This window comes from Balaenoptera borealis (genome assembly GCF_965194805.1).
Source record: "Balaenoptera borealis genome assembly, chromosome: 1".
Classification (NCBI taxonomy): domain Eukaryota; kingdom Metazoa; phylum Chordata; class Mammalia; order Artiodactyla; family Balaenopteridae; genus Balaenoptera; species Balaenoptera borealis.
Window position 1 is genome coordinate 169,255,312 of NC_138860.1, and position 71,917 is coordinate 169,327,228.

The 71,917-nt window shown below is 47.7% G+C and overlaps 1 protein-coding gene, 1 long non-coding RNA gene and 1 pseudogene across 5 annotated transcripts in view; 1 reads left to right on the forward strand and 2 right to left on the reverse strand.

Moving 5' to 3' along the window:
• The window catches only part of TINAGL1 (tubulointerstitial nephritis antigen like 1), a 9,970-nt gene extending 7,658 nt beyond the window's left edge, over positions 1-2,312 (reverse strand). The window contains exons 1-3 of one of the 3 annotated variants that reach the window (XM_082343593.1): positions 2,206-2,312; positions 1,362-1,679; positions 367-430 (exon numbers count right to left, since the gene is read on the reverse strand). In XM_082343593.1, the coding sequence (XP_082199719.1) occupies positions 367-430; positions 1,362-1,671 (374 nt within the window). In that variant the 5' untranslated portion in view covers positions 1,672-1,679; positions 2,206-2,312. The remainder of the gene's footprint in view (positions 1-366; positions 431-1,361; positions 1,680-2,205) is intronic. The other 2 variants (XM_082343594.1, XM_082343595.1) reach the window with 2 other exon arrangements.
• Positions 2,313-2,395: 83 nt separating this feature from the next.
• LOC309606471 lies at positions 2,396-8,658 on the forward strand. Its single transcript, XR_014231857.1, has 2 exons — positions 2,396-2,530; positions 3,163-8,658. It is a non-coding gene; the product is annotated as an uncharacterized lncRNA (long non-coding RNA).
• Positions 8,659-29,568: 20,910 nt separating this feature from the next.
• LOC309621727 (ornithine decarboxylase-like) lies at positions 29,569-37,581 on the reverse strand (annotated as a pseudogene). The gene is made up of 8 exons: positions 37,468-37,581; positions 36,811-36,846; positions 36,116-36,288; positions 35,454-35,626; positions 34,707-34,841; positions 33,486-33,651; positions 32,831-32,978; positions 29,569-29,642 (listed from the first exon to the last, which is right to left on the reverse strand). The product of its transcript is annotated as an ornithine decarboxylase-like (transcript).
• Between the last annotated feature and the right edge of the window lie 34,336 nt (positions 37,582-71,917).

The window sequence follows — 71,917 nt, forward strand, 5'->3', positions numbered from 1 at the left end:
AGCTCAGCCATCCCTGACCCTCATCCGGTCCAGGGCAACGGATGCTGCAGTCAGAGGTTTCCTTCCTGGCGCCCCCTTCTTGGACTCGCCCGTGACAGGGAGAGAGGTTGGGAGGCGCAGTAGCCTAGCCCCAGGCAGGAGGGGCTGCACCTGGAGCTGGGCATCCATGGTTGACTGCTCCTGGGGACTGCTGGTGGAATGCTGGTATAGAAGTTGACACGGTCCGTGTAAAAATTCCCACGTTACAGATGAGGAAACTGAGGCTCAGAAAAGGGAAAGACCTTGCCCCCAGCAAGGGAGTGACAGGGATAGGATTTGAACCAAGTCTGTTCCACAAAGCCCACAAGGCAAGCCCCCAACACTCACCAACGGTTACAGTTGTCCCAGTAGGTTCCCAAGACTGGATAGATGCGACCCCTGTGCATACATCCTGGTGGGAGGAAAGTCAGAAAGAGAAGTGGAGCCAAGACCAGAGACGATGGGTTGAGATGGCCAGGTCCTCAGAGGTCAGATGTCCCGAATCCTCCCAAACACACACACTCACACACACCAGCCCTCACTGAAACTAAAGCCAAGCTATAACTGAAGACATCTCCTACAGGGTCACACACCAACTGCTACTTGGGAAGTTCTTCAGCGACTCCAGCCCGGATCCCTCTCGCTTTGCTTGGATGCCAGCCACAACATTCCTTAGATCCTATGCCATTTAAATGAATTGGGGTTTGGAGATGGGGAGTGGGAGGAGTATGGGGAAGCCAAAGCCCAGAGAAGGTAAGTGACACCCCTAAGATGACACAGCACTTTGGAGTGACAGCCCAGGTATGCAGTCTCACACCCGCAGCCCCATGGAATTGTGGGAAAGAATTCAAGTGACTCTCCTCTTGCATAAGGGCGAGTGGATGGTGGTGAGAGCTGAGAGCAGGAACAGACTTAACCCACCTCCCAGGTGTGACCAGCCATCTCAGGGGTAGAGAATCCTGAGCAAAGGCAGAGGAATTGTTAAGATGATGCTGACCAACCCCTGTGTGCTTTATCAGTCTGAGGGTGAGTCAGCAGGTGGGGCCAGCACCTTCGAAGTCCAGAATATGGAGACAGGCAGGACTGGGAGAAAGGGCAGGAGGCTGCCCTCCTCCTGGGCCAACTTAAAATCCCACAGACCGAGGCTCTTCTTTTTCCATCTTACTGGAGAGATTCAAGTTAGACCAGAGTGGGGACTTCCCAGAAGCGCAGAGAGAGGCGGGGTCTCTTTCCCAGATTCTACAAAGCCTCCCCCTGGAAATGTCAATGCATCAGCCTTGCTGCTGAGCCTTGCTGAGTTTGGGCTTGACAAAGCGACCCACCCCTGGCCGTCTGGTGCCCACCTTGGATGGGGGGAAAGGGGGGTGGCACGCCGAGGCAGAAGTCCCAGAAGTCAGGGCAGCAGTCGGAGACGGTGCGGTTGCAGAAGAGATCACAGTAACAGGTAGCACCCAGGTAGGGCAGGGCGCAGTCATCGGCGCGGCCGCGGCAGCACAGGTCCTGCTCCTGGCAGTACCGGCCACCCGCATCCCGGATGCCCCGCAGGTGCAGAGCCGGTGCTAGCTCCCGGCGCCCACGACCCCGCTGGGCACCCAGGGCCAACTCGCCAGCCGGCAGCAGCAACAGCAGCAGCCCCAGTGGACATCGCCACATGATGCCTCCTGGGCCCAGGGAGGGCAGAGTTCAGGGGTCAGAAGTGGTGGGCAACAGAGATTCCCTGGCACCCCAGGGACTGATCTCCCAGCTTCCTGGGGCTGTGAGTCCAAGGGGTTCCATCAGGGACCCTGATTCCTGTGTCCCCAGGCAGGACAGGGGCGAGGAGCCACAGTTTATGTGCCCTGGCTTACAGGGGGAAGGGGCTTAGGCAAGAAATAGAGCCCCTCCCTGACCTGCCGGGGGACCTTCAAGGACAGGAGGTGGGGATGGTGTTATTCTTGGTGCTCCCCACTCAACACCCATGCTTCGCACCCGGGGTCCCCTCCTGTTCTGGATCCCTGTGCTTCCCTCAGCCTCCGTCCTTGATGGGGGTCCCTGGCTTTGTGCCCTCATGTGTCCCTCTCTCTGTGCCCCTCTGCCCCCCTCCACTCTCCCTCTCTGCCACCTGTCTTCGTCCCTCCACCTGGCCCCTCATGCTCTCTGTTCCTTCTGTCTACACCGTCTCCCCTCTGAGCAGGGGAGCGTCCCTACCTGGTGAGGTGTGTGGGCTGAGCCCGGCTGCCCTACTCGCCTCCGCCTTCCCGCTCCCGCGACCGCCGGACACTCAAAGTCAAGTGAGGAACGCGGGGCGGGATCGCTTTTTGTACCGCCCCGCCCTGCGCGCCGTCCCCGCCCCGGCGGCGGGAGGGAGGGGCCCCGGCTCTTTTGCACCTGGAAGAGCCCCGCCGTAACTCCGAAATTGGGACTAGTGAGAGGGACCGTGAGCACGTGACTGACCTTGCTGGGTCTCCGGTGGAAGCCGTTCCCTTAGGGGCGGAACTCCAACCGAAGCAGAAACAACTGTGGTGTGACACTGGTAAGGACTGCCCAGTGGGCTTCGCCTTGGGGCTGAGGGGCTCGCGCGGACAAGGGAAGATAGGGGCCAGCGGAGCTCCGAGTTTGGGACCTAAGTTTGGGAAATGATGGGGAGAGTGTGGGCGGCAAAAATCTCTAAGCCCCCCGTGACCCCTCAGTAATAAATACAGCCATGCACACCCCTCTTCACAGTGCCCCCCCCCCCAGGCTTGGAGCCGCCCCAAGCCGCCTCCGTTCCCAGGAATGACTGGAATCTGGAGGAGGAGGTTTTAGGACCCTTGGGCTGCTCATCCTCCCGAGGGGGTGGGGTGGGTGTGGTGTGGGAGCTGCCTCCCTGCCCTGAGACCCCTCTTTGGGTCCGCCCTCCCCACTCAGTTCCGGCACCTCGCCAAACACTGCTCCCTCTATCAACCCCTCCAGGGGGCATCCTGCTCGGCACCTGTCCCCCGTCCAGGGTCCAAAGGATGAGCCCTGCCAGCTGGCGCCCCCTGCAGAGCCCCCCGCTTCCTGCCCTGGTTATAAAGCCTGCCTTTGCCCAGGCTGGCCTGGGCCCCAAACAATGGGGCTTCTGTCCCGCCAGGCCTGCCCATCACCTTTTACCTCCCCACTGCTCAATCCCCTCTCTTCCAACAGTTTGGGTCCGGGCCAGAGGATTCTAACAGCGGGAGGATGAAAGAGACTCCACCTGGACAGATCCCCCCATCCCTGGCCTGAGTCTCTCAGCCGCCCCTAGATGAGGGAAGCTTCAAGTATCGGGGATTCCCTTTGCCCTCTCTCTGACCTCCCTGCACCCCTCCCCCAGCCTTGGGGCATCCTCAGCTGGCCAGCCCCAGGGGGAGGGGAGGGACCAGGACAACGGGCATCTGTGACTGGGTTGACTGGGTTACCCCCTGCCAGGGGGTACTGGGCAGGGAGTCAACGAGGGAATCCTGCCCTGGGTGCGCATGCGGAGGATGGAGGAGTAATGTCCTGGAGCCCCAGCGTTGGTGGGAACACTCACAGGCGCTGGCCATCTGCTCCGTGCAGGGACCCCGGAGGACAGAACCTAGATGAGACACTTGAGGCTCAGAAGGACAGAGTTGCCCAAGGGCACACAGCCAGAATGCAGGCTCCCTACCTACCACCACTCCACTCCTTTCCCCCGTCACCCTTAGTCACCCACTGCAGGTCTCAACACCCTCCTGGTCGGGAAGTCCCTTTCCATGTCTAACCTCCATTCATCTTACTGCAAGGTGGGCCCCTCGTATTGGGAAGGAGATGGAGGCTGCCTTCAGAAGAGTTCATGCCCAGAGAACCCACTTTTATGAGTCAGTTTCAGTGTGGTTCTGGGGCTCGGGCCTGGCCCAGGGGCGTCTGGCCTGTTCTTTGCGCCAAATCACCCCCTGTAGGCCACCCATGTTGTCAGTGTTGTACGTGTATCTGAGTCTGTGAGGTGTTTCTGCTTGAGTGTGTGAGTCTGCTTGTCTCTCTGTTACCTGTCTGTTATGTGCCTGCCTATTTGTCTGGATGTTGCCTCTGTGTGGTCATGGGTTTGTCTGTCTTGTCCATCAGTGTACTGTTTGCCTGTATTTGTGTGCTTGTTGGCTTGTGTGTCGCTGTGTATAGCTGTGTGACTGTCCCTGTCTGTGTCTGCCTAGCTACTAGGTGCCTGTCTTGCTAGGAGTCTGTGTGTCTGTGTAGGTGTCTGTTTGTGTCTGTTCACGGGTTTTAGTTATCTGCCTGTCCTTGCCTGCCTGTCTGTCCATGCATAGGAGACAGGAACACAGAGCAGGGAAAGAGAGCAGAGCCAAAAGCATGGCTCCAAGGTCCCTCGTCATTACTGAGCTTGGCACTGAGCCCGCCCCAGTGGAATCTTGTGACTCACTGGGTTCCTTGGCCAAAGAGGAAAGGAAAAGGGCAGGGCTCTGGGGGAGGGGCTGGAAACCCACTTTCCTTTTCCATGGCCCCTCTCCTTCCTGGTGACTCATTCTCTGTCTTTATTCTTGTCCGAGGGCCTAGGGCGGAGCAACAGGTGAGGAGATAGCAGCAGGCCTTACCCTCTGAGCCCTTTGGATTCCTGGGAGGCAGGTGGCCTGGGGCTCCGCAGTGACTCTGACCTCCCTCACTTGTGACCCTGGGCAGACACTGCCTCTCTCTGGGCCTTGGTTTCCCTTCTATACTCAGATGCTACCCCTCCTCCACCTCCCCCTTCCCCAGCTGCTCTGGGTGCTCAGAATGGGCCATTCTCCTCTGGAGGCTGAGCAGGGCCTCCTGGGAAGACAAAGACCCATTGTACTCTGCTCAACCCAGGTCTGCGGCCGACTACCCACCACCTGAGGCATGGGGGCTCAGATGTTTGGGTCCCAAATGGCACCACAGCTAGGGCTGGGGGTCCCTTGTGGGCCCCTGTGGTCAGCTGGACACATCCAGAGCTTGGAGCAGTGATACCTGGAGCTGAGTCTGAGATCCAGGCCAGGCCTAATGTTGTCCGTGTTGGGCCCTGTCGTGACATGTCGGGCTTCCTGGGGCCTGTTGGACTGTGTTATCAAAGCACTGCCCGCAGGGCTGTGTGGCAAAGTGTTGCGCTGCCGTAGCATGCTGGAGCTTGTGGGAGATGAGATTCGGGGCCATGTGGAAGTCTGTTGTACTGAGCCGTGGAATGCTTTCCTGTTTGATTTTTCTCATTCATTCCACAAGTATTTATTGAGCATTTACTATGTGCCAGGCTCTGTGCTAGATGCTGAGTGTTATGAAGCCGTGCACATGGCGTGGGAACCTGCAGTCATGTGATGGTCAAGGGGGTCTCAGAGAGGAGATGGCATTTGAGCTGAGGCTGAAGGATGAGAAGGAGGCAGCCCTTCCTAGAGGGTGTTCCAGGAAGCCGGGCCAGCATGAGCAACAGCCCTGAGGCCGGGCACAAGTTGGTCTGTTTGAGACACAGAAGGAAGCCCAGAGTGGCCACTCTACAGTGAACGAGGGGGGCAGAGGAGCAACATGAGGCTGGGAGGTGGGCTGCGTGGGCTGTAGTTAGGAGCTTGAATTGTCTTCTGAGCACTAAAGAGATTTCAACATGGCAGTGAAATTATCTGATTCACATGTGCAAAAACCCACTCTGCCTGCTCTGTAGAGAACAGATGACTACAAGGTAAGAGTGGAATCAGGGGGCCCAGGTAGGAGGCGATGATGTGACCCAGGCTAGAAATGCTGAGGCCTGAACGAGGCTGGGGGCCGTGAGGATCATGAGAAGCAGGCTTGTTGGGGACCTATTGTGGACTTGCTGGAGGGTCAGAGGTGATGGGTGAGAGAGGGGAGGAATTGAGGAGGACTTCCGGGTTTCTACCTGATGGGTTGAGGATGGTCCCAAATTCTCTGCTGTTCCCCTTCCTGGAGCCTGGGGAGGCTTGGGGACCACTTGGACCCACAGAGACTGTGTGACCTAGGCTGGTTTCCAGCTCAGACTGGAAAAGCGGGAGGACAGAGCCTGGGGACACTCCTATATCAGGAGCTGGGCAGAGAGGAGGAGAGGGTACAGTAGGCTGAGCAGGAGCGGTCAGGGAGGAAAGGGGAGTCCAGGTGAGAGAGCTGTCGGGAAGCCAAGGGAAGAGAGTGCTTCAAGACCTAGGAGGAGGAGCTGCCCATGTGGAATGCTGCTGAAAGGTCGAGTAAGCTGAGGACAGAGACGTGTCCACTAGATGTGGCAGCAAGGACCTCGGGGCAACCTTGACGGAGCAGTCTCAGTGGAAGAATCAGGATGGAAGCTGATTGGCAGGGGTGGAACTGCAATTAGGAGCCAATGAACCAGAGAGAACAACCACTGGCAACTTTTTAGAACATTTTAATGCAAAGGGAAGCTGAGAAATGGGGCTTTGGCTGGAAGGAAATAAGGAGGGTGAAGGGACAGTTTTGTCCAAATATGGATACTATAACATCGTATCTCTATGCTGATGGCAAGGAGCTGGGGAGGAACTGATGACACAGAGAGAGGGGATTTCTCAGGATCAAAGTCCTTGCTAAAGTAAGAGGGAGGGGACCCGGAGCACAGGAGGAGAGAGCTGGCCTTTGATAGGAGCAGGGACAATCGTCTGAGAGGCAGAAGAAGAGGAGGTGGATTTGTAGAATCAGCCACGCAAAGCTGAGGGAACCTCCTCTGATGGTTTCTATTTTGCCAATGGAGTGGAAGCAAGTTGCAGCCAAAGTGAGACAGGAAAAGAAGAGGGGACGGAGGATCAAGGATTAAATGTGAAATAGTTATCAGAATCAAGCCCACTAAAGAAACAGAGTAGGATTTCCGGCAGTACGGAGTGACCATTCGAAGTTGCTGACCATGAATTTGTAATGACCCTGGCCGGCCAGTCTGTTTGCTAGTGTGTTTTCTGCCATACACGGCAAGTGCCAAACGCGGGCCTTTTCCCAGGTAATCCTATTAAATCAATTGGCAGATGGGAAAGTCAAGACTCAGAAAGACTTTCTGGCTTGCCCAAGGTCACACAGCTGATAGGGGCAGAGCAGGACCTTGAGCCCAATCCCTGAAGCCTCTGCAGATGCTAAAACTATCCAAGGACTAAGCTGACTCTCACAGCCGGTAGTGTTCATGGTCGTCAGCTATGGGTGCAAGTGGGGAAATGCAGAAAAGAGAAACAGAGCTTTCCTCTTTCTGTTATATTTCTGTATATTGGTGCTGGGGCCAGTTGAGTACAAAGCGCCCCGAGTGCTGCTTCCTTGCAAAGTCTATTTGCTGAGTAACAACACCATTTCTTCATCTCTATCTTTATCTAAATGACTAGCTTCTTTCAACCCTCGACCAGGAGTGCGGAGATTTTTGGGGGGATTAACGGCTCCCCCTCATCTCTTAATTATCTGCCCTCCTTCAATTCAGCATTACTTTCACTAAAGAGAGCTCCCCAGGGAACAGTAAGTTTGGTGTTATCATCAGCAAACATCTTAGAAAGTGGGTTCTGTCTTCCGGTGCCTATTTACAGAAACATTTCCACACCTTGCTTGGTGTTTCCAGGAATTCCTGATTTTCCCGGCCAGGAATATTAATAAATGGGTCTTGAAAAGTACAAGAGGCTCTTCCGTGGCTGCAAGCACATTGAACACTTTTGCCTTTTAATCCCTAAGCAGAAAGTAATAAAGCCCTAAAGGTTGGGTAAAAACCCAATCTGATAGAAAGAGTCACTTTTAAGAGCTAGGTTCTCAGGGGGAAATGCTGTGATGTGACCCTAGTGGTTGTAATAGGTTGAATGGAGCCCCCCCCAAAAGATATGTCCAAGTCTTAATTCCTAAAACCTGTGGCTGTAACCTTATTTGGAAACAGAGTCTGCAGATAAAGATCTTGAGATGAGATCATCCTGAATATCTTGGGGAGGGGGCAGTTGGAGGTGTGTGCTAAATCTACTGACAAATGTCCTTATGAGAGACACACAGAGGAAGAGGAGGAAGCCGAAGCCATGTGACTATGGATGCAGAGATTGGAGTGATGCGGCCACAAGCCAAGGAACACGTGGAGCCACCAAAAGCTGGAGGAGGCAAGAAGCAGATTCTCCCCTTGAGCCTCCAGAGAGAGAATGGCCCTGCTGACACCTTGATTTTGAACTTCTGGCCTCCAGACCATGAGAAAATACATTTCCATTTTAAGCAGTCAAATCTGTGGCAGTTTGTTCCAGCAGCCCCAAGAAACTAATATAGTGGTCTTCCCTTTCTAGGCTCTGTGAGACCTGAGATCTGTGGGTCAATCAGAATGGGCCAAATTCAAGTCTGTTTGCGGACGGAACCAGCACCAAGCAGCTCGTACTGGCAAAAGCAGAACAAACGGGCTCAGACAGAATTGACTTATCAAGAAGTGGTCAAAGACTCATCGGCAGTGATACAGCCTAACATCAAGGTTCAGAGCACAGACTTAGCAGCCAGATGGCGTAGGTTCAAATCCCGGCTCCACTTCTCAGGGACCAGGAAACCTGGGGCAGTTTTCTGAAGCTCTCTGTGCCTCAGTTTATCCACATGTAAAATGAAGACACTAATAGCCGTCCCCACCTGCAGAGTAGTTGTAAGAATTATAGGACTTAACGTAAAGCCCTTGGAATTGACTGTGCCGACATATCACAGGTGCAATATGAGTGTCTGCTATTATTAAAATAACCCAAATCAAAACAGCCACAAATGAGCTCAGAATAGTCAAATAGATGCAAATGTGCTTACACCTACATGTAGTGAGTCAAACCAGTTAAAACTAGCTGAAACTAATGTAAACCTGCTCAAACCTCTTGGGTCAACCCGTACAAAAACCAGATTAAAGCAGTCAAATAGGATTAGAGCAGGTCTGGAATCTGTACATGCGTTTGCACATGCGAAGGGTCTCTGTTCTCTGTGTGTGTCAGTTTGGACGGTAACAAACAGCCCCACACACCTCCCAGGGGTGCGAGTGATGCATAGGCAGAGGCCATGGAAGTAAGTCCACATCTAAGAGAGACCAGGACGTATTTCCCTGTCGGAAGCACAACCAACATCTGCTGAAAGAAACACTCAAATTACTTATCCTAGGTCAAGCCTCAAATGTTCGGAACCAACCTCACGTTAATTAGACAGAAGATGGGATATCTTGACCCAGGATCCCTAAGAATCTCCTGAAACTCAGGGGCAAAAAATATAGTCAGAATCCATGGAGATCTAGAAGGTTGTCAGAACCCAAGGCCACTCTCTCTTTGGCCCAGGGAGGGGAGGTAGCTCCCTCGAGGCCAGTAGCTCTGTAAGCAGCAGGATGAGGGGAGGGAGACCCTCGGGAGGTTGGGAGTCTCAGGTGAGAGATCAAAAGTTAGAGGCCTTTGTGGGGCAGCTCACTCCGGTGGTCACAGGCGCTCCCCTGGCCCTTCACTGGCTCCATGCCCCCCCAGGGGTGCTCTCTCCAGGGCACTCGTGGCACTCTGTGTCTCCTGCTGGAGGGGGCAGGTGCTGGGGGGGGGCTGGGGGAGACACCTGGCTGGGGCTTAGGGCCTGCAGGGGAGCTGGAGCCTCTAAACTCAAGGCTGGGTGGGCAGCAGCCCTTCTGTAGTAACAACCAGAAGCTGGGGAGATAAGGAGAGGCCCAGGGGAGAGTCTCTACGTGATGACGTGGCTGCTCGGGCACAGATGAGCTTGGGCAGAGAGAGGTCAAGGGCCTGGGTGGGAGTCAGGGCCCTTCAGTCCCTGTCCTGGCTCTGCCTCTGACATGCTGTGTGACATTGAACAAGTCGTCGCTCCGTCTGGGCCTCACTAACCCATATCTGAAATGAGAGAGAGCTCTCCATGGTCACCGAGGGCCCCAAACTCATACGCAAGACGAGAGCTCATTCAGTCCAAACTTCTCATTTGCAACTGAAGGAATGGAGACTAGACAGAGGGAGGAGTTGGGCCATGGTCACATAGTGAGTGAGAGGGAAATGGAGGGAACTGTCATTTGTGGTCCACCTACTATGTGCTCGATAAACTCCCTCCACGAGGACTGCCCTTTCCTCCATCCCAGCCAGCACAAATGCCAGGAGCACCTTCTACAGGTGGGTCACTTGACATGGATTATCTCATTTAACCCCCCAACAATCCTCGGAGGTATTATCATCCCGATTTCACAGATGGGAAAACTGAGTGCCAGAGACATGACGCGCTCAGACACAGCTATTTGAATCCGTGTCTCTAGTTCCCCTAGGGCAGAAGGGAGAATGAGGATGGAATGCCAGAGGTCAAGGGTGCCGTGGAGGACATGCCCCAGAATCAACTTTTGGTGGAAAAACAAGGGAGCAGGCTCAGGCCCAGAAAGAAGCTAGGGGAGTAGCGCCCATTGACTCATTTTATTTTTATCTTTATTTTTATTTTTTTTGGCCGCATCACACAGCTTGTGGGATCTTAGTTCCCCAACCAGGGATTGAACCTGGGCCCTCGGCAGTGAGAGTGTGGAGTCCTAAGCACTGGGCAGCCAGGGAATTCCCCCATTGACTCATTTTTTTTTTTTTTTTTTTAACAATTAGTTTAATTTGATTTTTCATTAATTAATACATTCTCATTGTTCCAAAAAAATGTATAAAAAGCATACAATAGAAAGTCTCACTCGGATGCATGTGCCTCATTTGCCCTATTCTGACTCCTTGTCCCCACCCCTTACAGGTCACCAGTTTTTATTAGTATCTGAGGTTTTCTTGCAGAGTTGTTTTATGCACGTACAAAAATGAATAAATGTTCATAACGCCCTTTTTACATAAAACGTAACAAACTATATATACTGTGCTGTACCTTTTCCCACTAGCCACACGTCTTAGAGATTTTAATCAGCCAATAGAGCTTCTTGTTCTTTTATATCACTGCCTAATATTCTATTGTAGATTGAAATAATTCATTTAACCAATTCCCTATTGATGGACATTTGAGTCCTTTCTAGTTTTTCTTTTTCTTTTTGGTATTACGATAATGCTGCAATAAATAATCACATACATACTTTGTTTAATACATGTTAAAGGTATACTCGCAGAATTAATTCCCAGCAGTGGATGGCTGGGTTGAAGGTACTGTATTTGTTTTCTGTGGCTGCATAACAGTATCACAAACTCAGCAGCTTAAAATAACACCCTGAGAGTCTATACGTCAGTCCTGCATGGTGTAGCTGGGTTCTCTGCTCAGGATGGAATCAAGGTGTTGGTGAGGCTTAGTCCTCATCTGGAGCCTCAGGGGGAAAATCGATTTCCAAGCTCACTCCTGTCGTTGGTAGAGCTGGCTTCCTTGTGGTCTCTGGTTTCTTGCTGGCGATCAGCTGAGGGCTTCCCTCAGCTTCTGGAGGACACCTACATACTCTACCACGTGGCTTCCTCCAAATGGCACAATGAAATCTCCTCATGCTTCAAATCTCTGACTTCTCCTGAGACCAGCTGGAGAAAATTCTCTGCATTTAATGGACTCAGCTGATCAGGTCCAGCCCCCTCAGGGTAATCTCTCTTCCTTAAAATCCAGTGATTTGGGGCTTCCCTGGTGGTGCAGTGGTTGGCAATCTGCCTGCCAGTGCAGGGGCCACGGGTTCGAGCCCTGGTCTGGGAAGATCCCACGTGCCACGGAGCGGCTAGGCCCGTGCGCCACAATTACTGAGCCTGCGCGTCTGGAGCCTGTGCTCCACAACAAGAGAGGCCGCGATGGTGAGAGGCCCGCGCACCGCGATGAGGAGTGGCCCCCGCTCGCCGCAACTGGAGAGAGCCCTCGCACAGAAACGATAGACCCAGCACAGCCAAAATAAATAAATAATTAATTTAAAAAGTTAAAAAAAAAATCCACTGATTTGGGTGGGACCTTACTTACATCTGCAAAATCTCTTTTGCCATATAATGGAACATAATCATTGAGTCCATATTTTCATCATATTTACCGATTCTGCCCACATGCAAAGGATCACACAAAGTTGAAAGCCAAGGAGGGTCACCTTACAATCCAGTCTAACACAGGGGCATTTGTAAATTGGATAGATATTGCCATCTGGTCCCCCATGGGATCTCCCCTCCCCCAGCAACGATGAGCATGCCTGCTTTTCCACAGTGTCACCTAAAGAACGATATCAAACTTCTGGATTTCTGCCAATCTGATAGGTGAAAATGGAATCTCAATGTATTTTTTTTTAAGTACATTGCTCTTTTTTTAATAATTTTTTAAAATTTATTTTATTTTGTCTATTTATTTTGGCTGCGTTGTATCTTCGTTGCTGTGCGCGGGCTTTCTCTAGTTGCGGCGAGCAGGGGCTACTCTTCGTTGCGGTGTGTGGGCTTCTCATTGCGGTGGCTTCTCTTGTTCTAGAGCATGGGCTCTAGGCGCCTGGGCTTCAGTAGTTGTGGCACACGGCTCAGTAGTTGTGGCTCGTGAGCTCTAGAGCGCAGGCTTAGTAGTTGTGGTGCACGGGCTTAGTTGCTCTGCGGCATGTGGGATCTTCCTGGACCAGGGCTCGAACCCATGTCGCCTGCATTGGCAGGCAGATTTTTTTTTTTTTTTTCTCCCTCCCACCCTCCCTATCCCACCCCTCTAGGTGGACACAAAGCACTAAGCTGATCTCCCTGTGCTATGTGGCTGCTTCCCACTAGCTATCTATTTTACATTTGGTAGTGTATACATGTCCATGCCACTCTCTCACTTTGTCCCAGCTTACCCTTCCCCCTTCCCATGTCCTCAAGTCCATTCTCTACGTCTGCATCTTTATTCCTGTCCTGGCAGGCAGATTCTTAACCACTGCACCACCAGGGAAGCCCTCAATGTATTTTTAATCTGTGGTTATCTTCTTACAAATAAGGCTGAGGATTTCTTCAAAAGTTTAAAAGCCATTTATATTTCTTCTTTGTTAATGGCTTCTGGTTTTGAGTCATAGAAAGGTCTTTCTAACTCCAAAGTTAATCAGAAACCCTTCTATGTTTTCTTCTGCTGTTTTTATGGTTTCATTATGTATTCACTGGTTCTTGGAACTAGAAGCTTTTCTTGTCATTTCCTCAGCAGTGAGTGCAAAGCTGGATCCCGAAAAGGCTTGGGGTTTGGGGTAGAGAAATGAGCCTCCACGGTGGAGCCCTCTCAGTGCTGGGCTCCAATCCACTGCAGCTCCGCCAGAAATCCCATCCAGCAGACCTACCACCTCCTTCCCTCCAGCACTCATGCTGTCCTGGGCTGGCACAGGGGGCCCAGAGTTGAGGGGGACACTGCCCTGCCTGAGGAATGAGACAAGCACATGGCCAGACCAGGATTCGAAATACAGAGCCAGGGCTGTGAGCACAGGGAAGGGAGAGGGGGATTCTGATGGGAGTGTTTAGGAGGCTCCAGGGAGGAGTTGGCATCTGAGCTGAGCATTAAGAATGAGGAGAAATGGCAGCGATGGGGGAAGGAGAACGGCAGGAGCAAAAACAGGGAGGTGGAAAAATCAGCCTGAAATCTAGCCTGGAGAGAAGGATTTAGTGGACCATGAAGTCCTCAAGGGTAGAGGCAGGGGATGAATTATCTCTGTGCACCAGCCAGAGGTTGTCAAATGAAATGAAGCAGAAGGGACAGGGGGCTTTGGATCCCAGGTAAAATCATTTTCCCTTTTACTCTGACAGTGAGAAGCAAAGACCTCCAATACGCCCTTGGCTCAGCCATCATCTCAGAACCTGGGCGATCTCTGCACACCACTGCCCCCTTGTGGCTGATCTGGGAATTATCTGTGACTAACCTCAGGGGTCGGATCTAAGAAGAGCCAATCCAGAACTGAAGGTTGGGGAGGAGGCTGAGTGGGTCTCAGAGGATTGAAAAACTATGAAATTCTGTTCTGAGTCCAGTGGGCCCTCAAAGACCGTCTGGTCTGACTTCTTCATTACATATGGAGAAACCAAGTCTCAAAGAGGGTACTGCCAGGGAATGAGTGGAGAGATCACCAGACTTGGTGTAGGACAGTCCTCAGTCTGCAGACTGGTGCCACTTCTTACTGGTTCTGAGACCCTGGGAAAGTGGCCTCACCCCCCACTGATCCACAATTTCCATCTCTGTCAAATGGAGTCTGGGGTCTGGTAGACTTCTCTTTTCTGGTAATGCCAGGCTAAGTTACTCAGATCAATTCTCCCATTGAAAACAACTAAAAACGCTGGTAAACTGGTGTAACCAGAGGGTACAGAATTACCAGAACAAAATGGAAGGAAAACAGAAACCTTGACAGCCAAACCAAGCAAGAAAGTCATTTTTTCTGATTCTGGCCAATTGGAACTGTTGTTTTGCTGACTCCCCTGCGCAAGGGGCACAGATAAAGTTAGAGTCCATAGTGAATGATCGTATAGAAAACCTTCCCCACAATAAGCCAGGAATCCCAAAAGCCATGCTCCCAGAAGGAAGCCAGCCCTAGTATGGACTTGCAGCCCCAGCTTATATCTGTTGGATGGTCTGTAAACTCAAGTCTTGAACTTAGATTGACGTGCCCCCAGACTGTGTGCCTCCAGCCTCCTGGAAAAAGCAAGTGAAAATCTTCTTTGGAGGGAGGGTTGATTAACTCTACATTTGAAGAAGTTAAGTGTGTAGATGATAACCTCTAGGATAAACATTAACACAATAAAAACAGTATAATTCCCAAGTCAGTTAAAGGAAGTAGAAGTCCCCTCTGGGTGAGGTTACTAAACAAATACCTATGCATATTAACATCAGACAGAGTGGGCTTTAAGGCAAGAATACTATTAGGATACAACTCAATATGAAAAAAACAAAAAACCCAATCAAAAAATGGGCAGAAGACCTAAACAGACATTTCTCCAAAGAAGACATCCAGATGGTCAACAGGCACATGAAAAGATGCTCAACATTGCTAATTATTAGAGAAATGCAAATCAAAACTATAATGAGGTATCACCTCATACCAGTCAGAATGGCCATCAACAAAAAGTCTACAAATAATAAATGCTGGAGAGGATGTGGAGAAAAAGGAACCCTCCTACACTATTGGTGGGAATGTAAATTGGTACAGTCACTATGGAGAGCACTATGGAAGTTCCTTACAAAACTAAAAATAGAGTATGATCTTGCAATTCCACTCCTGGGCATATATCCAGAGAAAACTATAATTTGAAAAGATACATGCATCCAATGTTCATTGCAGCACTATTTACAATAGCCAAGACATGGAAGCAACATAAATGCCCATTGACAGATGAATGGATAAAGAAGATGTGGTATATATATACAAAGGAATATTACTCAGCCATAAAAAAGAATGAAATAATGCCATTTACAGCAACATGGATGGACCTAGAGATTATCATACTAAGTGAAGTAAGCCAGGCAGAGAAAGACAAATATCATATGATATAGCTTATATATGAATCTAAAAAAAATACAAATGAACTTATTTACAAGACAGAAATAGACCTACAGACATAGAAAACAAGCTTATGGTTACCAAAGGAGAAAGTGGGGGAGGGATAAATTAGGAGGTTGGGATTAACATATACACACTATTATATATAAAATAGATAAGCAACAAAGACCTACTGTATAGCACAGGGAACTATACTCAATATTTTTAATAACAAATAAGGGGAAAGAATCTGAAAAAGAATATATCTGAATATAAAAGAATATATCTGAATCACTGTGATGTACACCTGAAACTAACACAACATCGTAAATCAACTATACTTCAATAAAAAAGAAGTACTATTAGGAATAGAGGGAACCACTATATAAATAATAAATAATAAGTTGAACAGGCCCTCCATAAAAGAGGAAAACCAAATGATTGATAAACATATGAAAAAGTGCTCAACCTTACATATAATCAGAAAAATGCAAATTAAGACCACAATAAGATGCTACTACACACTTATCATATTGGGATAATTTACAATTTGAACAATATCATGTATTGGAGATTACTAGACATGCAAAGAGGCAGGAAATCATGACTGGTAGTCAAGAGAAAAAAATAGAAGATAGTGTCAGAACCACAATGATCCACATGCTGGAGTTAGCAGACAAGAACTTTAAAATAACTCTGATAATATGTTAAAGAACATAGAAGAAAAAAAGATTGACAAAGTGGATATAAAATAGAGATTGTCAAAAGAGAAGTGGAATAAATTTTTTAAAATAATCAAATATTCTAAAACTGGCAAATACAACACCTGAAATTAAGAACTTATTGGAGATATATATTATATATATATATATATATATATATATATATCTCTCTTTTAATGCTATGGGATTGGAAACTTTATTTTTATTTTTTAATTTATTTTTGGCTGTGTTGGGTCTTTGTTGCTGTGCGTGGGCTTTCTCTAGTGGTGGTGAGCGGGGGCTGCTCTTCATTGTGGTGCACGGGCTTCTCATTGCAGTGGCTTCTCTTGTTGCGGGGCATGGGCTCTAGGTGCATGGGCTTCCGTAGTTGTGGTGAGTGGGCTCAGTAGTTGTGGCTCAAGGGCTTAGTTGCTCCATGGCATGCGGGATCTTCCTGGACCAGGGATCAAACCCATGTCTCCTGCACTGACAGGTGGATTCTTAACCACTGCGCCACCAGGGAAGTCCCAGGACTTATTGGATATATTTAACAACAATGACAATAACAACAAAAGGGTACAGCAGAAAGACAAAAGACAGGATTAGCAAACTTGAAGACAGTTCAACAGAAAATATCCAAGCTGAAACAGAGAAAAATATAGCAGGAACAGAGCATAACGAGTTCTAACATTTGTGTAATTAGAATCCCAGAAGGGGAGAAAAGAGATTTGGGACAGAAGCAATATTTGAGGATTACTTCAGATGATTTATAATTTTCCAAAACTGTTGAAAGATATCAACCCACAAATGCAAGAAGCTTAGTAAAACCCAAACAGGTTTCACTAAAGAAAACCACACTTAGACATATCATTGTCAACAGCTGAAAACTGAGACAGAGAAAATCTTAAAAGCAGCTAGATAAAGGAAGACACATTATCTTTAAAGCAACAGTAATAAGACTGATGCCTACATTTCAACAGAAACTATAAATCCAGAAGAAAATGGAATGACATTTTAAAAGGTCAGAAATGAAAACAAAAACCAAAAAACAAAAAAACCCAACCCTGCTAATCTAGAATTCTATACAGAGGAGGGACAATCTTTTAAGAATTAAGGTGAAACAAAGACATTTTTGTACAAAGAAAAGTTGAGAAAATCTATTGCTGGCCAACCTATACCACAAGAAACATTAAAGGAAATTCTTCAGCCTGAAGTAAAATGATCCCAGATGAAAGCACAGACCTTCAGAAAGTAATACAGGGCACTGGCAAGGACAAATGTGTGGGTAAACATTAAAAATTGACAAGTAAAACAATAACAGAAATGTCTTGTAGGGTTTATAACATATATAGAAGTAAAATATAATAAAGAAATAAAGTATAATAGCACAAAAGGTGGAAGGGAGTGAAAGGAGCTGAACTGTTGTAAGGTTCTTACATTGTTAAAACAGTGGTAAACATATTAATACTACAATGAGTCTGTAATACTGTGATATGGACTGAATGTTTGTGTCTCTCCCTCCCCACCCCCCCCCCCATTCATACACTGAAACTCTAATCTCCAGTGTGATGGTATTTGGAGATGGGACCTTTAGGAATTACTTAGGTTATGAGGATAGAGTCCTCATGGGATTAGTGCCCTTATAAGAAGAGGGGCAGGCTTCCCTGGTGGTGCAGTGGTTAAGAATCCGCCTGCCAATGCAGGGGACACGGGTTCGAGCCCTGGTCTGGGAAGTTCCCACATGCCACGGAGCAATGAAGCCTGTGCACCAAAACTACTGAGCCTGCACTCTAGAGCCCACGAGTCACAACTACTGAAGCCTGCGTGCCTAGAGCCCATGCTCCGCAACAAGAGAAGCCACTGCAATGAGAAGCCTACGCACTGCAACGAAGAGTAGCCCCTGCTCACTGCAACTAGAGAAAGCCTGCGTGCAGCAACAAAGACCTAACGCAGCCAAAAATAAATAAATAAAATTAATTAATTAATTTAAAAAAAGAAAAAAAAGAGGGGCAAGAGAGCTTGCTTCCTCTCTCTGCCATGCTAGGGCACAGCAAGAAGACAGCTGTCTGCAAACCAGGAAGAGGACTCTCACCAGAACCCAATCATGCTGGTGCCCTGATTTTGGACTTTCCAGCCACCCAAACTGTGAGAAATAAATTTCTGTTGTTTAAGCCAATCAGTTTATGGTATTTTGTTATAGCAGCTTAACTAAGACATACAGTAATAGGTCTAAGATGCATATTTAAATCTCTATAGTAACTACTGAAAGAATTTTATAAAAATGTATAACTAGAACCTAATAAAGGAAAAAAATGAAATAATAAAAACAACTTGATTATCCAAAAGAAGAAAACAGTGGGTGAATAAATGAACAAAGAGCAGATGAGACAGAAAAACAAATAGCAAATGGTAGACCTAAATCCAACTCTATCAGTAATTCTATTAAATATACATGGTTTAAACAAACTGACTAAAAGACAGATATCATTAAAATGGATTTTTTTAAAGCCCAATTATATTCATTTATAAGAAACACTTTAAAAATATAAAAACACCGCGATGAGGAGTGGCCCCCGCTCGCCACAACTAGAGAAAGCCCTCGCACAGAAACAAAGACCCAACACAGCCATAAATAAATTAAAAAAAAAAAAGAAGGATCTTAAAAAAATTAAAAAAAAAAAAACAGAAACAAAAGGATGAAAAAAGGTATACCATTCAAACTACTTTAAAAAAAGCTAGTGTCACTATAATAATACCAGATAAAATAAGCTTAAGACAGAATTTATTACTAGAAATAAAGACAGATGTTTTATAACAATAAAAGTCCAATTCAATGGGAAGATGTTATAATTCTAAACTTGTATGCACCAAGTAGCACAGCTTAAAAATACATAAAGCAAAAGTTGTTGAGACTAAAAGAGAAATAGACAAACATACCACCACAGCTGGAGATTTTAACACACTTTTTTCAGAAACTCAATCAAACAAAAAAAATCAGTAAAGGTATATAGATGATTCAGACAAAGTAGTTAACCAGTTTGACTCAATTGACACATATAGAATATATACGCAGAACACGTTTCACAAAAGAAGATCTACAAATGGCCAATAAGCACATGAAAAGGTGCTCGACAGCATTGGTTGTTAGGAAACTCCAAACTGAATCCACAGTGAAATAACATTTCATACCACTAGAATGGCTAAAATAAGATTCACATACTAAATCCTGGTGAGGATTTAGAGCAACTAGAGCTTTCATACATTGCTGATATGAGTGTAAATAAGTACACCATCTGAGAAGACTAACAGCTTCTTAGAAAGTTAAACATTTTTCTGCCTTACAAACTAGCAATTCTACTCCTAGGTATTTACCCCAGATATCGGGGCTGATTTCAGATCTGGGGTGGGAAATGTACAAGATGAGAAAGTGAAAACATAGTCATGAGCCCCTGATGATGAACACATCACCTATAAAAGTAGGCTTGTCAGAAAAAGAAAAAGAAATATGAATCTGATTAAGTCTCTGGATCCAATTACCAATTAACAGGAAATTCAGAGAAGAGAGGAATATGCTACCTTCACCATGGGGATGCAATTAGCAATGACTGTGGGAAACTCTGTAAGACAAATGATCTGGTTTCATTAGCAAATGAATCACAAGAAGGAAAAAAAAAAGATGGAAAGAGAACCAAGGATTAAACAAAATTTAATTACATTAAAATAAGCAAAAAACAGGCAAAGTGAAAGTCAGGCTGCTGGTTGCTCTTGGGGGTGGAGGTGGGAAACGGTTATTAGGGAGGGGGGCATCCAGAGAGTTTCTGGGGTGGGGGGCAAGGATTTGCCTTCAGACAGGGGTGGTGGTTATAGGGGAGTTTGCCTAATTATGGTTCACTAATCTGTACCTTTGTTTTATGTGGCTTCTGTATTCATGTTGTATTTCACCATAAAAAGGATTTAAAGAAATCTTTCAGAAGATGTGGATGCAGATTTTTAGGCTTCAACTCCCAGAGATTCTAAATCTCTGAATGAAGCTAAACCACCACTTATTAGAAACTGCCAGATGTTTTTATGTAACCACTGTCCCAAGATGCATTTTGAAAAACATTGGTGAAGGAATTGGGGGGCCAGGGATGGATTTCGCAGCCAAATGACAGGCTGAGTTTTTGCCTTAGAAAGATCCCTGTGCAGCGTGGAGGATGGGCTGGAGGAGTCTGGAGTCTGACTCACAAGGTCGGAAGAGATGACAAAGGTCTGGCGATCAGAGCAGTGGCCTTGGGGATGGGATGGGATGCAGAGTCGAGAGATGTTACAGAGGTAAAATTTCAAAGAGCATTTCCAAATTCCCAACAGATATTCTTTGGGATTTGGGTATGTCAGAATCCCAGGAAATTCTCAGGAATTCCTGAAATCATACATTATTCTGTATTTTCCCCAACACTTTATGGGTTTTGGAAAAATAATAATTGACCATAATAATAAACCAGTGAAAACTTTTCTGTAAGAGGGTTATACTAAACATTTCAGAGTTTTTCTGTTTAAAAAATCAGGATTATAGATGCATGGTTTATTATTATTATGAGCCATTATATGACAGGATGGTATATAGTAATCCCCCCCCCCCCACATATCCATGGTTTTGCTTTCCACAGTTTCAGTTACCCACAGTCAACCATGGTCCAAAAATATTAAATGGAAAATTCCAGAAACAATTCATAAGTTTTAAATTGAGCGCCATTCTGAGTAGCATGATGAAATCTCTAGCTGTCCCACTCCATCCCACAGGAAACGTGAATCATCCCTTTGTCAGTATAATCCTGCCCATGAGTCATTCAGTATCCATCAGTTATCAGATTGACTATAGTGGTATCTTGGTGCTTGTGTTCAAATAACCCTTATTTTTACTTAATAAGGGCCACAAAGCCCAAGAGTACAGATGCTGGCAATTCAGATATGCCAAACAGAAGCCGTAAAGTCCTTCCTTTAAGTGAAGTCCTAAACTTATAGGGAACGAAAAAATGCTGAGGTTGCTAAGATCTATGGTAAGAATAAATTTTCTATCCCTGAAATTGTGAAGAAGAAAAAAGAAATTCATGCTAGTTTGGATGTCACACCTCAAAGTGCCAAAGTTATGGCCACAGTGCAAGATAAGTGCTTAGTTAAGATGGAAAAGGTATGAAATTTGAGCAATAAGATATTTTGAGAAAGAGACCACATTCACATAACTTTCATTACAGTATGTTATTATAATTGTTCTATTTAGTTGGTGTTAATCTACTGTGCCTACTTTATAAATTAAACTTTATCATAGGTATGTAAGGATAGGGAAAAACATAGTACATACAGGGCTCAGTACTCTCCGCAATTTCAGGCATCCACTGGGGGTCTAGGAACATATCGCCCTTGGATAAGGGGGGACTACTGTATTTCAGTAACATGTAACAATGACCTCTACCTCGTATAGACACTTGATCATTAAAAAAAATTAGGGACTTCCATGGTGGCGCAGTGGTTAAGAATCCGCCTGCCAGTGCAGGGAGCACGGGTTCGATCCCTGGTCCAGGAAGATCCCACATGCCGCGGAGCAACTAAGCCCCTGCGCTACAACTACTGAGTCTGCGTACCACAACTACTGAAGCCTGCGCACTTTAGGGCCTGCATGCTGCAACTACTGATCTCGCATGCCTAGAGCCCGTGCTCCTCAACAAGAGAAGCCACCGCAATGAGAAGCCCGCGCACCACAACGAAGAGTAGCCCCTGCTCACTGCAACTAGAGAAAGCCCACGCACAGCAACGAAGACCCAATGCAGCCAAAAATAAATAAAATATTTTTAAAAATTAAAAAGGGGAAACATTAACTTAACGTAAATGCCAAATAAAACTCATTTTAAAAATTGAGTGATATCATAAATGTTTACTACTTAAAAGAGTCTTAAAATGAAAATTTAAAACACAAAGTATTAATTGCCCTTGATCTTCTGTTTTTATGATAAATATTTCTGGTGTGGAGGAACTGATTTCATTTTGCACTGATGCTGGTGGAATTGAGTGTGTTCAAACATCTTCAAGTTGGGTATTAGGTACATGTTACTTCATACAACTTTCCTCTTTTTAGTAATGAACAATTTTGCTTTACAGAGAACTATAGCCTAGAGCAAACATTCAAACACTGGAAAATACCAGCTAACATAATTGGGTAGTATTCGAGTAACATGGTGAAATTACCAAATTAGGGACTTGTTTTGCTTCCAAAACGTATTATTTCTTGGAACACCACTCATAGGATTTGAATAAAGCTTACTCATATTACATATATAAACTTATAAATATTCATTTTCTTTGCAAGAATGGCTCACAAATTAGCAGCAAACAGGTCCACAAACACACACTTATAACACGGCAACAGCTACGAGCAAGACTGATTACATCTCCACCAATTCTCCTCTACATGCTCCTGTCCCAGAGCCCAGAAATGTCAACCTTGACCTTTGACTCCACATGCCAGTATTTCCTGCTCTAGCTTTTGTCATGTCAGTGGCTTCCTTCAAACCGGAAACTTCTCTATGTTGATTGTTAAGCTTTAATTTTCACAGGAGAATAATCATAGCTTTTCCTACCACCAGAGGTTGGTATACAAACCAAGAGAAGAGAGAGTTTCCAGGAGACAGTGGTCAGCTGTGTGAGTGAGATGGGTGCTGATCAAGGCTGTGGACTGATTGAGTGAAGGTCAATGGCATGACCCTCCTTCTAGAAAGTTCTGCTCCCACTTCTACTCGTTCTACAGAGACAGCTGTGGGCTGGGGTGTTGGTGGGCTCCACCCGTTCACACCTTTCACAGCCTCAGAACCTTTGCAGTGCTGTTCCCTCTTCCTGGAGCATCTTTCCCAAACCCTCCCAGTCATCTGGTCTCTCCTCTAAATGTCACCTCCCACCACCCTAATTCCAGTCACTCTAATTCCTTCACATCACCCATCACAATCTAGCATTATCTGGTTTATTTACCTGATTGGTACCTGTCCTCCCCGCCCCCCCCCACCCCCATGGAATGTCAGCTCTACAACAGCAATGATCTCTGCCGAATCCCAGTGCCTAGAACAGTGTCTGGCACAGAGGTGTTCAATGAATATTTATTGAATGAATGAGCAACTGAGTGGATGGAGTAGGCGGGTGCAGATGGCTTTTTAAAGTCATCTCTCTGGACTTCTCTCTCCTCATTTGTCAAAGGGGGAAGAGAACTCCTCTGCAGCCCTTTTCAACAAGGCATTTTTGGACCCAGACACTGAATCAATCCTTAGCTGAGCAAATGCGACGCAGGTTCTGCTTGGATGCAATACTGATAGTGGCCAATGGGTGGCAGCAAGTCACTATGGTTGAACCATGACAAAGCCTGGGCCACTGCACGGAACACCTGAAGTTCAACCTCCCAACAGCCAAGCTTGGTTTTTTTCACCATCTGGGTGAAAGCAAGACTTTCCTTCTCTCTCTCTCTTTTTTTTTTTTAAACAGCAGGCTCTTATTAGTCATCCATTTTATACATATTAGTGTATACATGTCAATCCCAAACTCCCAATTCATTCCCCCACCACCACTTTCCCCCCTTGGTGTCCATACGTTTGTTCTCTACATCTGGGTCTTTATTTCTGTACCCTTTTTCTAGACTCCACATATATGTGTTAATATACGATATTTGTTTTTCTCTTTCTGACTTACTTCACTCTGTATGACAGTCTCTAGGTCCATCCATGTCTCTACTAATGACCCAATTTCGTTCCTTTTTAAGGCTGAGTAATACTCCATTGTATATATGTACCACAACTTCTTTATCCACTCGTCTGTCAGTGGACATTTAGGTTGCTTCCATAACCTGGCTATTGTAAATAGTGCTGCAATGAACATTGGGGTGCATGTATCTTTTTGAATTATGGTTTTCTCTGGGTGTATGCCCAGTAGTGGGATTGCTGGATCATATGTTAACACTATTTTTAGATTTAAGGAACCTCCATACTGTTCTCCATAGTGGCTGTATCAATTTACATTCCCACCAACAGGGCAAGAGGGTTCCCTTTTCTCCACACCCTCTCCAGCACTTATTGTTTGTAGATTTTCTGATGATGCCCATTCTAACCGGTGTGAGGTGATACCTCATTGTAGTTTTGATTTGCATTTCTCTAACAGTGATGTTGAGCAGCTTTTCATGTGCCTCTGAAAGCAAGACTTTCTTAAACACAGTGTGCATACCCCTGCTGCCCTAAAGGGAGAAGACTGAACTACGTTTGAAGTCAAATCCCAGCTCTGCCACTTACTGGCGAGGCGACCGCAGGGTTTGCTTCTCTAACGTGGGGGCATTATAAGCTCACTGGGTCATTATGAGTCTCCAGCAGGTAAAGGCTGTGGAAGGACAGCATGTGCGCTCAGGAAAAGGCTCTGAGGACTGCGTGTGGAGCCTGGACCTGCAGAGACCCCCAGGAGCACCTCATTCTCCAAGCTGTCTCCCCCTCCCCTTCCCCACCCCACCCCCCATTCTGCACCCGCACCGGTAGCACAGGTGCCCACGTGGTTGAAGACAAAACACACCGGATGACAGGCTTCATTCTAAATGGATCCCCACAAACCTCGAGTGGGCACCTGTGCTGGCAATCCCACCCATTTCATTGGTCCATTCACCCTTCCACGCGTGTTGTGACGCCCTCACACTCGGCCCTCTCCTAAAAACACCAGGACCCTCTCCTGCCTCCTTGCTCTCCACCGTGATTTTGCTTCTTACTCCGCTAAGAAAGAAACAATCAGTAGAGAGCTCTGCGTTCTCCCAGCGACCTGCCTGTCCCCGCGGAGGTGCGGCACCAGCTCCCATCTGGGCGCACCTTCCCCCAGCCCCGCCCCCAGGACGCCAGCCCCTTCCACCCACCCAAGGATTTTGCTCTGCCGCTGTCGCTTCTCTCTTCTGCATCTTATCTTCCCCTCTGTCGGTCATCCCTGTGAGCCTACAAACAAGCCATAATACCTCTCATCTTAAAACAAACCCTCCTTGACTCTATGGGGCGCCTCTTCCAGCTACCCTCCCATTTCCTGTTCCCCTTACAGCACAACTAAGTCCCCGGAAGAGGTGACCACGCCCCGCCCTCTCCACCGTCCTCTCTGGACTCCACTCCCACCAACCTTCCTTGGCTTTGAAACCCGCTGGTTAAAATCACCAATGACCTCCGTTTTCCCAATGCCGTTCTCAGCCCTCACCTCACCCACCTCTGGGCAGTATTTGACACAGCTGAGGGCTCCCACCTTCTTGGAATGTTTCTCCTCTCAGTTCCCGTGCCTTGTGTCCTCTCTCTATGCTCACTTCCTGGCTGGGCTGGGCGGCCCCAGGAATGCAAAGTCCATCCAGTGTGGACCATGCCCCATCCACGTTCATATCTGCCATCCTGACCTCTGCCCTGAAATCCAATGCTTGTACCTGACTCCATTTGGAGGTTGAATAGGCTTCTCAAACCTGACCTTTCCAAAACTGAACTCTCCATTTTAACCCCTCCTAACCTGTTTCTCCTCCCCTGCATCTCCCTTTGTGTACGGGCAGCTCCAGCCCAAAGCCCTGGAGTTGTCCTTGACTCTTTTCTTTGCCTCTTACCCCACATCTGACCCCTCAGAAAATTCTCTCGACTTGACCTTTGCAGCCTGTGCTGAACCTGGCGCCTCTCACCACCCGTACTGTGACCACCATCATTTCCCAGGACCAGCAGGAGCCCCTCAAGTTCTCTCTGCATCCTCTTACCGCATTTACCTGCTCAAACCAGCCAGGGCCTCCCCTCCCCCTTCCCCGCCTTCCCCTGCCTCAGAACAAAGTCAAATCCCTGACTTATCTGAGGCTTGACAAGATCAGCCCCTGACCCTCCTCCTGCCTCTTTTCCCAACACCTCCCCTCACTCACTCTGCTCACCCACACAGGGCTTCTTGCCTTTGGGGAAACACTCTCCATCCCTGGCTTTGGACTTGCTGCTTCCAGTGCCTGGAACTCTCTGACTCAGCTAACCACACGGTCCCTTCAGGTCTCTGCTCACCTGCTTGCTACATCCTCAGAGAGGCCTCCCAGGCCCCCCTCTACCTAAAATAGCACTGTCTTCTATCACTCACTGGCCCCTTGCTTGTTTTATTTTTCTTCACAGCACCTATTGCTTCCACTTCATTTTATCATTGATTTATGTGTTTGCTTATGCTCTTTTTCCAGCTGGAAGTTTAGCTCCATGAGCTTGGATTTTTGTCCATCTTGTTCATCATGGGTCACCTGTGCCAGACACAGTCTAGGCCCTCGCATTTTATTTTATGGATGGACGGATGGATGGATGCATCAATTGATGGATCAGTGGTGAATGGATGGGTGGACGGATAGATGGATGGCTGGATAGATGGGTGGATTGATGGACAGATGGGTGGATGGATGGATGAATATCCACAATGACACAGTACAGCACCCAGAGGGCAAAACACAAAACACACCAACATCTCTTGCATCTGAATACAACTTTATTTTTTCCCTAAAGCGCACTCATATTTGTACTTCCAGACATCTCTGGGGAGGTAAGGGTAGACGTTTCCACTCCCAATTTTCAGGCTCTTGGAGGAGACAAATGGATAACACATAATCCAAAGGCTGTCTGAACCCTCCGGCTTCCTTGGGTGGCATGTGCAGATACCCTTCCCTTCTCCTCAGATGTCTGGAGGAGAAATCTCTGTAGCCCAAGGATACCGGAAGATTCCTCTGGTCTTGGCTGGGCTGGGGAGGCAGCAGCAAGGTTGGTAAGGCTGATTCTGGTGGATGCGGAGGATCCTTTGCAGAAGCTGGAGATCAGAGAATGTCTTGTCTTATCAGGCGAAGCTTAAAAAAGGACACAGGACACAGGAGGTGGGTGACTTTGGCCTCTGGGGCCCTCTCTCCCCTTCCCTCGCTGCAGCGAGGTGACTGGTCATCCCGATGTGTCCCGACCCCTACCTCTGTCATCATCCTTCCCTGTAGGATACATTGTCTTTTTGAGCTCACAACTCCCCAAATGTTGTTGTTTTTAAAGTTTTAGTGTGCCCAGGGGACGTGTAGTAGCATCTGCCCTGTTTCGGAGTTGGCTGTATCCACACCTTGTCCATCCAACCTCCCAACCTGGGCGTTTCTTCAGGCCAAGGTCAGGTCTGAGGCACCCACATGGCCCATTAGCTGCGTGGCCAGATGCTGTGTGCATGCTCCCTGAGGGTGGCCAGACCATGGGGGCAGGGGTGGTCTCTGAGCAGGCCAGGGCCAGGATCAGGGCAGCCAGAGGCAGGTGAACATGAACTGACCTTGAATGAGGATTTGCATTATCTGGCTTAATCCTCTCAACAGCCCTGCAAGGGGAATGCTAATCTCACCCTCACTTCACAGATGGGGAAACTGAGGCTCTGACCACACTGCCAGGATGTGGTGGAGCCTGGATTCCCTCCAGACCTGTCTGACTCCAATGCCCCTGCTCTCTCCACTAGGGTGGGTGCCTATGGTTCATGTAAACCTTTCTGGAACAACGCAGGGGTCACTAACTGGAGGAGAGGAAGGACCAAAGCGTCGCAAGGTGCTGGTCAATGCAGGTTGCCTCACATTCCAGGGCATGGCCTCCAGGGGGCACTCCTGTAATAGCGCAGGTTCCTCTCCCTGCCCCACCCCAGGGTCTAGGGGCTTAGGAGCAGGGAGGGCAGGATCAGCCTCCCGGAAGAGCTAACCTAGGCTTCAGGCCCACTTAGGGAGAAGACAGTTTTGAACCTTAGGTTGCCGCATCATTTCAGAGGCACCCAAACCTCTGTTTCCTCCACACTACTCCTCCCCCCAGATCCCTGCCCCCAAGCATCCCCACGTGGGCGCACCGAGGTGTCTGAAGCCCCTCCATTCTGGCCTTGTCTCAGCCTACAGTGCGGTCTCCTGCAGGCTCCTGTGGAAGGAATGTGCCAGTAAAGGGGTGTTCTAGGGCCCCCTCTACTACCTAAGGAGGCAAGCCCTAGGTTGGGCCCAGAGGGGATCCTTGGGTGGGGCTGTGAGGGAGCCTGGAGCTGGTGGGGAAGGGACACCTGAGGAGGGAACCCAGGGGGCAGCTGCAGACGGTCAGAGCCGAGCGGGGTGGGGGGACCTCAGCCATGGGGCTGAGGGTCATCTGGGGACACAGGGCTGCCTGATTCTGCCCACAAAGGCATCTACGCATCAGGGCTGTCAGAACTGCCCAGGTGGTCTACCTTGGACTTACCTGTGGAGAGGCTGTAACAGGGTCAACCCCACAGGCAGAGGCCAGTGTCAAAGGTCAGCCAGACATCTTGGGCTTTGCTGGGGCCAGTTGGGGGAGTAGGGTATTTCCAGGGCCTGGGACCCCAGAGCTCAGCCACCAGCTCCCCTTGCCAAATTCAGATCCTGGTGAGAGCCCCTCACTGCCCAGCCCCTTTCCACCTCCCCCAGACACCTGAGCTCGGGTCCCACAGCGCAGCAGATGGAGGGGAGAGGGAAGACATTGAAGGTGGAGCTCATGGCGGACGTGTAGGCGCCCATGGAGGGGAAGACCAGCCGGTCGCCCACGTCCAGCTCGGGCAGCTACACCTCCTTCAAGAAGAGCTTGTCAAAGGCATTGCACATGGGGCTGTAGAGGGTGCAAGAGAAGAGGGGCAGCTTGGGGCGGAGGTCCTGCAGGGACATGGTGGGGGGGGTGGAATCAGAGAAGGAAGATGCACCCCCCTTCGCTCCCCAGCTGCAGGGCATGCCCCCAGGGCACCAGAGGGAAGATATCAGCAAGGACTCTGTCATTCACCCACTCTGACCAATTCCTGAGTGGTCCCTGTGTGCCAGGCACTGTTCTTGACCCTGCCTTCATGGAGCTTATGCTCTAGAGACATACTCCTGCCCTGCCAATTCACAAGTGCAGACACAGATGGGACCTCAGTATTCCCATTTATAAAGTGGGAAGATTTTATTTAATAATCACTCAAAATACCGGGCCTCAAACCTGGCTGCACTGCAAACGCCTGAGGAGTTTTAACAAAGGATCGTGTCAGGGTCCCAACCAATGAGAAGTTCCGATATCAATGGTCTGTGGCATGGTCTGGGCATAGGGGCGTTTTAAAGTTTCCCAGATGACTCTAACGTGAAGCAAAGTTTGAGAATCTCTACTTCCTAAGTCTCCTGCATCTCCAAGATTCAAGGACTCTGGAACCACAAACATAGCGACACAGAGAAATGCACAGGGAAACACAAACAGCCAAACAGCTGCACACACACCCCTCCACAGACCCATGGACCTGGACACCCACCTTCCTGCGCAGGTGTAAATCGACAGGCCCACACAGAGAAAGGCACACACGCAGAAGTGCACCTGCCAATACACATAGACACACGTACACATCCTGGTACATGCACGAGGTGTGACAATCTGTCAAGCCACCGATAACCTGAGATCTTTCGCCTTTCCCCCTGGCAGCAGGGAGCCCTGCCCAAAGAGGGCTGGACTAGGGGGTCTCAGGGTCTGGGAGGTGCCAGAGCGACAGAAAGTTCTCCTTACCTTCACCACAATGGGCATCCTGGGTTCAGGCTCCCTGGGAAAATGCAGATGTGCCGTAGTGGCCGTTGCTGAGATAGAACAGCAGCTTCCAGTAGCCTCCTGAGAGTGGGCAGATGGCAGGACCGAGCTGTGCTCAGCCAGGTCTCACTGCTGATCCTCAACACCCGAGCCCAGCACCCTTGGGGGAGGCCTGACCCTCTGACCGGTGCTGGATAACCCCTGTTCCCTGCTCCAGGAGTCTTCTCTGAACCCATGCATGGTTGGGGCCTGTCCTCTGCTGTCCCATGCCCCTCTGCTCCCCGCATCAGAGTGCTGCCCCTCCTCCTCCTCTCCTCATAAGAATAATCTAACTAACATACCATGATGTATAGCCCAGGCATTGTTCTAAGCTCTCTACATGTATTAAGCTATTTAACTTGTAACTACACTCTGAGTAGGTACAATGAGCCCTGGTTTACAGTTGAGAAAACTGAGTCTCGTCAGAAGTCACACAGGAGATTGTGGCAGGTCTGGGATTTGTCCCCAGGTCGCAGGTCTCAGGTACTCTGCCCTCACCTTAGACCAGGTTCCCTGAGCCCCTGCTGCATGAGTCAAAACTGGGGGCAAACGGCCTCTTCCTGACATAATTCCATCATGGTTGCTCCGCAGTGATGTGCTAATTTGTCAATTTCCTTCCTCAAAGGGGTGCCTGTAGAAACCACATTTTCTTTTTATTTATTTATTTATTTATTTATTTATTTTTGGCTGTGTTGGGTCTTCGTTTCTGTGCGAGGGCTTTCTCTAGTTGTGGCAAGCGGGGGCCACTCTTCATCGCGGTGCGCGGGCCTCTCATTATCGCGGCCTCTCTCGTTGCGGAGCACAGGCTCCAGACGCGCAGGCTTAGTAATTGTGGCTCACGGGCCTAGTCGCTCCGCGGCATGTGGGATCCTCCCAGACCAGGGCTCAAACCCGTGTCCCCTGCATTGGCAGGCAGATTCTCAACCACTGCGCCACCAGGGAAGCCCCCCATTTTCTTGATGCTCTGGCATCTGGGGCCTTGCTGACCATGGAGAGACTGCTCCTCCCCGGGCTGGTTAATTACTAGAGATAGCAAACGACTGCCTTACAAGAGCGCCTTTCCTGTGCAAGGCAACCAATCCAGCGTCCATACCGCAAACCACCTCCTAGACGGAGCTCCCTGAACTTGAGGCGCTACCTCTGGCCTAGTGGCCCCAGGGCAGTCCTTACCCCCACCACCCACTGAAATTGCTCAAACTAGCCAGTCCCACACCTGCCGATCCAGCTCACCCTGCCTCACCCACTCCTATCCTTGAAAACCACGGTAGAGGCTCTGGCCTGGCTTTCCCCTTTGTCCTTCTGCCTGCTGAACCACTCCGGTCCTTCCCCTTGTGGCCCTGTGTGGCCTGCCATGCCTCTGGTTTCTCCAGAGGAAACTTGTGAGTAATAACTTCTCCTTCATGACAGTTATTTCCATGTCTTACATAACCTGATTAGAACAAAAACAGTGCCCAACTCTGACAAGCACAGGGTACAGCACAGTTGTCACCTCCCTCCATCTAAACATTCTGCCTCTATTGATGTTACCGAAGTAAGCGTGTGGCAGCTTTCTTTCCAGCTCCATCATACTCCTGATGCATATTTAGCTGGTGGTCACCTATGACCCCCAGATCCTTTGGACAGGACCTACTACCAAGCCGGTTTCTTCACAACCACTCTTCATCTGTTCTTAGGACATTGCTTTCTTGAATCTAAACTCAGGATTTTGCACTGATTTCTTTTAACATTTGGAGCATTTCATAACATTTGGGCATTTATACGCCCAGATCTTCTGAATATTGGTTTTTCTGCCCCCTCCCCCGTGTATTTCCCACCATCCCCTCCCTGCTTTCTTAGCTGCTGTCACTCATCCCATGTCCTGTAGCCACAGCCCCAATTGTCCCTAAACTAGTTGGTCACGAGAAGTAGTCAAGACATCCCTAAGGTCAAGAGCCCAACTCCGCTTGGCATGTAGTACAAATCCAAGTGCACCAGTATTTGAATCAGACAGACCCAGGTCCAGCTGCACCACTAGCTAGCTGTGCTGCCTCAGACAAGTTTCTTCCTCTCTCTGAGCCTCACTATCTCTACCTGTAAAATGGGAATGCCCCCAAATTACTTCACAGGGTTGTGGAGCAGAAATGAGAGAAAATATGTATTTCACACATAATAGATACTTAATAATTGGCATCTCTTGTTATTGTGGAAATAAAAATAACAGGCCCCTAGGGACTTCCCTGGCGGATCAGCGGTTAAGACTCCCGCTTCCACTGCAGGGGGCATGGGTTCAATCCCTGATCCGGTAACTAAGATCCCGCATGCTGCGTGGGTGGGCCAAAACACACACACACACACACACACACACACATTACCCCTTACCATAATAAAGATATAAATTTTAAAAATAATAATAATAAGCCCCTAATACTTAGACTTTTGTTAAATGATGGCTTGAAATCATGCTTCCTATCACAATAATCTTTAATGAGACATTTTGTGAAGAAATGGCAATCAGCTGACACAAGTGCCTTTGGGATTACAAAGCTGTGGGCCAATCATTTGTCAAAAAGGATAAGGGAGGAGATTAAAGCAGGTTATAAATATTTACATGTCAGTTATCATAAAGCCACAGAGAATAAAAGCACTAAGCCAGCAGGAGACATCTATTCATATTCTCCATCTCATCATGAAATGGAGTTTCTGGTTAGCTCACTGTGAGAAAAGCAAACCCACCCCACTCCTGCTGCAAAAATAACAATCAAAAAACTCTCCTGTGGTGGTTGACCTCAACTGCCAAAGGTTTACCATTACCCTATAGATGTCACCCTTAACCTTCAGGCCATGACAACAACTGAGAGTGCCTTCTTATATTTGTTGTAAGAATTTGTATTTACTCACTATATTTTTGGTATAAGAATTTGCACATGTTAGAAAATGCCTGCTGGATGAATTTAAGGTGCACACCAGCACGATGGTGTCTGTGAACCTCATGGGCTGTATTTTGTAACTTTACCCCCATAAACACAATATAAATCCATTGGCTACTTAGGAATAGCGAAGACCCTTTGTCTTTGTTCTCACCTCCCAGTCTATTTCAGAACAACAAAACAGTGATACTAACAGGTTCATTCCTAGACCCAATTTGAAGCTTGTTTCCTGCTAATTAGCCGCCCAGGGTCGGAGCCCAGACTCCCTGCCCATCCTCTCCCCTGAGGGCCGGGGAACACCTGCATAGTGCCCTGCCCACCCACCAGGCTCCAGCACAGCCTTCCTGGCAATGATGTTGACAGCGATCAGGCAGACAGATGCTGCGTGGAAGAGGCCAGATTCTGCGATGACCTCGACGCCTCTCCCCTAGGGAAAGTCCTGGGCCAGGGCGGTGTTGATCACTCCCACCGTCTGCAGGGGTAGACCCAGAGCCTAATGTGGCCAGTCCCTCTGTGGGAGCTTTACCTGCATCGTCTCCCTTCATTCCCATGACAGCTGTGTGGGAGCTGTGCGCCATTTTACTAGGGAGGAAACAGGTAGAAACTGTGGCCCAGAGTGGGGATGTAACTTGTCCAAGGGCACATAGCACATAGCACCCTGAGATGTCTGAATTTGGAATCATTTAAATTAATACACAGTCAGTGAAGATGAAATGTTCCCTGGGTCTCAGGGATAGCAAACTTCTACCCGACTGTAGCTTAACCGGGAATAGCAACTAACATGTCTAAAGAAAGACACGGAGCCAGATATGCACGTGCTCATATATGCACACAGGCTGTGTAAGTATAGTCAGACAAATCCCAGCTACATACGTGCATACGACTCACAGTTCCACGAGCTCCCCATACACAAACACACACACTCTGTCCCCTAAACCCAGGCTGGGACACCTGGCTCCCTCTCATCCTCCCCTCTCACCTCCTCAAACTTGGAGTCAGAGCCCTCCTCTCCAGGGAAGCCCCCTCCGATGTCCAGGAGACTCATGTCACGCCTGACCCCACAGCCCATCTCGAACACGCGCCGGCAGTTGGTGATGGCCTGCGTGAAGCTATGGGGTGCCTGGCATCTTGAGCCCACGTGGAAGCTGAACACATGTCGAGTGACATGTAGAGAAACACATGTGAAAAAGCAAGAGTCAGTAGGAAGAGAGACAGGGTCAGAAACACCGACACATGGTCATCCTTGAGTTGGGGCACTCACGGCTGGGTGGTGGTCACCTCTCTTAGCAGGCCCCTCCCAGTGCCTCATTGCAGGGGCTCCCTTTCTCTTCCACCTTGGAAGGAGTGTGCTCAGAACCCCGAATCCCCATGCCAGAGGGCAGGGCGGGCTGAGGAACCAATCAGGGCAGGGCCGGGTGAGGCCAGTGCAAAAGTCCAGGGGGTGCCACAACACTAAGGAATCAAGATAAAGAACATTTAATGCGATCGTTGTAAAGAGCAACATTGATTCAGAAACATCGCTAATGAATAAAACATTAAAAATGTAAATAGGGACTTCCCTGGTGGTCCAGTGGGTAAGACTTGGTGCTCCCAAAGCAGGGGGCCTGGGTTTGATGCCTGGTCAGGGAACTAGATCCTGCATGCATGCTGCAACTAAGAAACCCACATGCTGCAGCTAAAGATCTGCATGCTGCAACGAAGATCCCACATGACACAACAAAGACCCGGTGCAGCCAAAATAAATACATACATACATACATACATAAATATTAAATGAATAAATAAATATTAAATAAATAAATAATGTAAATAAAGACAAGATTGGTAATAGTAATTGAACGCTGAAGCAAAAGGAAAAATCAGAAATGTCAATCCTGTCTTTAGTTAAAATTTTGATATTTTCCTCACTATGAATCTTTTTTGCATTTTTTAAATTTTTTCAAATATTGTATTAAAATGTTATTTATCTAGAGTACTAAGTGTTTTAACATCCCCTTAAATTTTGCACCCAGGGCCTGTGCCTCCTTTGCCCCACCCTAATCCCAGATAAGATCCAGGTTCTTTGCTGAGGACAGATGGAGCATCACGAGGTCCAGAGGGGCCTCAGCTGACCGGAGGGTGTCCAATAAGCCAAAGGCTGGAGATCGACAGTGGAAACCCAGACTCCTGCCTCCCAGGCAGGGAAAGCCAGTGCGCTCACCTGGTTCCAACCACCGCCAACGCCAGGTCTCTGGCAGACTTCAGCGTATGTTCACACACCTCCAGGCTGGCCCCAAACTTGGCGCTCAGGGGCAAGATGCTCTCACTGTCCTGGGTCCACAGCCGGAGGACCAGCCTGGGAGAGGGGTGCAAAGGATGCCAGGGGTTCTTAGGCACGTGAGCCCCGAAGCCCCCGACCCAACCTCCCTCCAGCTTCCCACCCACCCCTGCCTAGTTCCTCTGGACTGTCCAGCCATGGAGTCCCAAGGAGTGAACACACTCACTACTTATAGACTTCTGCCCAGGCAAGAAAAAGCAGGAAAAGGATAAAATTATAAATACACCTTCCATAGGTCTCCACGTTACAGGATCAGAGATGTTAAAAACTTTCCCAAGATCACACAGCATGTGACAAATGAAACTGAAATGTGAGCCCTGGTCTCCCCGACTCCAATACAAGTGCCTTTTCCATGATGTTGCCTAATGCCAGACCGCCTAATGCTAGGCTCTGCCTAGTATCTATGCAGACACAGGCAATGTTTATTTAGCACCAGTGTGCACCAGGGAAGGCATCGGGCCACTGACCCAAATTCTTGTACTTTGCTGCTTGGGCCTGTGCCGGTCACCGTATGGGACCACCTTCATCTGGTTCCTGCAGCCCAACTCCATCTGCTGGGGTCCCAGGCTTGAGGTCCCTTGCTCCACCTGTCTCTACCTGTTTGCACCACCCCTCCTCCACTGGTCTCACCTGGCCCCGGGGTGGTGCTGGGCCACCTTGATTAGCTCCTCCTAACTGTTGAAGGTCAGGAACCGCACCCCATGGTGGGCAGCATACTAAATGTGCGAGACAGGCTTGCAGGTGTTGGCATAGATGATATGAGAGGGGGCCACGCCCCAGCCCAGCGCCTGTTCCAGCTCCACCTGGCATGGGTAACAGCCAGAGTAGGGGGCTGCCTCACTGCCCTTTACTCTTTGGGGACAGGAAACCTGGGCATGAGTAAAAGGGGCTGCCCTTGACTGAACCCATACTATGCAGTGCGCTGAGCACAAATTGTGCTCTTTAAGCTTCTAGACTCTTCTAAGGAAAGTATAGTTGGCCCCATTTTCAAGAGGAAGGAACTGAGGCTCAGGTGAAATGGCTGTGCCAGGACAGGAACGGGGTCTGTGGCTTCAAGCTTGTGCTTCCACTCAACTCGCTCAGGCTGTCTGCCTTAGTCACGTGGACCAGTGGGAGGTTGACCACACCCATAGTTCATTCATTTATTCCTTCCCAAACAATTGAGGATTGTGAGTGTCATCCCCTGTTCAAGGTGCTGCAGTCCCCACTCCAGGACCCCTGGCAACTGGCCTTTTTTTCCCAGGAAGTGTCAGGCCCGTGAATGAGACAATTGGCCTTGGGCCCAGGCTCACCTGGCTGGCACAGTCGAAGCCGGTGCCCAGGGTGGCCAGGACATGCAGCACCCAGGGGCTGCTGTTGCACTTCACCACATAGAAGGGTAAGACCCGAGGCAGGGCCTGGCGGAAGACCTGATGGCGCTGGCCAGCACGCCCAGGTCAGCCACCGTGAAGGGGTCTCGGCGGTCCTGCCAGCACAGGGAAAGAGGAAGAGAAGGCTGGCTAGTGGGTTGTCTCATCTAATCCTCAAAACAACTCTATGCAGTACGTACTATTGCTGTTGCCATTTCAGAGATGGGGAAACAAAGGCTCAGAAAGAGGAAGTCACTGGCTCAAGGTCACAGAGCAAATACATGGCAAAGATAGGACTTGACGCCGGGCCTTCTAACTCTTAAAATAGGGGGACAAGAGGGCAACAATCTTTGTAGATCAAAGGAGGGGAAAGACAGCTCCAACCCTCAACCAGACAGCTTGGCACTGGGTAAAACTCCAAGTGGTGGGGTGGGGAGGGAGCTAGAAGTGGACAGAAATATTCCATCACCCCCAGCAGAACAGAGCCTTGGAATAAGACCTAGGAGACTGACATAAGAAGACTGTAAAACAGAAAGTCTTATTTCTTGCCCACCAAGTAGAGACTGAGACACCCTCTTCCCTCCCTACTCACCCCCTTCCCTTCCCTCCTCTTTCCTCCCTTCCCCCTCCCTCCCTACCAAATCGGAGAGCTCCCTGATCTTCTTCAGCACCACCTGCCAGGCAGTTCCCCAGCCTCCAGATTGATGAGATCCTTTGGCCACATGCTTCCAGGGCTTTCTTCACTCTCCTTTGAGTTCCCGACGGGGGTGCTCATCCCTGACACTCCAACCAAGCCCTCAGCCAGGCGCAGTTCCGACATCCTGGAAAGGGCTTGCACTGAGGATGGGGCCTCTTCCCTCCTCCCAGCTCCCTGAGGGCCCCGGAGCCAGAGTTCCTAGGCCATTATTTCTCAGCCCTCCCCTTCAGCCACAAGAGCTCCACAGAGCCCTCGTGAATTTTCCCATCTGTAAAATGGGCCACTGGCCCGGCCCAGCCTGCTTCAGAGAACTGGTGGGGGACCAAGCCAGATACACAGGTTGTGCACACAGAATAGAGGGTTGGCATCCTCTTCCGGGCTCCTCCACACACGCGTTCCCATTCACAGATGAGAAAACTGAGGCCAGAAAAGATAAGTGCAGAATCCAGGATCTTCAGATTGTAGGGCTCAGAGCCAGGGCCCAGGAGATGATCTAGGTCCAAGTTCCCCATTCTACGCACAGGGATGAGAGGCCCAGAGAGACGAAGGGACTTGATCGAGGTCACCAAATGGTCAGTGGCAGAGCTGGGCCTGGCACCTGCGCTCCGTAGAGCAGCCACTGGACCTGCTGCTGGCCACACTTCCCTGAGACCGAAGTGAGGGTGGCGGGCAGCCAGAGGCCTTCTGCTTCCGCAGCTGGGACTGCACGCATGCCCCCCATGCCACACGCAGACTCACCTGGTGCCTATTGTGACCTGCTTCCCCAGCCACAACCCAGGGGGCCAGGATCTGTGGCAACTGGGCTTCGGGTAAATCCCACGGGAAGAGCAGAACTCAGCCCAGATCTCAGGGGCCAGGGCAAATACCACCCCAGGCTGTCCCTCCAAACCTCGGCCAGCCCTGCCTGCTCAGCCCAGACCTCCCAGGCCCCAAGAACTAACCCTACTTTGTCACCCACACGATAGGATCACAGGTGAAGTCAGACTCCGGTTATAAGTGAACATCCGAGACAATCAGAGTAGAGGGACCTTGGGAACCGGCGTCCACCCTTACCACTTCACAGATGGAAACACCGAGGGGCCCAGAGGTCTCCGGAAGACTCAGCAGACCTGGAGGGGGTAGAATCAGGACCTCAGACTCTAATCACGGGCCGGTTCCACTGCCTCAGAGCAAGAGCTGGGCTCTCCTGGTGCTGCGTCTCTGCCCTCCACGGCAGATTTAAATACCTCGCTGGAAGTATTTCCAAACGGAAAAGTGAGCCTATCTGCATCACTCAGTGTCCAGTCACGTCCCTCCTCCCTGGTCCCACCCTCCCTCTCCATGTGGGCTGCTGAGGTCTCTGTGACCTCTTGTCCCTCCCAGGCTGAAGCCATCACCTTGGGGCCGCCCACCCTCTAGGATGTCAGCCGTCACTTCCTGCAGGCTCACACCCCACCTCTGTGCTGTGACCAGAGCCTCCTTGCTGTTCCAGGAAGGCAGTTCAGCAAGGAGCCAGCTCCTGCCCTGACTCTTCTTTTCTGCCAGCCCTGCCTGGTCTTCTGCTCTCTTGCGGCCTCCAACCCTTTTCCCTCCCACCAGGGGTCAATGCCCCCTGCCTCCCATCCCCCTTAGGCTCTGGGAGCTTAAACATCTAGGAAGGGGCAACAGGTAGAGCCTGGATTGGAGGGAGGAACTTGCTGCAGGACCAGGACAAATCCCTTAACTTCTAGAGCCTCATTAATCCCATCTGTGATTCCAAACAAGATAGTAAAGTCCAGGCTTTTACAGAGACCCCCACCTACTCTCACCCCAGACTGCTTCAGCTGGAACTGACTTCTAGCTCTGCTTCTTAGATGCTGTAAGTTCTTAGGCAGATGACCTCACCTCTGGGGGCCTCAAGATGGGGATAAACCAGCAGGTGGTCGTGAGGATTAAATGAGATGAAAAGAGTTTAGCCAAGTGCCAGCATATACCAGTAATCATGATAATAGCAACAAGAATGGCCAATATTACTAAGCCCTAAATAAGTGTCAGACATTACGCTGAGTACTTTATGTGGGTCAGTCATGGAGTCTTCATAGCAGCTTATGAGGCAAATTCCACCCAGAGCCAGCTACACGTTTGTGGGACCCTGGACAAAGCGAATCTGTGTCGGATGGGTGACCCCCATGGGATTGCAACCTCAGCACCAGGACGAGCTCAGTACCTGGATTAATGTGGACAAGACGCTCCTGGTGAGTTGCCTACCCAACGTGCGGGGTGTCGCCAGCCTGGGGTGAGGACAGCTGCCACCTTGCCCTGCACTGAGACCTGTGAGGCCATGTGCCTGACCCCAACTTCTTGGCTCTAGGCAAATCCATATGGATAGAGCTGGCCCCGACCAGATCCCCGCGAAGCAGAGGAGCCCAACCGGAAACTGTTCCCCCCCAAGCCATGGTAGCTCTCCTACCCCTGGTCTGCCCACAGTGACAGGTACATGGGTGAAGCTCAGACTCCTGCTAATGTGTGACCATCAGAGCCCCGTCAGAACCAGAAGGGACCTAGGCTCCTTCTCAACCTCTTCTCCCATCCTATACATGGGAAAGCTTAGAGGCCAGAAGGAGAAAAGGGCCAGAACTCCCCTGGCGAGTTGGTGGTGGACTTGGTCTTCAGTCCATCTCCGCACACTGCAGATCCTGGGTGGGTTCTGATTCCGGGTCCACTGCCCTGGAGGATATATTGGCCTCTCCTTATGTGCAGATTCTTGCCTTTCTCTGTGGGTTTAAGTATTTCTTTGAAAATCTCTCTAAATGGGAAAGTCAGTCGCACCCCATCAGGCCATGGGGCTGGGCCACATGCCCCTCCTCCCACGCCCTTCCCACCCCCGACCTGGGCCCCTCGTCTCCTTGTCTCTCTGCCTTCCCATGCAGGCTGCCAGGGCTCACTCTGTCACCTGCTTGTCTCTCCCAGCTGCCTCCGCCAACCCAGGCAGCCCCTCCTCCTTCAGGCTGGACCCACCTGTGTGGTCCCTGGGCCTCTCTTGACTGCTGCTCAGCCCAGACCTGGGTGGCGGAGGTACTGAGGATCTCAGGGATACAGAACCTGGGCCCTCAGTCCTACCCCTGGAGCAGCTTGAGGAGGAAGGCCCTGTGTCCCTTGAATTCAAGAAGACAGTTGGGGACACAATTTAGCTTGGAGGGAGATCAGTTAGTGTCTAAGCAGGAAAATAAAGCCACTTCAGCTATTCACAACAGAGACAATTTAATGCAGAGGATTGTTTCCACAGGTGACGGAGCAGCTGAGGGCCAAACGGAACAGTGAAGCAACCTGGATCCTGGCAGGAAGTTACTCCCGTGCCTGGACTGGAGGGGCAAAGGGAAAAGTGAGGTTCCCCAAACCGGAGTCGGAGGTCACTTCGTGGAAGTTGGAACCACGGAGACACAGCCACTGCCTAGGAATCTACCTGGGACAGAGAGGCGGAGGAGACACAGCCTGGTTTCTCCTGTGGCCTCCCAGCCTCATGCAAGTGCCCCCCAGTGGCTGAGCCCTGCTGGAAGCCAGCCCCCCTGGAAGATGGGACAGAGTCAGGGAGGGACAGAGGATGGATGGGGAGGGGGCAAGCAGACCCAGGATGATCACAGGTGGTTGGGGGCTTCTTAGAGGTAGAGACATTTACCTGAGCCCTCGAGGGTGAGAAGGTGCCAGCCAGGCCAACACTGGGCAGACCATTCCAGGTAACTGCTGGTGCAAAGGCTCAGAGGTGGGAACAAGCTTGGGCCCCAGGAGTAGAAAGGAATGTAGTGGTGCAAGAAAGGAGGTGGGAATTTGCTGGGCTTCAAAGTCGATGTGTAATACAAGTCAAGTATTAGCCTGATATTACAGATGTGAAAATGGGGAGTGAGGGGGGCAAAATGTGGCATCCAGCATACAAAGAACCCTTCTAATAAGATGATCTCAAATCCAGACCTGATCTCGGGCGAGCTAGACACTTGCAGATGGAGAGGCTTTCAGTTCTGTACCAGCTTCCCCTTTCCTCCTAAATGTACAACCCCGAGGGATGCGCCTTGTCCATTTCCCAGCCTCGCCAGCTATATACACCACCCTGGTGATGTATGCGCTCTCTCTCCAAAGCTTCAGCACTTGCTTTCTTGGCTTGTGTGTTCCCTTTGCTGGGAACACTCTTCCATCACATGTTCAAATCATGCTTTCTTTTGCTTACAGGAATCATTTGTTCAGGGTTAAATTCAAGAGTGGGTCAGCTCAGTTGCTGAGGCACCAAAACACCCAGGAAATGAAGGGAGAGAAGAAAAGCCAGAGAAGAAAACTAAGTGTCACCAAAACTCAGTAAGAGATTGGAAGTCAAACTTCCGTAGGTCACACGGGGTGAGATGACGCTCATGTAATCACTTCTCATAATCACCCTGGCTTCAGGAGCAGGTGGGTGTGGTAAACTGCAGGGCTTTTGCTTTGCAAGAAAGGCTGCTAGTTTGGGCAGAGCTGAATTGCTTAAGACAGAAGGGAGAGGTGGGGTCACCAGCAGGGCCTCCTATTACCAGCAGGCCCATACTTCTACTCTCTCTCTGTACAACTTCCTCTGAATGAATGCTAAACAGATATTTAAGGAACATTTATTTAATGCTGGAACCACAGGGTATCCACATGTAAAAGAATGAAGTGGACTGCTACTTCATACCATACATAAATGTTAACTCAAAATGGATGAAAGACCCAAATATAAGAGCTAAAACTATAAAACTCTTAGAAGACAAGATAGGAGTATATTCATGACCTTGGATTAGTCAATGGTTTCTTAGATATGGGGAGAGACTGTTAATGTATACAGGATTTCTTACGGGGGTGACAAAAACATTTAAACATTAGACTGTGGCAATGGTTGCACAACACCGTGAAGATACAAAAAAAAAAAAACAGAGAACTGTACACTTTAAATGGGTGAAATGTGTGGTATGTGAATATCTCAAAATATATTTTAAAAAAGAATATTCATACCATGTTCTTTGATTGGAAGAATCAATATTGTGAAAATGACTATACTACCCAAAGCAATCTACAGATTCAATGTAATCCCTATCAAACTACCAATGGCATTCTTCACAGAATTAGAACAAAAAATTATACAATTTGTATGGAAACACAGAAGACCCTGAATAGCCAAAGCAATCTTGAGAAAGAAAAACGGAGCTGGAGGAATCAGGCTCCCTGACTTCAAACTATACTACAAAGCTACAGTAATCAAGATAGTATGGTACTGGCACAAAAACAGAAATATAGATCAATGGTACAGGATAGAAAGCCCAGAGATAAACCCATGTACATATGGTCACCTTATCTTTGACAAAGGAGGCAAGAACATACAATGGAGAAAAGATAGCCTCTTCAATAAGTGGTGCTGGGAAAACTGGACAGCTACACGTAAAAGAATGAAATTAGAACACTCCCTAACACCATACACAAAGATAAACTCCGAATGGATTAAAGACCTAAATGTAAGACCAGACACTATAAAACTCTTAGAGGAAAACACAGGAAAAACACTCTTTGACATAAACCACAGCAAGATCTTTTTTGACCCACCTCCTAGAGTAATGGAAACAAAAACAAAAATAAACAAGCAGGACCTAATTAAACTTCAAAGCTTTTGCACAGCAAAGGAAACCATAAACAAGATGAAAAGACAACCCTCAGAATGGGAGAAAATATTCGCAAATGAAGCAACAGACAAAGGATTAATCTCCAAAATATATGAACAGCTCATGGAGCTCAATATCAAAAAAACAAACAATTCAATTAAAAAATCGGCAGAAGACCTAAATAGACATTTCACCAAAGAAGATATACAGATGGCCAAGAGGCACATGAAAAGATGCTCAACATCACTAATTATTAGAGAAATGCAAATCAAAACTACAATGAGGTATCACCTCACACTCGTCAGAATGGCCATTATTAAAAAACCTAGAAACAATAAATGCTGGAAAGGGTGTGGTGAAAAAGGAACCCTCCTGCACTGTTGGTGGGAATGTAAATTGATACAACCACTATGGAGAACAGTATGGAGGTTCCTTAAAAACTAAAAATAGAATTACCATATGACCCAGCAATCCCACTACTGGGCATATACCCTGAGAAAACCATAATTCAAAAAGAGACATGTACCACAATGTTCATTGCAGCACTATTTACAATAGCCAGGACATGGAACCAACCTAAATGTCCATCGACAGATGAATGGATAAAGAAGATGTGGCACATATATACAATGGAATATTACTCAGCCATAAAAAGAAACGAAATTGAGTTATTTGTAATGAGGTGGATGGACCTAGGGTCTGTCATACAGAGTGAAGTAAGTCAGAAAGAAGTAAGAAAGAAGTAAGTCAGAAAGAGAAAAACAAATACTGTATGCTAACACATATATATGGAATCTAAAAAAAAATGGTACTGATGAACCTAGTGGCAGGGCAGGAATAAAGACGTAGACATAGAGAATGGACTTGAGGACACGGGGTGGGGAGGGAGAAGCTGGGGCGAAGTGAGAGTAGCATCGACATCTACACTACCAAATGTAGAATAGTTGGCTGGTGGGAAGCAGCAGCATAGCACAGGGATATCAGCTCAGAGCTTTGCGATGACCTAGAGGGGTGGGATGGGGGGGTGGGACGGAGGATCAAGAGGGAGGGGATATGGGGATATATGTATGCATATGGCTGATTCACTTTGTTGTACAACAGAAACTAATACAGTATTGTGAAGCAATTATACTCCAATAAAGATCTATTTTTTTTAAAAAAGTAAGAAAAATCAGATATTAGCACCATTAAAAAAAGAAAAAGAATATTCACTTAAAGAGACACCACAATATTACTAACCTACAAAGTGGCTCTCAGTCCAGCCCTGGGTGAAACAGACAGAACATAGATCTTGCAAACCTGCCAGTCTGAGTTTGAATCAAATCCAGAAACCTAGAAAGCGATTTATCTACTCTAAGCATCAGGATTCTCACCCATGGAAAGGGTATGAGAAGAAGCACCTACAAGGTAGATTCTTAAATGCACACACTCTTAGATTGTCAGAATCTCTGAACCAAACATCTTAGACCTGAAAAGATATGTGGTGGAACCTCCCTGTCTCTCGGTATATAAATCCTCTTTTCAACTTCCTAAATAGGTCATCATCCCACTAGGTTGCTCGCATACCCCCCAGGACAGGGAGCTCACCCCACTTCCTGAGGCAGCCAGCCCTATTCTTGAACAGCTCTGATTGATGACGAGGTCTTTCTTTAAACTCTGTCTCTTCCTGGTTGACTCTTTTTTATTTTATTTTATTTTTTATTTTTGGCTGTGCTGGGTCTTCGTTGCTGCACGCAGGCTTTCTCTAGTTGCAATGAGCAGGGGCTACTCTTCGTTGTGGTGTGTGGGCTCCTCATTGCAGTGGCTTCTCTTGTTGTGGAGCATGGGCTCTAGGCGCGCAGGCTTCAGTAGTTGCAGCACACAGGCTCAGTAGTTGTGGCTCGCAGGCTCTAGAGCACAGGCTCAGTAGTTGTGGCACACAGGCTTAGCTGTTCCGTGGCATGTGGGATCTTCCCAGACCAGGGCTCGAACCCGTGTCCCCTGCATTGGCAGGCAGATTCTTAACCACTGCACCACCAGGGAAGCCCCTGGTTGACTCTTATAGGTCCTGCCTCCTCCCTTTCAGGCCCCCACAGAACCCCTTCAGTGACCTGAAATTTGTATCACTATGTCACTGAGTCTGTCCTTTTCTGGGTCAAAAACTCCTTCTCTGATTTCCATCTAGTATAACTCCGTGGTTTTCCCAGTGCAGAATCAAAGTTCCAGAGAGATTCACCACAGGTAACACAGAGGCTGAGAGATCACATTGTGAGTTGGGGGACCAGCCCATCTACCCAGAGCTGCTATGATAGACAGTAGAACGTGTCAGCACTAGGTCTTCCCTGGGGCTTTGACTAAGTTCCATATGTTGGCTCCTAGCTTGGGGATGAGTGCAGGATTGATCAGAGAGACATCATGACTAACACGGCACCCAGCACCAAGGACCCCTCTCCAAGCTGAGCCTCCACCTCACTCAGCCTGCCTGGTCGGGCTTGTGTCCTGAGTCTCTTTGAAGCATGGCTGGAATGACTCACCAACATCCAACAATTACGCCAGTCTCGGGAAGAACAGAAAGATGGGGAAACAGACTCTCTTTTCACAAGTTATCCCCAGTTTTGTGGGAACGATGGATATGTAGACAACCAGAGACCAGAGAGGAGGACTTCGTATTCCCATTGTATTTAGACTAAAAGATGAAGAGATTTGCCCAGGGTCATACAGCTGGTAAGACAGAGCAGGAATTTGAACCCAGTTCTGTTGACCTCAGAGCCTCTGTTCCCAGGAATGAAAAGGCAGCATAACTCAGTGATTAAACACATAGAATTTAATGTGCCCAATGGAGAGGATGATGATGGGGGAGGTGAAGATAGTATAATTATTTATCGAGTGCTTACTACCACACGCCCTGCCAGGTATCAACTCATTCAATACTCACAAAATCTTACGGATGTAGTTACAGTTATTATCCGCATTTTATAGGTGATGAAACCAAGGCAGGGAGAGGCAGGATAATAATAAAATCTACCTAATAGGACCATGGAGAATAAATGAGGTAATGCATGGAAAGCCCATAGTTTAGTGCCTTCATGACACTGGTTAAGTGCTTAAACTGTAGTTAACGATAATGATAAAAATGTTGGCAAGATAAGGGCCTTAGAGATCATCTAAACCAGAGACCTTAAATCTTTTGTCTTAAAAATTAAATATGGACCCTACAGTGGATATTTGTCGTGTCTTGTGGATGCCCGGCATCTCTGAACACCCTTCCTGGACGTCCCGTCTCTCCAATGTGGAAGCAAGAAGCCAACTTTGCCAGGATGTGTGAAAACATGACCTGGGCTCTATCAGGTTGATCTGAAGGCAATGAGGACTGGCTAGTATTACAAAAGTGACTCTAGCCACCGCCATGGTGTGTGGTGGTGAAGCAGTGGTTAATTAAATTGTTGCCTGTTGTCAATTGGAATGAAGTTCCCGTTGAAAGTAAGGCTTTAGGGACCACATGTCTAGTGCCATAAAATGGCACAAAAGGCAGAAGGAATACCAGTATTGGGGGTAGAGTAACTTCTGCCTGTCCTAGAGAATTTAGGGAAATAATATGGCAAGCTCAGAGGCATAATTTATTGGCACAAGACATGGCCAGAGAATCAGGAACTTTCTATGACTAAACTGTAAAGAATCTCTCATCTCTTGCTGCTGAAGAGATGAATGAGCCAATAACGGAAATAAAAGTTTGAGAATGCAAGTTGCCATATCACAACATCAGTTAAATTTATAGCCTTACCTCACGTGGGCACATGCACGCACACACACACACATCTACTAAAGTTAAACATACACCCATCCTGTGACTCAGCAATTCCATTTCTGAGTATACACTCAAAAGAAATAAGAAATACTCAACAGAAGTATGTCCACCAAAAGACATGTACAAAGTCATAGCAAGTTTATAATATCGCCAAACTGGCAACAATCTAAAAGTCAATCAATCATAGAACTGACAAATAAATTCATATATATCTCATGGAATACTACACAGCAATGAAAAAGAACAAACTAATCCTAATTGTAAAACCATGAGTGACTCTCACAGACATAAGTAGAGAAAAAAAAAAAAGGCAGACCCAAAATAACAATACATACATACTTCATGATTTTATTTATATGAAGTTCAAAAACAAGTAAAATTAATCTACTCTGACAGTAGTCAGAAGAGTCATTACCTCTGGGTAGGAGGCTACTGGCAGGGAGGGAGTGTGAGGGAGCCTTCTGGGTTCCTGGAAATGTCCTATATCTTATATCTTGTTCTACCAGTGGTAATATAGAATATACTTACAGATCCTCCCCTACTAACAATGGGGTTATGTCCCAATAAACCCATTACAAGTTGAAAATATCTTAAGTTGAAAACGCATCTAATACACTCACCTACTGAACATCATAGCTTAGCCCAGCCTACCTTAAACATGCTCAGAACACTGACATTAGCCTACAGTTGGGCAAAATTATCTAGCACAAAGCCTATTTTATAATAAAGTGTTGAATACCTCATGTAATGTATTGAAAACTGCACTGAAAGTGAAAAACAGAATGGTTGTGTGGGTACAGAATGGTTGTAAATGTATCAGCTGTTTATCCTGGTGACCTCGTGGGAGGCAGCTGCGGTCGCTGCAGTTGCTGCCACGCTCAGCATCACAAGAGAGTATGGAACCAAATATGCTGGTCCAGGAAAAGATCAAAATTCAAAATCCGAAATATGGTTTCTACTGAATGTGTACCACTTTCACACCACCATAAAGTCAAAAAATTGTAAGTCGAACCCTCACAAGCTGGGGATCATCGGCATGTATATTCACCTTTTTATAGATGCATATACACATACATATATATTCATGTATATAGTGTGTATATACATTCATTCAGCTGTACACTTAAGATTCAAATTTTCATAGCTATATCAGGCCTCTGGTGACATATGAAAGTTGAAGGATTGACTTAGAAAGCATGCATCCTAAGAATTATAATAAAGACGTATGTGGAGCTTTCGATGTCTCAAAGTGCTTCAAACCCACAGAATACATCAAGCCTCCCTCGTCAGCACAGTTAACCCTTTTCCTGGCACTGACGAAGCTGTTTCTGACTCTCTAAAGGTCCCTGTTATGACCTTGCGGGAGGGTTGTAAGTGACAGTAATCTCTTCATGCACCCTCCCACCCCTCATTGCTTCAACTTCTTTAACAGCACACCCCAAGGGCACCCCAGTAATGTCAAACCCTAGAGGGGAACACAGCCATACCAAAGTAATCTAAAGGTTTAATCCACTTACATTAACAAAAAAAACCTGTAGAATCTGTGTGGGAATGGACGCTGAGGGTGTTAGACCCAGAAGGGAGGAACATAACTTTAGATCAGACCAGCTTATCCATACGGTTCACTTACCTGCAGTCACCATCTAGGTGCTCGCTCAAACCTCCGGGAGTGGTCTGCTTGGTTGATTAGCTAAACCTGAACTCTACGGTGGCCTGTGGTAAGTGAGGTTGAGTGCCATAAATTCCCTGGTTTCATACAGAGGAAGGAATCCAGAGATTTAAGGAGAGCATCCAAGCAGCTCGTCCACGACTTAACTACGTTTCCTGTAGAGGTTCAGGAGAACATGCCTTCTCCAAGGACTGAGAAATGCATTGAGAATCACATCAGCAAAAGGAGTAGTAGTTTCTTTGAAAATCACTCTCTAAGCCAGAGATAAAGGATGGAAATTCTGCCATTGAAATGGACTTTCTTATTTCAAAGGGAAAGATGAGATGAGGTCCTGGAGGATAGTACAGGTCAAGTAACAGCACTTGGCCGCAGAGGCAACATGGTTACCATCGTGGACAGCAGGGCCCCAGTGGGATCAGAATGGTTAGGTCTGCCGGGGTCTTTGGTGTGGTCAGTTGACCGTGGGCTCTGCAGGACAAAAGTAGGTGTTCAGACTACTGAGATTTCAGTTCAGACTACTGTATGACCCTGAGCAAATCCCATTTGATCTGTTTAACCCAAAAAGAAACTCTAGGTATACCCAATAGTTTTTTGTTTTTTGTTTTTTTTAAATTTACCTAATTCCACCTCTACTTTTTAATTATTTATTTATTTATTTTGTTGTGCCCGGTCTTATTTATTTATTTATTTATTTATATTTTTTTGGCTGTGTTGGGTCTTCGTTTCTGTGCGAGGGCTTTCTCCAGTTGTGGCAAGAGGGGGCCACTCTTCATCGTGGTGCGCGGGCCTCTCACTATCGCGGCCTCTCTTGTTGCAGAGCACAAGCTTCAGACGCGCAGGCTCAGCAATTGCGGCTCACGGGCCCAGCTGCTCCGCGGCATGTGGGATCTTCCCAGACCAGGGCTCGAACCCGCGTCCCCTGTACCAGCAGGCAGATTCTCAACCACTGCGCCACCAGGGAAGCCCTACCCAATAGTTTTAAAAATAATAGTCAATAAAATGATAAACAATATTTTGTATAGCCAGAATAAAGTAAGTGTTGGTAACTGATTTAAATAAAATTGTGATAAAATATATTGGGAAGACTGAAGAGAAGTGAGGAGATGTAGAAGAACCTCATGAAAAAATAAGTATATGATATTTAACGCATTAAATCATGAAATAGCATCATAAGCTTGTTATCTGGAAATACTGAGGTCAATAGCAGAAGAAATGCCTGACAGTGTTCAAAGTGATGGCCTCTGGGGGCAAAACCAGAGAGAGGGGAGGTGTGCTCGGGAGTTTGTGCCAGGCATCATTTAGACTTGAAATTTTTGAAAAGTTAAAGTTCTGAAAAAAAATAAATGTCCTGAAGAGCTACATTCTCCTCACAAACCCCTTCCCCCTCTCAGCCCTTCAGCCATCGGCAGACAGGGCTCATGTCACCCAAGGTAGCTCTTCCCTAGGCCAAACGCCCCCAGTTCCCATTGGTCTGGCCTCTTCCTTCCTCCCTGGGAGGTTATGTAACCTGCTCAAGGTCACAAAGAGAGTAGGTGTCACAGTCCAGAGTGACATTTGGGGCTCCTTTGACAGACAGCAGAATAGGAACCTCTCAGGGCAGGACCCTTGAGTTCCCTGGTGCCGTGACTCAGTTCCCCGGGTGACTCTGCAGGTAGGCTGGATGGAAAGTCATCCCTGAGGAATCATCCCACACTGACTCCTGCCTGAGGATGCCCCATGGGAGCAGAGACTGCCCGCCCAGCCCCACCTGAAGCAGGACTTCTGATCTGGCTTTTCTGGGGCATGTTCCTACATATGTCAATAAGCAGCAAACAGGTACAATAAATCTCCTGCATACGAACCTTCAAGTTTCGAACTTTCAAAGATTCGAACATGCTTTCACATGTCCAATCACATAAGTTAGTTCATGTGTCTGGTGTACATTGTCACGTGCGTGCATCCTCTACAAGTGGTTGTGCTTTTGTATACTTTACTGTACAGTACTGTTGCTGTGCAACTCAAGGAGCTTACTAATGAAGACCTGATGGAATTGGAGGCCCAGAGAAAGGATGAAGAGAAACAAGAGGAAGAAGATGTAACTGAAGAACCAAAGAGATTCACCATGCAGGAAATGGCAAGGGGATTTTCTTTATTTGAGGAGGCACTGTTAGTTTTTGAGGCACAGAACCTGAAAGTAGAATGGTACACAAAGGTTGCAGCAGCCGTTCAGAATGCAATCCAGTGCTACCGTGTCATCTATGACGAGAAAAAAAAAGCTACTACCCAGACATCACTGGATCGTTTTTCAAGAGGGTAAATAGAATTGAATCCAGCTAGGAACCAGAACCTGTGCCATCGACGTCAGGCACGAGTGAAATTGCAGCTTGCCTTCCGTCTCCTATTGCTGACGATCCTTCAGCTCTACCATCTCCCCCTCCTCCTCTCCCTCCTCCTGTCAGTAACTCTTCTTGCCTGTTCACTCAATGCCAGCCTCTGTATGCCAGCTGTTGTACTGTGCCACTGTACTTTTCAAGGTACTGTACTGTAAGATTAAAAATGCTTTTTTTTTTAATTAATTAATTTACTTACTTATTTTTGGCTGTGTTGGGTCTTCGTTGCTGTGCGCGGGCTTTCTCTAGTTGCGGCGAGAGGGGGCTACTCTTTGTTGCGGTGCTCGGACTTCTCATTGCGGTGGCTTCTCTTGTTGTGGAGCATGGGCTCTAGGTGCGCGGGCATCAGTAGTTGTGGTGCACGGGCTCAGTAGTTGTGGCGCGTGGGCTTAGTTGCTCTGTGGCATGTGGGATCTTCCTGGACCAGGGATTGAACCTGTGTCCCCTACATTGGCAGGCAGATTCTTAACAACTGCGCCACCAGGGAAGTCCCAAAATGTTTATTTTTTGTGTTTGTTTTTTATGTATTATTTGTGTGAGAAGTATTATAAACCTATTACAATACAGTACTATATAGCCAAGTGTGTTAGTTGGGTAGTTAGACTAACTTTGTTTGACTTACAAACAAATTGGGCTTACAAATGCGCTCTCGGAACGTAACTCGTTCATATGTAGGGGACTTACTGTACTTTCATGAACACAGCCAATGTGGCAGAGGGGAGGTTAATGCCCCATTTCATAGATGAAGAAATTGAGGTTAAGTGAATAAATGACTTATTCAAGACACACCGGGGATACAATGCACATTTGGAGCCAGGCCCGTTGCTAGTGCCTCTGTGCCCTTGCCTTTCTGGGGTGTGTTTCTGCATACTGCAATATCAGCAAACACGAGATATTCCAACTCTGAGCCAGGCCCTGGGGTGCAGGTTCAGGTGGAGAGGAACGAAGAGGACTGGGTCAAGGAGACCCAAGTCTATGTGCTGAGTCAAGGATGTGCACACTCACTGGGCAGCGGAGGGCAGGGTATTCATCTCTACTTTATAGATGAGGAAACTGAAGGTCAACAATTCAGATGAGTTGTCCATGGTCCCACAGCTATTATGGAGAGCGGTAGTAGTGAAGGTCATGGACCCTACAGCCAGACCCCCAAGGTTTGAGCCGGCTCTGGAGCTGCTCTGGGTAAGTACTTGACCTTCCTGTGCCTCTGTTCCTTCTGTCAAATGTGGATACTAACAGATGTCACTTCTCAGGGCTGTTGAGCCAACGCACATAGAGGACCAAGGGCCGGGCCTGGCTGTGCTGCCTTCTCCCTGTCACTCACTCCCTGTTTGGAAAGGTCAACGGATGCCTCTGAAATGAGTGTTCAGAGACAACGTGAGCTGCCTCAGAAATCAGGAAGCAGGAGGGATCCCTGGCTTACACTCTGGAAAGAACAGAGCAGATGCCTGACCCCTGCACGATCTGCCTGTACACAGCAAGATGAAATCAGCTCTGTGAGCACAGAGGAGACAGGATATAAACCCCAGACCACTCTGTCTTGAAACAGTTTGGACTGAAACCGGCTGAAACAGTTTGTGGAGACACCTTCCACACGAGGGCCACTTGGCTTGACAGGGCTCAGGTCACAGACAGGCGGGGCCCAGGGTCAGGAAGGAGGAATATTTTAATGACACAGCCATGAATCCAGACCATGGAGAGACACAGTGGTTCTATTAATTCACTGGGAAAAATTATGTGAGGCAGGTCCTCGCTCAGAGACAGCGATGGCTGGCCTGCTGTGACAGCTGCGAATGGCACTGGTTTGTGTGATTCCAGAACTTACATTGCTGGGAGGCAGAAGGCAGAGAGTGGGTGTGGCCTGGACTTCAGTGTTGGACCCAGGGCTTGAGTCCCCCCACCTCTTTCAGTTGTGTGATCTTGGACCTCCAAACTTTTGCTCACCCAGCTGTGGAACAGAGATTAAAAAAGCCTTGCAGAGAGTCTTTGAAGACTATGGTATCTCTTTTCCTTTTTCTTCCACAATAAAAATAGCTCTTTATTTTTTGGCTTATGTAAATAGTACCTGCTTATGGTGATCAACTTAAATAATACAGAAAGTTAAAGGAAAGCAAGTAAAAACCACTTGAAAGTCCATTTCCCCAATGAAAACCCTTAATGTTTTCAGACCAGCCTTACATGCATCTGTTTATGAGTCTAACAAACCCGTATACTTAATATCCCAGTAACAGTGTGTACTCTGTATCATGAACATCTTTTTAAAATCAGCCTTTTTGTTCCCCTCCCCCCTCCCTCTCTCCTCTTCTCATTCCTTTCTTCCTCTCCCACCCCCCCAGGTAATTTACTTTAACCAAGTGGTATGTATCCTTCCACAGTATTTTTAGGCTCATATAATCATATATATACAGTTTTGGCCTTTTGTCTAATAAAAATAAAAATTATATTAAAAATATACATTTATCTGTGTCTTACTATTCTCACAAAACAGCATGAAAATCCTTCCAAATCAACAGATATAGCTCTAACTCATTGTTTTTAATGGCTGCATTCTATTCCATGGTAAGGAGGTACTACAATTTATTTAGCTATTAACTCTTCCTCCCTAGATGAACATTTTGTTTCCAGTTTTGTTATCATGAACAATGTTGCCAACAAAAATGTTTTGTACATAAACCCTTCCATGCTTGCATTCTCATTTCTGTGATACAGATGCTAGGAGTAGTATTGCTAGACCAAAAACTGTCTGTGGTTTTAATTTTAATAACTATTACCAAATTGCTTTGGCAAATAGATGTTGCCAAACTGTATCCTTCCCCAAGGTTCTTAGTTTGAACATTTTTTGCCAATGTGATGGATGAGCAGCTGGATCAAACCAGCCTAAGTCGGCTCAAATGGCGAAAATTAGTCCAAACCAGCCAAGACTCACCTCTGCCGGATGAACCTGTAATAATTGGGGTCTAACCAGATAAAACCAGCTCAGACTGGCCCAAACCAAATCAAAATGGAATAAATTAGTCCAAGCTTGCAAATCCTTTCAACCATTCCAACTTTCTTCAGCCTGTGAACTAAAATATTGCCTGCCATATCAGTAAACAAAGGATGTTGCAGCCACCCAGCCATCACATTACACCTGCCCCGATGGTGAGCCCTGAGGGAACTCAGGATGGAAACAAAGAATGCCCGCCATCTAGTAGTCAACTACTGCAGCCACCCCCAACGGTGTACCCAGAGGAGACTTGGGATGAGAAAGCACAGGATGCTGGCCCCAGATACCTGAGGTGCATATCAAATGACTTCAGTGAGCCCAAACTCTTGTCTCTTCCCATATGTAGACAAGCTCTAAATTTCTTAACCTGAGATGTCTGATTTTCTTTTATTAACAGTAATATTTTGGGCTTCCCTGGTGGTGCAGTGGTTGAGAATCCGCCTGCCAATGCAGGGCACACGGGTTCGAGCCCTGGTCTAGGAAGATCCCACATGCCGCGGAGCACCTAAGCCCGTGAGCCACAACTACTGAGCCTGCGCTCCGCAACAAGAGAGGCCACGATAGTGAGAGGCCCGCGCACCGCGATGAAGAGTGGCCCCCGCTCACCGCAACTAGAGAAAGCCCTCACACAGAACCAAAGACCCAACACAGCCAAAAATAAAAATAAATAAATAAATAAATTTATAAAAAAAGAAAAAAACAGTAATATTTTGATGCTCCGACTACCTGGTCTTTGTAGCAAAAACTCCTATATATCCTGGCTCCCTGCCTTGCCTCTTCGGAACAGTTTCTCAGAGCTATCTGAGATGCTGTGTCTGGGACCTGAAGTCCTCGGAATGTCCACCAAATAAAACCTAACCCTCAACTTTTAGGTTGGGCCTTTTTTTTTTTCAGTCGACAAACCTCCTCTTGGTTTCAGAGGAGCCACCCACTGAGCAATCAGCATGTTCCCAGCGTCTGCGTGCTGGTCAGCCTAACCCACTTCGGCTCTGTTCAGTGCATTCTGCAGCAGCAAAAATCTGCTAAAAGATACAGCAGACCTTTTGCTCCTTCTTAGTTCTTTGGGTTACAAGAAAACCACCTTCACACTCAGTCACTCAAAGGGGATTTCTTAGCAGGAAATTGAGGCATCTCAGAGACCCCAGGAAAGGCAGAACCAGGAACTGAGAAGCCGTCAGGAGCTGAGGTGGCCACCTCTCTCATTCATGTCTTCATTCTGGCTGTACTTTGAAGTGGAAACCAAGGCCCAGGCAGGAAAGTGGCTTGCTAAGAACCAAGAGCCCCCTGGGAGCAGAGCCACATCAGGGTTGTGAGGGACCCTCAGGGTGGGGGCCTAGAGGTCGAAGGCTGATGTTGGCTGGTAGGCACTGGCTGTGACCAGTGTCCTAACCCACCAGGAAGCCCTCAGGCCCTCACTGGCTCAACTGCAGTTGACCAGTGACCTTACTTTCCTCCTGAATCCCCTGGAGCCCTGAGAGGTTTGGTGGGATCTGAAGCTATACAGATTGGGATCCTCTGTAAGATTTAAGGGGAAAAAAGCAAAATTATTAGTACAAAATTGCTGTGAGCCCATTCCTGGGCCTTGAAAGTGGCTTAACAGAGTGAAGGACTTTGAGATTTAAGTTTCATTTACTTTGTGATAAATCTGCTTCTGGTCTGGAAGCAGCGGGAAGCAGAGCCCTTGAGGAAGAAGGCCTTGGCTGGGCTGGCAGCCTCACCCTGGGCATTCTCTGTACACCGCTGCCCCCTTGAGGCCAGTCCAGGGATTGGGGCGGGAGCCTCAAGCTCCACAGTGAGAGCGCTGGTCCCCAGGTCTGAGGGAGGCCAGGGAAATGTGAGATGGCCCTTGCAGAGAGACTGAGTGCAGACTGTCACCAAGTGTGTGGCCAGAGCTGGAGAGAGAAGTCAGAGTCACCAGCAGAGAGGCGATTCCTGAAGAGGGAGTCAGACGCCAGGTAGCCCTGGTCTGAGTAGTGAGCTCCAGCCTCACAGACTTCCTTCCTATTTCTAGAATATTCTAAACTGCTCCACACCTCAGGGCCTTTGCAGTGGCTCTCCTCTGTCTCGAGTGTTTTTTCCAGCCCTTCCCATGAGTAGCTTCTCATCTTTCAGGTCTCAGCTCAAATATCATCTTCTCAAAAAAATCTTGGGCAGTGACACCAACTTCTTGAGCCTCAGTTTCCTCTTCTAATACATGGAGATTAATAATATTTATAGGGGACTTCCCTGGTGGCACAGTGGTTGAGAATCCGCCTGCCAATGCAGGGGACACGGGTTCGAGCCCTGCTCTGGGAAGATCCCACATGCCGCGGAGCAACTAAGCCCATGCGCCACAACTACTGAGCTCACATGCCACAACTACTGAAGCCTGTGAGCCTAGAGCCCCTGTGCCACAGCAAGAGAAGCCACCGCAATGAGAAGCCCGCGCACCACAACCAAGAGTAGCCCCTGCTCTCCGCAACTAGAGAAAGCCTGCACGCAGCAACGAGGACCCAACGTAGCCAAAATAAATAAATAAATTAATTTATTTATTTAAAATATAATAATATTTATAGGATCGTTGTGATGTACCAGGGAGATGATGATTGTAAACATATGATAACTGAACTGATACTGTTCAGATAACTGAATGGGGAGGGGCATGGAAGGAGGGCTTGGAGGCTGCAAAGGCCGAAGGACAACCTGGGGTGGGGAAGGAGGGTGGTGAGAACTTGAATCTACAGGACTCTCCCCACAGGGCGTACCAGACGTTCTTCTTCCACTCTGCTCACCATGCTATTCTGACACACATCCCATCCCTCGCCACCACCCTGACCCAGGTGACCCTCATCTCTCACCAGCATCCGAGCAACGCCTTCTCTCAGCATGCTGACTAAGCCTGGTTTTTACCTATACCTCCCATCACACCCTGTACTTCTCACACTTCTCCTTCAGCTCAAATGTAATGATTTATTTCTACCAATTTTATTTTCTAATGATTTATGTGGGGTTGATACTTCTGTTTTTGTATCATTTGGGTTTTTTTTAATTAATTTATTTTATTTATTTACTTTTTTACAGTAGGTCCTTGTTGGTTATCTGTTTTAAATATAGCAGTGTATACATGTCAATCCCAACCTCCGCATCTATCCCTCCTCCGACCCTTCCCCCCTGGTAACCATAAGTTCATTCTCAAAGTCTGTGAGTCTGTTTCTGTTTTGTAAATGAGTTCATTTGTATCATTTTTTTTTAGATTTCGCATATAAGGGATATCATACGATATTTGTCTTTCTCTGTCTGGCTTACTTCACTTAGTATTGAATACGATATTTTCCAGGTCCATCCATGTTGCTGTAAATGGCATTATTTCATTCTTTTTTATGGCTGAGTAATATTCCACTGAATATATGTACCACATCTTCTTTATCCATTCATCTGTTGCTGGACATTTAGGTTGCTTCCGTGTCTTGGCTATTGTAAACAGTGCTGCGATGAACATTGGGGTGCATGTATCCTTTTGAACCATGTTTTTCTGTGGATATATGCCCAGGAGTGGGATTGCTGGATCATATGGTAGCTGTATTTTTAGTTTCTTAAGGAACCTCCATACTGTTCTCCACAGTGGCTGTACCAATTTACATTCCCACCAACAGTGTAGGAAGGTTCCCTTTTCTCCACACCCTCTCCAGCATTTACCGTTTGTAGATTTTTTGATGATGGCCATTCTGACTGGTGTGAGGTGATATCTCATTGTAGTTTTGATTTACATTTCTCTAATAATTAGTGATGTTGAGTATCTTTTCATGTGCCTCTTGACCATCTGTATGTCTTCTTTGGATAAATGTTTATTTTGCCCATTTTTTTCTATTGGGTGGTTTGTTTTTTGGATATTGAGCCGCATGAGCTGTTTGTAAATTTTGGAGACCTTGTTGGTCATATCGTTTGTATTTTCTCCCATTCTGTGGGTTGTCTTTTTGTTTTGTTTGTGATTTCCTTGGCTGTGCAAAAGTTTTGAGTTTACTTAGGTCTCATTTGTTTATTTTTGTTTTTATTTCCATTACTCTGGGAGATGGATAGAAAAGAATATTGCTGCGATTTATGTCGAAGAGTGTTCTGCCTATGTTTTCCTCTAAGAGTTTTATAGTATCCAGTCTTACGTTTAAGTCTTTAATCCATTTTGAGTTTATTTTTGTGTATTGTGTTAAAGAATGTTCTAGTTTCATTTTCTTACATGTAGCTGTTAGTTTTTCCAGCACCATTTATTGAAGAGACTGTCTTTTCTCCATTTTATAGTCTTGCCTCCTTTGTGGTAGATTAATTGACCATAGGTGCGTGGGTTTATTTCTGGGCTTTCTATCCTGTTCCATTGATCTATATTTCTGTTATTGTGCCAGTATCATACTGTTTTGATGACTGTAGCATGGTCAGGGAGCATGATTCCTCCAGCTCCGTTTTTCTTTCTCAAGATTGCTTTGGCTATTTGGGATCTTTTGTGTCTCCATACAAATTTTAAGACTTTTTTGATCTAGTTCTGTGAAAAATGCCATTGGTAATTTGATAGGGATTACATTGAAACTGTAGATTGCCTTGGGTAGTATAGTCATTTTAACAATATTTATTCTTCCAGTCCAAGAACATAGTATATCTTTCCATCTGTTTGTGTCGTCTTGGATTTCTTTCATCAGCATCTTATAGTTTTCGGAGCGCAAGTCTTTTGTCTCCTTAGGTGTATTCCTAGGTATTTTATTCTTTTTCATGTGGCAGTAAATGGGATTGTTTCTTTAATTTCTCTTTCTGATCTTTCATTGTTAGTGTATAGAAATGCAACAGATTTCTGTGCATTAATTTCGTATCCTGCTACTTTCCCAAATTCATTGGTGAGCTCTAGTAGTTTTCTGGCGGCATCTTTGGGATTTTCTATGTATAGTACCATGTCATCTGCAAACAGTGACAGTTTTACTTCTTCTTTTCCAATTTGGATTCCTTTTATTTCTTTTTCTTCTCTGATTGCCGTGGCTAGGACTTCCAAAACTATGTTGAATAAAAGTGGCAAGAGTGGACATCCTTGTCTTGTTCCTGATCTCAGAGGAAATGCCTTCAGCTTTTCACCATTGAGTATGATGTTAGCTGTAGGTTTGTCATATATGGCCTTTATTATATTGAGGTATGTTCCCTCTGTGGCCACTTTCCGAAGAGTTTTTATTATAAATGGATGTTGAACTTGTCAAAAGCTTTTTCTGCAACTATTGTGATTATCGTATGGTTTTTATTCTTCAATTTGCTGATGTGGTGTATCACACTGATTGATCTGCAGACATTGAAATTTCATCCCTGGAATAAATCCCACTTGATCATGGTGTATGATACTTTTAATGTATTGTTGAATTCGAATTGCTAGTATTTTGTTGAGAATTTTTGGATCTATGTTCATCAGTGATATTGGCCTGTAATTTTCTTTTTTTGTGGTATCTTTGTCTGATTTTGGTATCAGGGTGTTGATGGCCTCATAGAATGAGTTTGGCAGTATTCCTTCCTCTGCAATTTTTTGGAATAGTTTCAGAAGGAGAGGTGTTAACTCTTCTCTAAATGTTTGATAGAATTCACCTGTGAAGCCATCTGGCCCTAGACTTTTGTCTATTCCCATCACACCCTGTACTTTTCATGCTTCTCCTTCAGCTCAGATGTAATGATTTATTTCTACCAATTTTATTTTCTAATGATTTATGTGGGGTTGATCCTTCTGTTTTGGTATCGTTTGTGGTGCATTTTGTAATCGGGGATTGTGAGCTCATCTCTCTCTGTGGGTTGAGGGTGTGACTGTCCAGAGAAGCTTTTACTTGCTTCTACCAGGCATCCCCGGGATATTACCAGCCACAGATCACTTTGGAGATTAATTTCTCAGCTTTGGGGTTTCTCAGACCACAAAGAAAACGTGAGTTCAAATCCTAAACCCTGGGATGTCTGGCCTGTGGTTGGGAATTCTCAAGGGAGAATTATTTTCTTTTCCAATTCAGAGCAAAAGTCAAGGTGAACAAAGTTAGCTTTCTAAGCCAGTGAGGGGCTGAGGCTGGGTTTTTGTCTTGCCCACCCTCTTACTGACAGTGTGGCTTTACAAGGGTTTTTGATTCCTGTGGGAAGTCTCAGATCCAAATACCTATCTCCTTCTTCCCAGGCCTCTCCTATTTTATCCCCAGATGGCTTTTAAAAGCCAAGGCACTCGGTCACCACCAGGACAGCCCCAAGACCAGCTCCACACTTACTGATCTGAGTCTAGTTTCCTCCTTCTTTTTGGCCCCTGAGGATTTCTCTTTCTCATGAGCTTAGCTATGCATCTAAAAGGAAGTTGACTGCATATTGTCCAGCAAATCCAGGTGTTTTGTGTGAAAGAGTTTTCAGGTGATCTTCTCTGTCGTTGTACAGAAACCACACACTGTCCATTGACACTCAGCCCCACACTTGCCCTTCTGGGCCTTTTGGTATTCTCTGTGCCACCTGGAAGCCTGCAGACTGCATTTCCTAGATTCCCTTGCCAGCACGGTTTCAGCTGCATTCTGCCAATGGGAGGCACTCCTGCCAGAGAAGAAAGCCGGAAGAAGGTAGAAGCCATTTTGTTCTTGGCAGTACTTCCTGTAGTGACAGGAAGTGGCAGTGGTAGGAAAGTGCAGCTTTCTACTGGGTGGTGGCCTTAGGAACAGCCGCATAATAGTGCAGAATATCGGACTGTGGGCTCAGATGAGCACTGACTCCTACACAGACAGTAGGGGCTTTCTGTGGTTCCTCATCTCTTCAGAGCTTGCAGGGTTTTACCCATTGCCCTGAGACTCTACTGTTATCAAACCCAGGTTCGGCTGCTCACCACTCAAAAGCCAATACTTGAGAGACAAATATTGGTTGGAAAAAGAAAAGTTGCTTTATTCAGGAGGCCAGCAACCTGGGGAGAAGGTGGACCCGTGTCCAAAAACCAACTCCAAAGACTCTGCTCCATCATGAAAGTTTTTCAAGGGAGAATCATTTGGGGAGGGGGTCAGAGTCTTCCACTTTCTTCTGATTGGCTGATGGTAAGGTAACAGGGGGGTGTTCCAGGAATCTTGGGATCAGCCTGAAGTTACCATCCTCCACCTGGGTGGGCGCCTTAGTTCCTGCAGGAGAACTCAAAGGTATTGTTTATGTATATTCCTTGAGGAGTAACTAGGACCCTGCCTCTTGGCTGCACTATTGTTTCTTGACCTTCCTCTTTTGTTTCTGAATTCCCTCCCTTCCATGATAAAAAACTGTTTGAATCTGGCCTTTGGAACTCAGGGAAGGTCAAGGAAGTTGAATGAAGCCTATTTCCTGCAAATAGAAACGGGGGTGGGGGGGGGACACGAAAAGGATTTTACCTGGGTGGGGCCCACAGGGTCCTGCTCCATGTCACTACTATTTCAGAGTGTACCTGCCCACTTCAACAGCCAGTGTCTGCCATCCCTGTTCCTGGGGGCAGATACATGACCTGCACTCAAGGCAGGCCAGAAATGACAGGAGAATTAACCTCTTCTCCCAGGAGCCCTCAAACAATGATTCTTGGGGATTGGGGTTAAATAGTCCAGCTCCCTCGCTCCTCACGTGGGATGGCTCTGAGGCATGTATTTTATACCCCAGAGTTGCCTGTGGAATTGAACACTAATCACCCATTGTGATAGCCATGTGTTTTGCCCCCTATTGGCTGCCTTCCTTTCCCTATCTCACTTCCCCACCCCACTGCTAGTGTCCCCTGCAGCTCCCAAATTAACTGTATGCACTCAAATCCTTGTCCCTGGGTCAGCTCCTGGGGGAATTAAGACACTGGGTAACACATCTTCCTTTTTTTGCACTTCCAACCTTCTCTCAGCTAATTTCCTCAATTAAATCCCTCTCTGTTTGAAATACCTGGGGTCCTTTCTGTTTTCCTGTAAGATCCCAACTGATGCACTTCTCAAATGGACTATAAATTTGAAAAGGGGAGCCTTAGTCACTGCTCTGTCTTATCACTCAGCAAGACCCAGCACACAATAGATGCTTAATAAGTACTTGTCAATGACATACACGTGTAATGAGGTGATTTTATTGACTGCTCACCATGCTTTTTTTAACAATAAATTCATTTATTTATTTATTTATGGTTGTGTTGGGTCTTCATTGCTGCGTGAGGGCTTTCTCTAGTTGCGGTGAGCGGGGACTACTCTGTTGCGGTGTGCTGGCTTCTCATTGCGGTGGCTTCTCTTGTTGCGGAACACGGGCTCTAGGCACATGGGCTTCAGTAGTTGCGGCATGTGGGCTCAGTAGTTGTGGCACACGGACTCAGTAATTGTGGCACACAGGCTTAGTTGCTCCGCAGCCTGTGGGATCTTCCCGGACCAGGGCTCGAACCCATGTCGCCTGCACTGGCAGGCAGATTCTTAACCACTGCACCACCAAGGGAAGTCCCAGCTCACCATGCTTTATGTGCATGTTTTCATTCATTCCTCATGTCCATCTGATAAGGAAAGCACTGTCATTATCTTCATTTCATAGATGAGGAAACTAAGGCCCAGAAAAACCAAGCCCCTTGCCTAGAAACCTAATATAAGTTTTCTTCTCCACACAGTAATTCCATTCATCATCAAACTTTCAGAAAAGGTCTGTAAAGCACCATGCTGTGATCTGAGCTGCACTCTGGGATGGTGCGGGGGGAGGCTCGGAGTGACTGAAGGCAGGAAACCAGAACAGCCTGGAGCAGCCTGGAAGAGGCAGTTAGAGAAGTGGGTTCAGGGGTGCTCCTGTTGAGCCCAGAGCTGCAGGGGTCCAGTTGAAGAGGGGTGATGAAAGAAAGCCACGCAAAGCCACGCTCTTTTTCTCTCTACACTCACAGAACACTTCCGTAACCAGATATATGGGGGGTGTTCCACACTGAAACCGAGCAGGACCCCGTGGGGCTCCTGGGCACGGAAGCCTTTTTGTCCTCCATTTCTTATATGAAGGCAAGACTCCAGCCTCCATGACCTTCCCTGAGTTCCAAAGGGCAGATTCTGAACAGTTGCTAATAAAAGGAGGCGCAGCCAAGAAACCACCTGAGGCCAGATTAAAGGGACCAGAGAAGCCCATCACGATTAGGAGACCCACCACCTGAGATGAGATTAATTGATCTTATTTGCAAAACAGCAATAGAGACACAGATGTAGAGAACAAATGTATGGATACCAAGGGGGCAAGGGGGAAAGGTGGGAGGAATAGGGAGATTGGGATTTACATATATACACTATTGATACTATGTATAAAATAGGTAACTAATGAGAGCATACTGTATAGTACAGGGAACTCTACTTAACGCACTATGGTGACATAAATGGGAAGGAAATCCCAAAATAGGGGATATGTGTATATGTATAAGTGATTCATTTTGCTGTACGGTAGAAACAACACAACACTGTAAAGCAACTATACTCCAATTAGAATTAAGTAAAAATAAATAAATAAAGGAGTGCAGGCCCTGCACACACCCTAATCTTGTCAGCAACCCCACCCTTGAACTACTGCTATAAAACTCCATATCCTCCCAGGTTGGGACACACAATTTTAAGAGGCACAAGCCCACTGTGTCCCTCTTTGCCTGGCAAAGCAATAAAGCTGTTCTTTTCTACTTCACCCAAAACTCTGTCTCCAAGATTCAATTTGGTGCACAGAGGCTGAGCTTTCAGCATCAACACCAAGCAATTTTCTAATTCTCTGCAGACACCAACTGGCTGTCCTACAATCTAACTCAATTCTGACACGATCTACCTGGAGAAAGCGTCAGATCCCACAGGTTAAGGGCTCAGTCCCACAAGACTGTCCTCTCCACTGCAGATGCCAATCAGAAGTCCAGGTTGTGGGACTTCCCTGGTGGCGCAGTGGCTAAGAATCTGCCTGCCAATGCAGGGGACACAGGTTCAAGCCCTGGTCTGGGAAGATCCCACATGCCACGGAGCAACTAAGCCCGTGCACCACAACTACTGAGCCCACGCTCTAGAGCCTACGAGCCACAACTACTGAGCCCACGTGCCACAACTACTGAAGACCACGCGCCTAGAGCCCGTGCTCCGCAACAAGAGAAGCCACTGCAATGAGAAACCTGCCTGCCGCAACGAAGAGTAGCCCCCGTTCACCGCAACTAGAGAAAGCCCGTGAGCAGCAATGAAGACCCAACACAGTCAAAAATAAATAAATAAAATAAATAAATTTATTAAAAAAAAAAAAAATCCAGGTTGTCACCTGTGCTTCTGACGCACTGGCCACAAATCAGAGGTTCCCACAACTCCCTCCTTGGGTTTGATATTTTGCTAACAACACACAGAACTCAAGAAAACAGTTTATTTACTAGATTACCAGTTTGTTATACAAGAGTATAACTCAGGAACAGCCAGAAGGAAGAGGTGCATAGGGCAAGGTATGCGGAAAGGGGCACAGAGCTCCTATGCCCCGTCCAGGCGCACCACCCTCCCAGCACCTCCACATGTTCACCTATGGAAGCTCTCTGAACCCCTTCAGTTAGGGGATTTTGGAGGCTTCGTTATGTAGGCATGATTGATTAAATCCTGAGGCCACTGCGTTAGCATACAAGAAGACACATCTCTTCAGAGATTCCAGGGGTTTTAGGAGCTGTGCTAGAAAACTAGGGAGAGAGACCAAATATCTATTTCTTATTATGTCACAGGAGAGGGAGCACGGGATGGCTTTGTGGGACATATGAGCACTTCTCCTGGATTTTCAGTATTTTCTTGAGGATGAAAATCTAGTGTTTTTTGTTTTTAAAGAATTTCCCATGATTCAAGTGATGGAGACTTCTTACTATGGAATAAAAAGCAAAGGTTTTCTTTTTAAGGGTCTGTTACAGGCTGATTAGGCCTGGAGACCCATGAGTCATATACTCAGACCTGCCCATCCTCCCCAAGCAAAGAAAACTCATGGAAATGTCTTCCATCTTGATCTAACTTACATTTTCCCAGAGCCTACTTATACCCCTGAGTGTCTGACTGGGCAGAACCAAGATACTTTGCAGATGGGGAATTTGATGTTCTGCGATGCGTCCGTGAGATAACCTTGTTTGAGTGGGGTCTAGCTTCTCTGGGTGGCACCCGTTACCCCAATCCACCCTTTGCTCCCCATATGTCTAGGGGAGATTTCTGTAGAGGGTGCAGGGGAAGAGGGGCAGCTCGGGGCAGAGCTCCTGCAGGGACACAGGGGAAGGGAAAAAAGGGACGGAAGACAGAAAAGACCGAGGTCTGGCCTGTTCCCCTTCATTGGCTCACCCAGAAGCCATCGGAGCACTCGGAGGGGCACGGGTGTGTGCACTGGCTGGGACTTATCCCTCCACTGCCCAGCCTGACAGAGTCAGACCTGCCCACACCTGAGACCTCAGTTCCTCATCAGTAAAGTATGAGGCTGTTGGCTCCGATTATTGCTATAAAGCAGAGGTTGAAAACTCAGTTACCTAAGGGGCCGAGCAGGTAACATAAATGAGAAAATGGGCCAGTTAAGTCTTATAGCAAACTGGAGAGTCAATGCCTCTGCAAAGAGGGCAGCTACTCTCCCAGTCCCACAGATCCGTCAGATACTGGCCATGCGCTATAAATTTGATTTATTTGTTGCCAAGATGGACTGTACTTCTATATCATCAGCTCTCTCAAATTTTTGAGAGGGCCGGAGGAATTCAGGCATTTGTGAAATGCGTCTATTTTTTAAAAAATATATTGGCAACTAAAATTTGTAACTATTACAAGCCCAGGGGTCTCTTGTTTGTAACCTCTGCTCTTAGAGCACCTCTGTTTCCAGCATGCGAGCTTGATGGGAGGAGGGGCAAATACACACACGAAGACACATGTCCAGAGACACCCAGAAACACTTACATACACACCCATGCAGACACACATATATACACAAGCAAATTGGTGCACACACTAAGACGTTCATGGGCTGGGAGTGTAAGTCAACATATTTACAAACAATATGGCCTGAGCATCAGCCTATTTGGAGGGACAACTACCTTCACCTGCAGGAGGGTCCCGGAGGCCCCACTGGGTCAGGTATTATGGTTCTGGTTGCTGGATCATGGGACAGACTGAGAATAGTTATTTAATAGACATACACATTTCTACACACGGACACAGGGAAACATGTACACACACAAACAGACATATACACATACCTACACCTTCTTCTCTCCCCAAAGATTTTCTCCAGCATCACCAGAAACCAGCTTGGGTGTGGGGGAATTACCATCCCTTGCCCACAACTTCAACCAAAGAGGGACGGGAGTTGACGGACAAAGGCTCCAGCTCCCCATCCTCTGGTGGATGATTCTGGTTCCACAGATGATCCCCAGCGGGGCTGGTCCAGATGCCCACAGTAGTAACCAGCTTGACCATTTCTTTTTTTGACTTTCCTCCCTTCCATCTCACTCTCCTGATTTCCTCATTGGTGCCTCCCAAAGAAACTACCAGCACCCAAGTTTTTGTCTCAGGGTCTGCTTTTGGGCGGAACCAAACCAAGACATGCATGTGCACACATGCACACCTGGTACACGCAGAGGCACAAAGAGAGGTGGACACACAAACACATGTACGTGTACACAGACACCCATACTCATGCACGTGCCCGGGCACACCCTGTGATCTCCCTGTGCACAGGTACCAGCCCCAGGGCCCTCGCCAGCTCACCTCCTCAAACTTGGGCCCCAAACCCTTCACTCTGGGAAGCTCCCTTTGATAGCCAGGAGGCTCATGTCTTGCCCAGCCCTGCAGCCCATCCTGAACATGTGCCGGCAGTCAGCGTCGGCCTGCATGTAGCTCTGGGGTGTCTGGCAGTCGGATCCCACGTGGAAGCTGAGCACGGTCTGTGCATGTGACTCGGGAGAAATGTGTGCAGAAACCTATGGCCTCATACATTCTGAACCATAAAGCCACAAAGACCGTGGATAATCACAGAGAGAGATGCACTGGCATGTATAAGACACAGAGCCACCGGGACCAAATGCAGAAACCAACACCTGGAAACACACCTGACTGTGCCGGCCCAGCTGTGAGCTCACAGACACCTGCACACTCGGGCTGACCTACGGATGAAGGCACCATGGGGGACACTCACCTCCAGACCCGGGGGTCCACATGACACACACCCGCACACACACCCCAGCGGCGGCACAGCCAGCTGGTTTCCTCTTCCCCTCAGGGACATTTCATGACCAGACCCCAAACCCCAGGGCCTTGGAGCAGGAGGGCCTAAGTAACCTTCATATCCCATCCTTCCTCTTTTGACAGATGGGGTCCCACAAGCCCAGAGAGAGGCTGCAGCTTGCCAAGGGAAGGACTAGACCCCAGGGCTCCCGCCCCCAGCTCTGGAGTCTTCAGCCTCCCTCACCCAACTCCCGCCACCGCCAACCCCAGGTCTCTGGCAGACATGGGCAGGTGCCCACACACCTCCAGGCTGGCCCCAGACTTGGCGCTCGGGGGGTGGTGGTCTGGTTGTCTTTGGTCTGCAGCTGGAGGACCAGCCTGGGCAAGGGACACAGTGAATGGGGAAGGCAAGGAAAGAGCACTCAGCCGAGATGCCAGGGGGGCTAGACCACTGCTTCCCACCCTCTTTCCAGGCCCAGCAGACCCCCAGATCTGGTAGGGTGTCCAATACCACCGAGTCACCACATCCATCACCAGCCCAAGAGCACACATGTGTATACATTTACCTCTTCCTCAGTTACACCCAGGGAAGGGAGTGTAGAAAACAGATACAACGTTGATACAGTACACCTACTGTGTGCCAGGAAACACGCCTCCATTTTGAAAATGAAGGAGCCAAGTGTTAGAAATGTTCAGAGACTTGCCCAGTACATATATCAGGTAAGTGCCCGAGCTGGGATTTGAACCCGGGCTGTCTCAGTCCAAATGCAATAGAGCTCCCAGATACCACCAGCTGCCAGACCCCCTTAAACCAAGCTGGGACTTGCAGGTCCTCCTCTTCATTTGTCTTAGACCAATGTTTGTTGGGTAAGTACTGTGTTGGGTAATTTACTCATTACACATTGCCTTTGTCCCCAGCCCCCTGACCCTCACCCCAGCTGCCTGCACACCCCTGCCAGTCACACCTGGCCCTGGGTGGTCCTGGGCCACCTCAGTGAGTTTCTTCTCAATGTCAGAGACCAGGAGCTTCACCACATGGCAAGCGGCCACTCGATGTGGGGGACAGCCTTGCAGGGGTAGGCGTAGATGATGCACGAGGGGGCCATGCCCAGGCCCAGCACCTGCTCCAGCTCCACCTGGCATGGCCAAGAGCCCAACTGGTGACCCACTCCTTTGCTCCCACTTTCAGGCAAGAGCCCTGGATGGGACCATGAGGTGCCCGTGACTGAGTCCCTGCAATGTGCCAGGCACTGTTCCAGATGCTGATAGTTCTAGCTCAGAACCAACCCCTTTCCAATAAACTCTGGTCCCATGGGAGAAGAAATCAGGGGGGCTGCCTGTAGGCAGCTGGTGCATTTAATCCTGCTTAGCTGAGGGATCCTCAGAAAGGGAAGGAGGGAGGCTTAGTAAAATATCCCCATCTCCAGGGATATCATTCCCACCAGTTGAGCTCCTGCTCCAACCTGCCTCAACACCGTGAATCCCCTTCTGCTAAGAAATCTCCAGAATGTTCTACTCCCCAGTGTAAGGAAAGAGCACGGCCTTTGGATGAGCCTCAGTCATCCACCTAAGTCCGTTTCCTCCTTAAATGAAGGGGGATACCCCTGGCCACCTTGTAGAGCTGTTGGGAGGATCAAGGACAGAAATCCGTGTGAGGCCCTTCACACAGCGCTTGGCACATAAAGTGCTCAACAGGACAAGGGGAAGCTTATGAATGACCTGCAGCTCAGTGGGATTCAACCCCTACCTGGCTGATCCAGTCTGACCCTTAGCAGGCCCAGACCCACCTGGCTGGCACAGTCAAAGCTGGTGCCCAGGGTGGCCGGGACACGCAGCACCCAGGGGCTACTGTTGCACTTCACCTCAAAGAAGGGTGAGACCCGCGGCAGGGCCTGGCAGCTGGCCATCACGCCCAGGTCGGCCACCGTGAAGGGGTCTCGGCAGTCCTGCCAGGACAGGGAAAGAGGGAGGGAAGCCTGGAAAGTGGGTTATCTCAGCTAATCCTCACAATAACTCTTAAGTCCCATCTTAAAGATAGAGAAATGAAGGCTCAGAAAGAGGAAGTCAGGGACTTCCCTGGTGGCGCAGTGGTTAAGAATCCGCCTACCAGTGCAGGGGACACAGGTTCCATCTCTGGTCCAGGAAGATCCCACATGCCGCGGAGCGACTAAGCCCGTGCGCCACAACTACCGAGCCCGTGTGCCTAGAGCCTGTGCTCCGCAACAAGAGAAGCCACAGCAATGAGAAGCCCGCGCACCCCAACAAAGAGTAGCCCCCCCACTCGCCGCAACTAGAGAAAGCCCGCGCGCAGCAACGAAGACCCACCGCAGCTAAAAATAAATAAAATTTTAAAAATAAAAATAAAAATAAGAAAGAGGAAGTCACTGGCTCAAGGTCACACAGCAAGTACATGACAAAGACAGAATCTGAGCCCAGGTCTCCCAAGTCCAGGAAGCTTTGCTTTTAACCACTTATCGCTACTCCCTTCGACTTACGCCCCTCTTCTCAGTAGGAAGGAGAAGTCTGTTGGGCCAGGGAAGGCTCTAGGTTACTTATTCTATAATCATTCAACAAAGATTTCTCCAGCACCTACTCTGTGCCAGGCTCTAGCTTGGGTGCTGGGGAAACAGCAGTGAACATTCCAAACCAAAATCCCTACCCTGTGAAGCTCCTACTCAACTGAACCAGAGGGAGACAAGTATGAACTCATGCAACATGTGCTCGTTAAGCAACTACCATGTGCCAGGCACTGTGCCGGGGGCGGGGGGTAGTGTGGGCAGAAGTACTGTATAAATTATTCCCATTTCGCAGATGTGGCCACTGAGGCTCCGAGGGCAGGTGTACCTCACCCAAGTTCTCACCGTTGGGAAGCAGCACAGTTGAGACTCAATTCCAAGAATGAATGGCTTCAGCTGAGACCTGTACATCAGTCTGTTTTGAGATATGATCTATTTTTTTTCCCTTCTTCTCTCCTACTCATTGATGCCAGTGGCTATTTCTGTAATTTATGCCCTCGGGGGAGGTATGTGGCCAAGGCAGAAAGAGGCTGCAACTCCTTCTGACTTTCTTGGGGGAGCTTAGCCCTTGATGGAAGAGGTTGTTGAGTTGCAAAAAGAGTGTCTTAGTCACCCTGATAGATGGAAAAATGAGCCTATCTGTGTCACTCAGTGTCCAGTCACGTCCCTCCTCCCTGGCCGCACCCTCCCTCTCCATGTGAGCTGCTGAGATCTCTGTGACCTGCTGGCCCTTTCAGGATGAAGCCACCACTTTGGGGCTGCCTTGCCCCGGGACTGTCAGCTGACACTTCCTGCAGGCTTACTCCCCACCTCTGTGCTGTGACTAGAGCCTCCTTGCTGTTCCAGGAAGGCAGTTCATCAAGGAGCCGGCTCCTGCCCTGACTCTTCTCTTCTGCCAGCCCTGCCTGGACAGGAGGGTGGGGAGGACCCAAGGAGGGCAGAGATGGCAAGTCTCTTATGTCTGGGTGGCAAAGAAGTGGGTCTCCACCCAGAAAATAACCTGCTGTGTGACTTGGACAGTATTCTTCCTTTCCTCCTGTTTGCCAAGTGACCTGGTATAGCAGAGGTGTTAATCTCCTGGACTTGAAATCACCCTGGTTTACTACTCACTAACTGTGGGGTTGTGGGCAAATTACCTGACAGCTCTGAGCCTCAGTTCCCTCCTCTGAAAAATGAGGGGCAGTGACCTCAAGTGGCAGTGATGAGGATTAAGTGAGATAATGTACATGAAGTGCTTCACTATTACTGTTGGTATTTGTGCTTGCGTTTCTGTCCCTATGAATTGCCCCCACCAGATTATGATGGCTTGAAGACAGGGACCACATCTTCTGCATTTCTGGGTCTCCAGTGATGCACCCTAGTATAAGATTTGGCACAGAATTTGCTTCAGTGAATATTTGTAGAATAAGTAAATATAGGATGTCACAGCTAAGACACTTAAGATCTAGGATATAGATCAAAGTCTGTCTGCTTCTACAACCTGTTCAGGATCAAGAAGATAAAAATCAATGGGACAGAACTGACAGGCCAGAAACAAAGCTCAGAACAAAAGAATTTAACACATCACCAGGGACTTCCCTGGTGGTGCAGTGGTTAAGAATCCGCCTGCCAATGCAGGGGACATGGGTTTGAGCCCTGGTCCAGGAAGGTCCCACATGCCACAGAGCAACTAAGCCTGTGCACCACAACTACAGAGCCCGCGTGCCACAACTACTGAAGCCTGCCCGCTCTAGGGCCCTCGTGCCAAAACTACTGAGCCCGTGTGCTGCAACTACTGGAGCCCATGCTCCACAACAAGAGGAGCCACCGCAATGAGAAGCCCACGCACTGCAACGAAGAGTAGCACCCACTCACTGCAACTAGAGAAAGCCCATGTGCAGCAACGAAGACCCAAAGCAGCCAAAAATAAATAAAATTTTTTTTTAAATTCTTAAAAAAAAAATCACCAATCATCAAAAAAAACAAAAAAAAAATTGTATACAACAAATGGTGTTCGGACAGTAGGTGAGCAATTTGGAAAATAAAATGTATTTAGAATCTCACTTCTAACTGATATAAACATGAAATGATTTAAAGCATCAAATATATGCTTTTAAACAATCCATAAAATACATTAAAATATAGTCAATTATGTATCATATCTTTGGGAGGGGGGATGATGTTTTAAGCTTGGATGTGACCAAAGAGATCATAGTGTAAACATTCAGATTTGATGGCACCTGATTTATAAATTATGTACATTCATAAACTCAGAACTCATTCTTTCTAGGAATCAGGAGACATGTGACGTGGTGCTGACATGGAGATCAGCTAACAGGGCTGTGTGACTTGAGTAAGTCTGCCCTCTCAGGTCTTGAGTCTCTCAACCGTAAAACCCAAGAAGCAGTATAATGAGACAATTTAAGGTCTTCATCTGAATTCCATCTCTGGTCAAATTATTTTACCTTTTTGATCCTTTATGTCCTCATCTAAAAAATGGAAACAGTATTAGGTTAGGACACTAGGGCTATTTTGAGGATTGTATGAGACAACCAAATCAAGATCTTAGCTTAAACCCTGTTGGTTTAAGTTACTGGGATTTGAGGACTGTTTCTGTGCCATAACCTGGCCTCTAAAGGCTGGTACACAGTTTAGTATAAGCAGGTGCTCCACAGATGGCTCTGACAGCCCTACTTTTCTCTGAGAGCTGGGACTTGCTCGTGCAGAGGTCAGGTGAGTACATGACTCTCAGCACAGCCTGCCTGATCATATGCACATTTCTTCTGGAACATTCACAGTTTGATCCTATGGACTCGGAATGGGATTGAAATGCAGGGTGTGACCTTGGTGAATAACTGGGGTTAGGTCCTGTTAGACCCTGGGATGGCCATGTGGTTAAATGCCAAGATACCTCAGATTTTCTTTAACTGTGCTGTTATAGGTCATGAAGCTTCATGAAGCCCACATTCTCTTGCCTTAAATACATCAAAAACCATCTGGTTTGTAGCAAGTCTA